Source organism: Lissotriton helveticus, chromosome 1_1 (assembly GCF_964261635.1).
Source record: "Lissotriton helveticus chromosome 1_1, aLisHel1.1, whole genome shotgun sequence".
Lineage (NCBI taxonomy): Eukaryota > Metazoa > Chordata > Amphibia > Caudata > Salamandridae > Lissotriton > Lissotriton helveticus.
This window is the reverse complement of record NC_136057.1, coordinates 680869676-680941764: the sequence shown is the minus strand read 5'-3', so window position 1 is coordinate 680941764 and position 72089 is coordinate 680869676.

Sequence of the window (72089 nt, the reverse complement as noted above, 5' to 3'; positions counted from 1 at the left end):
ATTGGTATAAGTGGTATTGATGGTGGTGGTATTGGTGGTGGTGGTATTGGTATTGGTGGTGGTATTGGTATTGGTGGTGGTGGTATTGGTGGTATTAGTGGAGGTGGTGGTATTGGTGGTGGTGGGATTGGTGGTGGTGGTGGTATTGGTATTGGTGGTGGTCGTGTTGGTGGTGGTATTAACGGTGGTGGTGGTATTGATGGTGGTGGTATTGGTGGTATTAGTGGTGGTGGTGGTATTGGTGGTGATGGTAATGGTGGTGGTATTGGGTTTGGTGGTGGTGGTATTGGTGGTGGTATTGGTGGTGGTATTGATGGTGGTGGTGGTATTGGTGGTGGTGATATTGGTGGTGGTGTTGGTGGTGGTGGTATTGTTAGTGCTGGTATTGGTGGTGGTGCCCGAAATGCAGCTTCACAAGCATCCACCCCACCATGCTGCCGACCAGGAAAGAACCCAACCACCTCAGATGCATCCTTCTCAACACCCGCTCCGCCCGAAAACATGCCGTTGAACTCTGGGACCTACTCGACTCACCCTCCCCAGACGTCGCCTTCCTAATGGAGAGCTGGCTGAACCCAGCCTCGGCACCCGACATAGCTATAGCCGTCCCGGAAGGCTACAAAATCACCCGCAAGGACCGCACCAACAGAGCGGGAGGAGGAATCGCCATCGTCCACAGGAACGCTCTCAGAGTCTTGACAACACCGACGACACCCTCAGCACCGCCGAACACCTGCACTTCCAGATCCACACCGACTCCAACACCACCCTCAGAGGAACCCTCATCTACAGACCGCCCGGACCCCGACCACAGTTCAGCGACTCCATCGCTGACTTCGTCAGCACACACGCCCTCGCCTCCATGGACTACATCCTCCTCGGGGACCTGAACTTCCACCTCGAGAACAATGACGACACCAACTCTACCACCCTGGTCGACAACCTAGCCAACCTCGGACTCAGACACCCACCCACTCCGCCGGTCACACGCTTGACCCCATCTTCTCCGCAAGCCCCCACATCTCCTTCAACCATACCACCGAACTCCACTGGACCGACCCACTGCTGCATCCACTTCACCTTCAAGAAACCCACCACGCACCACCGCACCCAACAGATGCTTCACCGCTGCTGGAGCAAAGTCACCGAAGACCAGCTAACCACCACCCTCGCCCAGATCCCACCCGCCGACCATACCGACCCCGACACCGCCGCCCGCAACCTCAGACATTGGATCAACGACTGCACCAACACCCTCGCCCCGATCAAGAAACCCTCCAACAATCATACCAACAAGAAAGCCAGCTGGTTCACTGAAGACCTCCGGGCCTCCAAGCAAACCTGCCGAAAGCTGGAGAAGATCTGGCTCCGTGAACGAACACCAGACAGCCATGCCGCCCACAAGAATGCCACCGGCAGACACCATCACCTCATCAGATCCGCCAAAACGGCCTCCTTGTGGAGAAGTGTGGCTCAATGGTTAGAGCGGCAGACCCTGATGCAGAGGTCTGGCCTGGGACCAGGGTTCGATTCCCGCCTCGGCGGGTCTTGGGCTCAATTTCCCCGGACCTGATAATTCTCGCCTCGGTGCCTAGTCTAATCATGGGTCACACTCTGTGACTCTGGGCAATAGCTTGCTTAATCTCCACAACGGCCCCAGCAGCGCTGTGGATGCCTGGCTTCACCTTGGGGGTGCCCAGGAGTGGACATTTCACAGGAAAGCCAGGATGGGTTCCGCAGCGGTATGAATACAGCGCTACGAGGCCTCCGGGTAGAAGTGCGCTATATAAAATACAAACATTTACATTTACATTTCAAAGACCGCCTAGACAACAACGCGCACAACAGCAAAGAGCTCTTCAACATCGTGAAGGAACTCTACAACCCCAGCTTGAACACCAACGACGTCCCACCCTCGCAAGACCAGTGCGACTCGCTGGCCACCTTCTTCCACCGCAAGATCACAGACATCCACAACAGTTTCAACGCCACAACCGCCCCGACAACCACTGAGACCTACGCCCCCACGACCACCATCCACACCACCCGCCTGCTCTACTGGACCAACATCAACGACAATGACACCATCAAGATAATGAACACCATCCACTCCGGATCTCCGTCAGATCCATGCCCTCACCACATCTTCAACAAAACCAGCACATCCATCGCACCCCATCTCCGGAAAGTCATCAACACCTCCTTCGAGACAGCAACCTTCGCTGAGAGCTGGAATCATGCTGAGATCAACGCCTTACTCAAGAAACCCAAGGCGGACCCCAAGGTCATCAAGAACTTCCGGCCCATCTCCCTGCTCCTGTTCCCGGCAAAGGTCATCGAGAAGACCGTCAACAAACAACTGACCCGCTACCTCGAGGAAAACAACATCCTGGACCCTTCCTAGTCCGGGTTCCGCAGCAACCACAGCACCTAGACTGCCCTCATCGCCGCCAACAATGTCATCAAGTCCCTGCTGGACAACGGTGAAATGGAGGCCCTCATCCTCCTGGACCTGACAGCCGCCTTCGACACGGTCTGTCACCACACACTATGAACATGCCTCCACAACGCTGGGATCCAAGAGAAGGCCCTGGACTGGACCACCTCCTTCCTCTCTGGCAGAACACAGAGCGTCCGCCTTCCCCCCTTCCGCTCCGAAGCCACCGAGATCATCTGCGCCGTACCCCAGGGCTCATCACTCAGCCTAACCCTGTTTAACATCTACATGGCACCGCTCGCCCACGTCGCCCGTCGGCACAACCTCAACATCCTCTCCTACGCCAATGACACCCAGCTGATACTCTCCCTCACCAAGGACCCCCACACCAACAAAACCAACCTTCACGAAGGAATGAAGGCCGTTGCTGAATGGATGAGGAACAATCGATTGAAGCTGAAATCGGAGAAGATGGAGGTTCTCATCCTCGGATCCAACCCTTCGGCCTGGGACGACTCCTGGTGGCCGACCGCACTGGGAACCGCTCCAACACCCACCGACCACACAAGCAACGTAGGGTTCATCCTCGACTCCACCCTCTCCATGACTAAACAGGTCAACGCCGTATCCTCCTCCTGTTTCAACACCCTCCGCATGCTCCATAGGATCTACAAGTGGATCCCCACTGAAACGAGAAGAACAGTCACCCAGGCCCTTGTCAGCAGCAGGTTGGACTATGGAAACGCCCTCTACGCAGGAGCCTCGGCCAAACTCCTGAGATGGCTCCAACGCATCCAGAACGCCTCTGCACGCCTGATCCTCCACATCCCTCGCCGCAGCCAAATCACACCCCACCTGAGAGACCTGCACTGGCTCCCGGTCAACAAGAGGATAACCTTCAAGCTCCTCACCCACGCACACAAGGCACTCCACAACACCGGACCAACGTACCTCAACAGACAACTCAGCTTCTACACCCCCACCCGCCAGCTCCGCTCCGCCGACCTCGCCCTCGCTACAGTCCCTCGCTTCCGAAGAGCGACCTAAGGCGGCAGATCGTTCTCCCACCTCGCCGCCAAGACCTGGAACACCCTCCCCATCCAACTACGGCAGACCCAAGACCTGCTGACCTTCAGAAAACTCCTCAAGACCTGGCTTTTCGAGCAGTCACAGCATTCCCCACCCCAACGCCTTGAGACCCTCACGGGTGAGTAGTGTGCTTTACAAATGAAATGAATGATTTATTGATTGATTGGTGGTGGTATTGGTGGTAGTTTTGGTGGTGGTATTGGTGGTGGTGGTATTAGTATTGGTGGTGATGGTATTGGTATTGGTGGTTTTGGTGGTGGTGGTATTGGTAGTGCTAGTATTGGTATTAGTGGTGATGGTATTGGTGGTGGTGTTGTTGGTTGTACTGGTGGTGGTATTGGTGGTGGTGGTATTGGTATTGGTGGTGGTGGTATTGGTATTGGTGGTTTTGGTGGTGGTATTGGTGGTGGTAGTATTGGTAGTACTAATATTGGTATTGGTGGTGGTATTGGTGATGGTGATATTGGTAGTGCTAGTACTGGTATTGGTGGGGATGGTATTGGTGGTGGTGTTGGTTGTGGTATTGGTGGTGGTAGTATTGGTGGTATTTGTTATGATATTGGTGGTGGTCGTATTAGTGGTGTGGCATTGGTGGTGGTGGTATTGATGGTGGTGGTGTTGGTGGTGGTGGTATTGTTGGTTGCGGTATTGGCTGTGGTGGTATTGGTGGTAGTGTTGGTGGTGGTGGTATTGGTGGTATTATTGGTGGCGGTATTGGTGGTGGTATTGGAGAGGACATTGGTGGTGGTATTGTTGGTGGTATTGTTGGTGGTGGTATTGGTGGTGGTAGTATTGGTGGTATTTGTGATATTGGTGATGGTAGTATTGGTGGTAATTGTGGTATTGGTGATGGTGGTATTGGTGGTGGTGGTGGTGGTATTGGTATTGGTGGTTTTGGAGGTGGTGATATTGGTAGTGCTAGTATTGGTGTTAGTGGTGATGGTATTGGTGGTGGTGTTGTTGGTTGTACTGGTGGTGGTATTGGTGGTGGTGGTATTGGTGGTGGTGGTATTGGTATTGGTGGTTTTGGTGGTGGTATTGGTGGTGGTGGTATTGGTAGTGGTACTAGTAGTGGTTGTATTGGTATTGGTGGAAGTGGTATTGGTGGTATTGGTATTGTGGGTGGTATTGGTGGTGGTATTGGTGGTGATGGTGGTATTGGCGGTGTAATTGGTATTGTTGGTGGTGGTATTGGTGGTAGTATTGGTGGTACTGGAATTGGTATTGGTGGTGATGGTATTGGTGGTGGTATTGGTGGTGGAGGTATTAGTGGTAGTGGTATTAGTGGTGCCTAAGGTATTGATGGTGGTGGTGGTGGTATTGGTTGTGGTAGTATTGGTGGAATTTGTGATGGTTTTGGTGGTGGTGGCATTGGTGGTGGTGGTGGTATTGGTGGTGGTATTGTTGGTGGTATTGGTGGTGGTGGTATTGGTTTTGGTGGTGGTAGTATTGGTATTGGTGGTGGTGTTATTGGTGGTGGTGGTTCAGCTTTCGCACGGGGGGTGTTGATTTGGGTTAGAGCCGGGGTCCCCTTTCGGATGACTGATCATTTGATAGATTCTGAGGGCCGCTATGTTGCTGTTAGGGGACACCTTCACGGGCGTGAGGTAACCCTCTGCAATGTTTATGCCCCCCTAATGTAGAGCAAGCACCCTTCTTTGCACACTTGTCTGACGCCCTGGCGGTTTATTTCACGAGCCCAGTACTGATAGGTGGGGATTTTTACTCCATCGCGGATGTGGTCATGGATAGATCCCACCCTCCGTTACCTACAGCCCCAATTCATAAGTTAGCAAAGATCAATGGCAGGATCACTGCGTTTTGTTGATGTTTGGCGAGTGCAACATCCGGTTGAAGAAGATTATTCTTATTTTTCGGCCTTACACGACTTACATGTGCGGCCCGACGTGGTTTTGTATAGCCCTGGTCTGGCCACTATGGTGGTGGGTAGCGAATAATTATCACGCACTATTTCGGACCATAATCCGCTGCTGGTGAGTTTCTGTTGGGCTGTGGAGCGCCCTACCATCCCGAATTGGAGGTTACACCCAGAGTTGCTGGAAGATCCGGCTTTTCGCGCCGAGCTGATAAGGGGAATCGAGCAATACTTTGTTGAGAACGAAAGCACGGCTACGACGACCGCCTTGGAATGGGACGCCTTTAAGGTGGTAATTCGTGGGTTTTGTATTGCTAAGTGGGTGGGAGTGCGGAAGCTGCTAGTGCAAGAAATCGAAGCTGCAGAGAAAGCCCTTAGGGAGGCCGAGTGAGCCCATTCCACTAACTCTGAGGCGCGGGACACGGTTTGGACCCTGAAGGAAGCGGTGGCAGCAGTTGTGGAGTGCTTGAGATGATTTGCCCACAGAGCTTATCTGGCCCGTGCGCATGCTGAAAGAGATATGGTGGGCACCTTGCTGGCATGGTTGGCCAACCCCCTCCCCAGATGCGTTCCCATTTTGGTGATAACCTCCTCCTCAGGGCGATTAGAACACACACAACATCAGATAAATGCCTGATTTCATTCCTTTTATGCTGACCTATATACTAGTTACCTGCAAGCCGGGGAAATGGATATACAGGCGTTCTTGGGGGATTTGTAGTTGCCTACAGTGGATGCGGACCAGGCAGATTCCCTCGGCCAGGATATCACGGTTGCGGAAATCCGATGCGCCATTAAACAGTTAGTGCACAACAAAACCCCGGGTATTGATGGGCTACCCATTGAATTTTACTCGGCTTATATTGATGTCCTGGCTCCTAAGCTACTGTCAGTGTACAGAGAGGCCATACGGTTGGGAGTACTGCCGACCTCAACTAGGGAGGTTATCATCATCCCCCTCCTTAAACCGGGGAAAACCCCTACGGACCCGTCTGCGTATCGGCCATTATCTATGCTCACCACTGACTAAAAGATTCTGAGTCGTGTGCTGGCTACTCGCCTCCTCCCCCTTATGATACGTTTGGTCCATCCTGATCTGGCTGGCTTTATCCCTACTCGTAACACTGCTCGTAGTATACGCAGGCTGATACGCATATCGGGTGGGGACCATGGCGAGGATAGTCAGGCGTTAGTCCTCTCGGTGGACATTGCAAAAGCATTTGATAGTTTGGAGTGGCCTTATTTGTTTTCAGTCATGAGAGCCTTCGGGCTTGGAGAAGGATATGTCCGCTGGACTGAAATTTTATACTCCTCAGCGAGTGCTAGAGTGAGGGTTGGTAAGGTCATCTCCTCCTCATACCCAGCGGGGCGTGGCACTAGGCAGGGCTTCCCGCTTTCCCCATTACTCTTTGCCCTAGCCATAGAGCCACTGGCAACACGGGCTACACTGGGGAGGGCGTTCCAAGGCGTGAGCCTCTCTGGCCGGACACATTACATCTCGCTGTATGCGGACGACCTCTTGCTGTTCTTGAAGGATGCTGGAGCGGCTTTGGAAGGGGCGCGGGCCCTGCTTCGCCGATTCGGGGATATCTCTGGTCTGCGAGTCAACTGGGCAAAGAGTTGCGTTTTCCCAGTGGCCCTGGCGCGCGACCCGCCTGCGCTTCTGCCTGATGTGGCGTGGGAGCCCAGGTGTCTCCCCTATTTAGGGACGCATGTTTATCATACCCAGGACAATTTGCTTGAAGGCAACATAGGCAGAGCGATAAGGGGACTTAAGGGCAGTATGCAGTTCTGGGGAACTTTGCCATTGTCGGTGGCGGGCCGAGTGGCATTGTTGAAGATGGTGGCGCTTCCTCGGCTGCTATATTTTTTCCGAACCTTGCCTACACGAATACCCCTCGCATTATTTCGACAGCTCCGCTCTGTGGTGGGTGGCTTTATCTAGGGAACGGGCAGGCGTCGAGTGGCATTGGATACTTTGATGCATCCAATAGCTGAGGGGCATCGCAGTCCCTGATTTCAAGTTATACTATTTGGCTGCGCAGTTCCAGGGCCTTACTCAGGCGGTGGCGCAGGAATTTAGAGGGCCGGAGCGAGATTTTGAACCAGATGTGCCGAGACATGTACTGTCATTCGTGGTTCTACAAAAAAAAACTACGGGCCGTTGAGCTATCGGTTGAAGAATGCACTCTGAGACATTGTTGGAAACTATACCACAATAGAATTGGGGTGCAGAGACCCTACGCCCTTGAGAAACCATTGGGCATGTGTACGGCCATACCGCATGGTGGAGATTGTTCTGCCCTTGCGTTGTGGGAGACATTGGGGTTGCAGATGGTAGGGGATTTGTTTGGAGATGGCGTACTATTGCCCTATAATGCACTGCATGAGAGTTTTGGGATCCCGCGGGGCCATTTCTTGTTGCACGCGGCTCTAGTTGCTGCCATCCAAAAACACTGGGGCACCGGCCTTTCGGAACCACCGGTGAGTGCGGCGTGTCAATACGTAGTGATGGCAGCGGATACTTATAAAGTGGTCACCTGCTTATATAAACGCATGCTTGGAGAGGGACTGGCACCACTGCAGAGGCTACGTGCTCAGTGGGCGGCGGTCGGCGGATATAGATAGAGAGATACCTGACTCGACCTGGTCGCATATACTTAAAAGGGCATGGAAGGGCATTAAAAACGCCAGATTCTAATTGGTCCAATTTTTTATCCTGCACAGGGCATATATTACACCGGCTAAAATCAACCAATATTTCCATGTAGATACAGCACAATGCCCCCGATGTAGGTTGGGAGACGCGGACCTAATGCACATGCTGTGGGATTGTCCACAACTGGGAACATACTGGGAGGATATCATTATTTTACTCTGTCGTATAACAGAGCGACAGCTTGTTCGGGATAAGGGGACCTGTTTGTTACATTGGTTCCCACATACCAGGAAAACGAAATTGACGAGTAAGTTCTTGGACTTAGGATTGGTGCTCGCCAAGAGAGAAATTACCTCCCATTGGAAAGCCACGGCGGGGCCTAGCTTCCTCAGATGGAAGGCTGCACTACTTATGTGGGCAGAAAGCGAGAGCACAGTTCGCCTACAGCAGGCCTGCAGATCCCACAATGATAAGGCGTTAGAGGCGGCGCGAGCATGGGCGGCCCTAGCAACAGAGCTGACGGCAGTGGACATAGATTCTGATTTGGAGATGAGTGTTTTAACTGGGGATGAGGACCTGTAGAATGATTGCCTGTACGACGATGAGGGACGCCGGGAGGGGTTTCCCCACTTCCGTAATGGTCATAACACTTGATACCATTGTAAATATGATAACATGTATGGACTCCAAAGATAAGACTTGCCATTCTGTTACACTTAACCTTATGGGGAGGGTGAGTTAGGGGTAGGAATGTACATGGATCTGATGCAGGAGGTTTTATGGCATAGATGTCCGATTTTACACAGTTATCCTATTCGCAGCAACTGGATCAGTTTGTCAGGTGATCTATCTTAACTGTAAAATCAAGTATCATATAATTTTCAACTATCTTGAAATGCCATCCTTTTTGTAGATATGATTGGTCATTCTTATGTCTGTTGTTTGGGCTTAAAACCAATAAAAAGATTAATTTTAAAAAAAGATGTTGGTGGTGGTAGGGGTGGTATTGGTGGTGGTGGTCTTGGCAGTGGCATTGGTATTGGTGGTGATGGTGGTGGTATTGGTGGTGGTAGTGATGGGGTGGTATTGGTGGTGGTGGAATTGGTGGTGGTATTGGTGGTGCTGGTGGTAGCGGTGGTGGTATTCATGGTAGAATTGGTGGTGGTATTGGTGGTGGTGACATTGGTAGTATTGGTGGTGGTAGTATTAGTGGTGACATTGGTGATGGTACTTGTGGTGGTGGTATTGGTGGTGATATTGATGGTATTGGTATTGGTGGTGGTATTGGTGAAGGTGGTATTGGCGGTGGCATTGGTATTGGTGGTGGTGGTATAAGAGGTAGTATTGGTGGTGCTGGCATTGGTATTGGTGGTGATGGTATTGGTAGTGGTATTGGTGGTGGTGGTATTGGTGGTAGTGGTATTGGTGGAGTTGGAGGTGTTGATGGTGGTCATATTGGTGGTGGTATTGGTGGTGGAGCTATTCGTTGTGGTAGAATTGGTGGCATTTGTGATGGTATTGGTGGTATTGGTGGTGGTGGTGGTATTGGTGGTATTGGTGGTGGTATTGGTATTGGTGGTGGGGGTAATGGTAGTGGTATTGGTGGTAGTGATATTGGTGGTGCTGTAGGTATTGGCAGTGGTCGTATTGGTGGTGGAGCTATTAGTTCTGGTAGAATTGGTGGTATATGTGATGATATTGCTGGGGGTGGTGTTGGTGGTGGTGGTATTGGTGGTATTGGTGGTGATATTGATGGTGGTAGTGTAGGTGGTATTGTTGGTGGTATTGTTGGTGGTGGTATTGGTTTTGGTGGTGGTAGTATTGTATTGGTGGTGGTGGTATTGGCTGTGGTATTAGTATTGATGGTGATATTGACGGTGGTATTGGCGGTGGTGGTGTTGGTGGTGGTGGTGGTGGTATTGGTGGTGGTACTGGTGGTGGTGGTACTGGTGGTATTGGTGATGGTGGTATTGGTGGTATTGGTATTGGTGGTGGTATTGGTGGTGATGGTGGTATTGGTGGTGGTATTGGTGGGGTGGTATTGGCGGTGGTGACAATATTGGTGGTGGTGTTATTGGCAGTGGTATTGGTATTGGCAATGGTGGTATTGGTGGTAGTGGTATTGGTGGTAGTTTTGGTGGTGGTGGTGGTGGTGTTGGCAGTGGTCTTGTTAATGGTGGTGGTGGTATTGGTGGTGATGGTATTGGTGGCCGTGACATTGGTATTGGCAGTGGTATTGGTATTAGCAGTGGTATTGGTGGTGGTATTGGAGGTGGTGGTAATGGTATTGGTGGTGGTGATGATATTGGTGGTAGTGGTATTGGTGGTGGTGGTATTGGTGGTGATGGTGGTATTGGTGGTGGTGGTGGTATTTGTGATGGTGGTATTGGTAGTGGTGGTATTGGTGGTAGGGTGGTATTGGTGATGGTGGTAGTATTGATGGTGGTGGTATTGCTATTGGTGGCAGTGGTATTGGTGGTGGTATGGGTGGTGGTGTTATTGGTGGTGATGGTATTGGTGGGGGTGACAATGGTGGTGGTATTGGTGATGGTGGTTATATTGGTGGTGGTGGTAGTGGTGGTGGTATTGGTGGTGGTGGTGGTGGTGGTGGTGTTAATAAAACATGCTTTTGAAAACATTTCTGTTGGTGTGAGGAATGAAGCAGTTCTGGGAAATCCATTGGTTTCGCTGATACCTCACAAGGAAAATGTGCTGCGTTTTGTTTATTTGCTCTACAAAGAATAAAAGTTGTGCGCTACTGTTATTGGATGAACATGTGTTAGAAATTAATAGCAGCTCAACCGCACCTGTAAACAAACAAACAACCACCGTCTGAAAGTTGTTTTATTAAAGTTTTATATAGACAACTAAAAGTTCAACACATGCAATAGTAATGTAAAGCTCCTAATGGACCTTAATCTGAGCGCATTTAAAACTGAAAAGGCTGGTACAACTGGGACTAAATCAGTTTATTATATCAAATAGTTAAGTGCATGTAAATTAGACAGCAAAAAAAACCTTTGAAAAAGCAAATAATATGGGGAGACAGTTCACAAGATGCAGAAACCACACGGGTGAAAGACAAATGCCCACAGGCGAGATAGCAAACTAGAGCGCTAGAGTTAGTTTACAACTAAGAAAACAAGAAGTGGCGACCTCGGAGTATTGTTGGTGTGGGCATGCACTGTTGTGGGAGGAGTGAGGTGGTGATGTGGGGAAAGGCACTGGGAGAATAATGGCGGCACAGCTGGTGCCAAAACATGAAGCAGACAGCTTTCAGTGTATAAGAGCATTGCCAACATTAAAGCAGCACACAGGGCAGATACTGACTGCTGGTATCAGCACAGACTGCTTCATGATAAACCGCTGCATTTCAGAAGTAAACCTGCAGCCTCACTGCACCTCCCCAAGGTCACTTGCCTTAGGTGTCTCCTGGGCTAGCCTAGATCTTCACAAATTCAATCCCCTTCTGCAAGAATTCAAAACTGAAACTCAGCACTGAAATTTAACAAGAGCTGTGGTGCTGAAGAAAAAAGCCCGGCCGGGTGGGAGGGGTGATGTGGTGTGGGGAATGAAGCGGGGAGATTAGAAGTGGCACAGAGAGCGCCAAAGCTAAAAAGCACCGCCATAAATCAGAAAAAGCTGTGGCCTCAGGGGAGGTGTGGGTGATCATGCACTGTTGTGAGAGGAGTGAGGTGGTGGGGGGAATGGCACAGGAAGATTAAAAGATTAAGCGAGGGGCTAACCTGATAAATGAAGTGGCCATGAAGGTTTCATTGCAGGAACATGAGCAGAGGCAGGGCATCCAAACAAGGAGTGCTCTTTGTTTGGGATATAACATGAAGCGTATAAGTACATGTAAGAGGGCCATGGGAGAATAAGAAGCCCAAAAGGAGGAACTAGTAAGCCTATCCACAAATCAAAAGCAGGCATTTGCTCCCGGAGGCAAGATGGTGGCCGCGGTGGACGCCTGAGCATACCTCTCTTGCTGGACCCTGGTATTCCGAGCCCTAGGACGGCTGCAAGCAGGAAGCGGGATACATTGTATTCACTATCGATAACTGTGGCGGCTTTGAAGCGTTTTTGGATTTCGGAGCGGAGTGAAGCTGCTTTTGTGTAGCGGACTTGTTGAACCATGCTCCGGTCATTGGAGGCAGCTGCCGTTGGACCCTCACGGCGCAATTTGAATTTGTTGATGGAAACTCTTGAAGCGAGGAGGAGCCCAGCGGCGTGTTGGCTATCAGGATGCTGCCGAAGGGCTCTCGGAGCAAGCTGCATGGACACGATGAAACTGCGGCTGAGGCCATTGAAAATGCTGGAGCAGCCGGCCAGGTGAGGGGGAAGGCGGCGCAAAGCACTGAGGCTAACGCGGCAGTAACAACATTTCAAAAACTGGCAGAGGTGGCACAAAATCAGGGGGTCAGCGGCCAGGAGAAGGGAAAAGCTACTGCTGCTGAAAGTGGAAAGAAAATACTTGCGCTTTTTGCGAGTACTGCAGAAAGGCAGAAAGAAAGGGAAAAAAGGAAAATTAAAGAAGGGGAGGTTGCACCAACGGACGAAGCAGTGGTTAACGTGGTGGGGGAACTTGGCGAACCTGGTGCTGCTATGGATTCTGGTAGAGACTCTTGTTTGCAAAAGGGGTCAGCTACTGTATCAGAGTGCACCACGGATGTGCCTCCTCCTAATATAACGACTATTGCTGCTTCAGGTAGTGGTTTGATTATGGAGGAAACTGGGCATGGCGCAGTAAATTTGGAAGTGGATTCTGGAGATTTCTACTCTCTTTCTGAGCACTCTGGGTCTTCATGTGAGGACCTGGCTATACAGTATTCAGCCCAGCTTTCTATGATGGATGGCAGTGACTACGGCAGCTCAGTATTGGAGGAACTCGAAGAGTCGGAGGAAGGCCAGCTCAAGACGGTTAGGAAGCTGGATTTGTGTGCAAAAAAAGATATTATTGTGAAACCTCCGAGCCAGGAGGCTCAAGTGGGTTTGGATGGGATTGAAGGGGAAGAGGTTTCCTTAGCATTAATCTATCGTTCATTATGCAACATAGAGATGAAACAAGGGAAGAGAGTCAAAGGGTCCAGAATTCATGTCGGAAGCTGCAGAACTCTGTTAGACGCTTGGTCAAATCGCGTGGAGACTTTGTATCCCGATTTAATGAAGTAGAGGCAAGGGTTTGGAAGACGAATTTGCACAACAGAAAGCAACTGCGGAAAGGAGTTTGGCTACGAAAGAGGACATGATTTGGAAACTAGCTGACATTGAGAATCGCGCACGGCGGAATAATTTGAGGATTCTTCAGGTCCCTGAAGGGAAAGAGGGGCAAGATCCAAGGGGGTTTGTTGTGGGTTTGTTTAAAAAAGCTTTTCCTGGTTTAAACCAATGGGACTGGGATCGTGAAATCGAACGCGCACACAGATTTTCTTTTAAGATTCGGCTGAGGCCAGGTCAGGAAACTAAACCTAGGGCATTGCTAGTATCATTTAACAGTTTCCTGGCACGGGAGGAGGTATTTAAGCTTGCTAGGCCTGATAAGAAGGGGAAGGCTGGGGATGTGGAATTTTTTGTACGTCCAGATTTGCGTCAACAGTCAGTAGAGCTACGTTGGCAATTTTGCCAATTAATCCCGGAGTTACAATCCAAGGGGGCCTATCAGCTAGATCCATCAAGCCGAAAACGGCTCGCAAAGGGCCAGATTCTGAGAATCTGGCCCTTTGCGAGTGCAATTTTTGCATTTGGGATTCATCATCCCAAATGCAAAAATCGCTAATTGCGAAATCGCATATTTGCGAGGAATTGCATTTAAGGAATCTCTATTTGAGATTCCTTAAATGCAATTCATCAACCATTTTCAATTTGCGAATTCGCAATTTCTGGCCGCTATTTACCACGAAGTCAGACTTCGTGGTAAATAGCGAAAACTCAGAAAAATGCACTTGAGTGCATTTTTCTTATTGGTATGTTACACACACACATGTCCTTTGGACATGTGTGCGCGCAACATCTGGCTACATTTGCTTTTCAGGGGTGCTACAGGGTGTCCTTTGGACACCCCTGGCACCCTTGAAATCGCATCCTTATTTGAATGTGGAGGTATTCCTTATTTGCGATTAGCAATTTGCTAATCGCAAATAAGAAAGATGTAGGAATCGCAATATTTTTTGCAATTCCTACATGAATCCCGTTTTTCAAGTCCTTAATAGCAATTCCTTATGAATCACTATTAAGGACTCGCAAAACTGGATAATGATGAATCTAGCTGTTAGTCTTCTTAATGTTTCCAGCTAAATTGAAGATAGTCTTTAAGGACCAAACCAGCATTGCCTCAGCGACAGAATTTGTACGGAATATGGTGAATTAGGGTATATGTCTGCTTAAGTTTATAAACTTTAATGATAAGGCTAGGTATTTTGCTTTTTGGTACAAATTTAGTCTACTGCTCCTAATTACTACTTTTTTTCTCTTAACTCAATTTTTGTGAGTTTGTTAGTTAAGGACTCGGCAGGGGAACGCAAGGGATTGCGGTAAAACTCGCATCTACAGGACTATTAGTCCTAAAGCCTCGTTAATGGGGGGGAGGGGGTCTGAGGGGGTTAAAGGTGGATGGATGGTGGGCTCGAGGGGAGGAAGGGCTAGGGAGTTAGGGGGGTGGGTAGCACTAAGGGGGAGTAAAAAAGGAAAAAATTTCACAGCGACAAGTATAAGGTTTAGTTCTAGGATACAAGGGAAAGATAGCTTTCTTAGTGTTAATTGGCAGCTTAGATCTTGGTTTGGAAGGTTTTATTGGGTTAAATATCTAAATAAATTGGAATGTTAAACAATCAAATTAAAATCTGCTCACTGAATGTGTCTGGTCTTAATAATGTGTTAAAACGACAAAAGGTGGCTGCAGAACTACGACACATTCTGCCAGACTTAGTATGTATACAGGAAACCCATATTCCATAGGGTAAAAGGGGTATTCTGAGTGAATTGGGATTTTCTTTAATTTCCACATCTGGCCAAACTAGCATGATTCGAGGTGTAGCTATTCTTGTTAGACGAAATTTTGTAACTGCTCATCGCAAATTAACGGATAAAAATGGGCGGTGGGTTATAGTAGAGTGTGGCTTTGAAGGTCACAAGATTACGCTCTGTACCATCTATGGATCTAATGTTGATGATGCAGGGGTCTTAGTTGAATTAAATGCTGAATTAGCTACATGGCCGCAAACAGTGCTTGTCTGTGGTGATATAAATATACATTTGACTAATCAAGCCTTACAGGATGGCCCTGATAAATACACTGGACGAAAGCCCAAAGTTTTTAAAGCACTTCATAATTTAGTTAGTGATCAAGGATTGATGGATGTGTGGGGCAATATGAGGGAACATGATAGCGGCTTTACGTTTTATTTGCACCCACACAAGAAATTGGTAAGATTAGACTACTTTCTTGCATCGGCCTCTCTATTGGTGGGTATGTCAATTCATGTATATCCAAGGATCTCCTTGGATCATGCGCCAATTGTTCTTGAATTGGCCTTATCCAGGAGGAGACCTAAACCCAACAACTTTACATTTGATTGGAAACTTGTGTCCCTGACAAAGACCAATAGATCATCTGCATATAGGGACACTTGATGTATACCATCCCCTAATTGGATTCCGTCAGCCAGCAGTTGCCTCATGGCTGCCGCCAGAGGTTCAATGGCAGTTTATTCATATGTGAAAATGACGAATAAACTGGATCAAGGGCTTTTTTGGAAATAATAATGGGACAGCACCTGTTAGTACAGTTTGGGATACATTTAAGGCTTGTTTTCGGGGGGAATGTCTTACTTTTAGTTTATGGCAGCAAAAGAAACTCAAAGTGGAGTTGGCAAGGCATTATGCGGCACTGACAGAGGCAGAAGGCTCTCCTAGAGAATAGGGTTGCTAAGGATCGAGCTAATGTCCTTGGGTTTTGGAGCGCTGAGAATGCCAGAAAATATCTGATCTTTAAGCGGAAAAATCATGAAGTTGGGGAAACTATTGGAAAACGGCTGGCTGTACGACTGCGAATGAAGGAATCGCCTCGAAATATTCAGGCATTGAGGGACTTGAATGGGGTGTGGCACTCTGATCCTCATCAGATTCTTTCAATTTTTCAACAGTTTTACTTTGATTTGTATACTCAGCAGGGGAGATCGAAGGGGGATCAGAGACTGATCTTTGAAGAGGGCTTGAAACAACTAGATTCCAGTCTTGTGGAGCAATTGGATGCCCCGATCTCTATGATCGAATTAGAAACCGCAGTTAAAAGCTTGGCGCTAGGGAAAGCGGCAAGGCCAGACAGGATTCCGGTGGAAGTTCATAGGGTGTTTTTTAATATAGTTAAAGATGAAATGTTGAAAGCATTACAGTTGGCACAGCTAGGATACCCTCCTAAATCTTGGTCCGACGCTACGATCACAGTATTTTGTTAGAAGGGTAAATCTCCAGATTTAGTAGGATCATATCGCCCAATTTCTTTATTGAATAGCGATAATAAACTTTACTCTAAAATCTTGGCCAATCGATTGGCTAAAGTCATTACACCTCTGGTCTCACAAAATCAACATGGTTTTATTCTGGAACTGGGTACGGTGGACCATGTGAATAAAGTAATAACACTGTTTGATATTGCAGGGACAGGAAAAAGGGATCTAGCGCTGATCTTACTGGACGCATAGAAAGCGTTCAGCATGTTTAAAAGTAAGTGGAATAGAAGAGAGTAGCATCGAGTGTCATAGAGTGGAATGGCACCGAGTGTAGTAGAGTGTAGTAGAGTGTCTCAGAGTGGAGTAGAGTGTCATAAAGTGGAGTGGCATAGAGTGTCATGAAGTGGTGTAGAGTGGAGGGTTGTGGGGTGGCATAGAGTGGGGAAGAGTGTTGCGGAGTGTCGTAGAGTGGAGTGTTGTGGACTAGATTGGCGTGGAGTAGAGTGGCGTAAAGTTGGGTGGCATAGAATGAAGTACATTAGCGTAGAGTGGAGCAGAGGGGAGTAGAGTGGCATAGAATGGTATAGAGTAGCATAGAGTAGACAGGTGTAGAGTAGAGAGGTGCAGAGTTGAGCACAGTGGAGTAGAGTAGCATACAGTGGTGTTGAGTGGACTTGCATAGAGTAAAGTGAAGTGCAGATCATGAAGTAAAGTGTCATAGAGTGAAGGGTTGTCGAGTGAAGCAAGGTGCTGTAAGATTGATTAAAGTGTTGTAGAGTTAAGTAGAGCAGTGTTGAGTGGAGTGGCATAGAGAGGACTGGCATAGAGAGGACTGGCATAGAGTAGAGTGTTGTAGAGTGGTGCAGCATTTAGAGGCATAGATTGGAAAGGCATAGAGTGGAGGGGTGTAGAGTGGAGGGGTATAGAGTGAAGTAAAGTGTCACAGAGTAGAGTGGAGTAAAATAGCATAGAGTGGTGTAAGGTGTGGTAGTATACAGTGGAGTGGTATTGAGTGGAGACAGTGGCACAGAGTGACTTAGAGTGGAGTTTTATGGATAGGAGTGTCATAGAGAGGAGTGTCGTAGAGTGGTGTGTCAGAGTGGCGTGTCAGAGTGAAGTGGAGTAGAGTGGCCTAAAGTTAAGGGGCATGGAGGGGTGTAAAGTGGTGTCGAGTGTCATAGAGTGGTGAGGATTAGAGTGTCATAGAGTCGAGTAAATTGTCAGAATGGAGTGACATAGAGTGGATTGATGTAGAGGGGAGCAGCGTAGTATGAAGTAAAGTGTCAGACTGGACTAGCACAATGTGAAGTGTTGAGGAGTGGAGTAAAGTGGAGTGGAGTAGAATGGAGTGACAGAGAGTGAAGTGTTGTATAGTGGCATAGAGCGAAGTGTTGTAGAGTGGCATAGATTGTCTCAGAGTGGCATAGAGCATCGTAGAGTGAAGGGTCACAGTGTCATACTGTGGAGTGTCGTACAGTGGCTCACAATGAAGTTGAGTGAAGTGATTCCATACATTATTCCACTAGATCAATCAATCAATCAAGGGTTTATGGCGTGCAACCTACTCAGACAGAACGGGTCTCAAGGTGCTGGGGGGAAGGGCAGAAGGGGCAGAGGGGGGTTCCGCAGATCCTGGAGGTTCACTGAGTTCCATCAAAGAGCCAGGTCTTGAGGTCCTCTAGGAACTTAGGGAGCGAAGCAGTCTGACAGAGGTGGAGAGGGAGGGAGTTCCATGCTTTGGCCACGAGGTGGGAGCAGGAGCGCCCTCCTGTCCTGCTTTTCTTGTTCCGAGGTACCGCTGCGAGGGAGAGTTGGGGCGAGTGGAGGGTGCGCTGGGGAGCATGGAACGCGAGGCAGTTGTTCAGGTTGGCAGGCCCTGTGTTGTGGAGGGCCTTGTGTGCGTGGGTGAAGAGCTTGAAGAGCTTGAAGGTGATCCTCTTCTCAACTGGGAGCCAGTGTAGGGTTCGTAGGTGCAGGCTGATGTGGCTGTGGTGCAGTACTTTGAGGGCTAGTCTGGCAGCTGCGTTCTGGATGTTCTGGAGTTTGCGTGTGAGGTTCTTGTTGATCCTGGTGTAGAGTGCATTGCCGTAGTCCAGTCTGCTACAGATGAGGGCTCGTGTGGCCATTTTCCTGTGTTCGAGGGGGATCCACTTGAAGGTCTTGCAGAGGAGGCGGAGGGTGTGGAACCAGGAGGAGGTGATGGCGTTCATCTGGGAGTCTATTTTGAGTTCGGTGTCTAGGATGATTCCGAGGTTGCGTGCGTGGTCCGTGGGAGCGGGGGGTGTCCAAGAGCAGGGGGCCACCAGGTGTCGATCCAGGCATCTGGTGACGGCTACCATTCCAACTTGAAAATTGCGTTTGGTGATGTTGGGTTCGTTGGATAGGGAGAGGATGAGTTGGGTGTCATCAGCGTATGATGTGATGTTGAGTCTGTGTTCTCTGACGATGGATGCAAGCGGGCCATGTAGATGCTGAACAGGGTCGGGCTCATGGAGGATCATTGTGAAACTCTACAGGTTCTTGGAGATTGGTTTCTGAGAGGAATGGAGGGAGTCTGACTCATTGCGTTCTGCCGGTGAGGAAGGCTAGGATCCAGTTGAGTACTTTGTTCCAGATTTGTGCGTCGCGGAGAATGCATGCTAGGGTGTGGTGAGAGACATTGTCATATGCCACAGAGAGGTCTAGGAGAATGAGGGCCACAATCTCACCTCTGTCGAGGAGGATTCAGATGTTGTCTGTTGCTGCGAAAAGTGTGGTTTCGGTGCTGTGAAGCCTGATTGGGGGAGTCGAGAATGTTGTTTTCCTCAATGAAGGTGGCGAGCTGGCTGTGGACGGATTTTCCCATGACTTTAGCCAGATACAGGAGTAGGGAGACCGGTCTGAAAGTATTGAGGGCGGTGGGGTCCACTGAGGGGTTTTTCAGGAGAGGGTTGATCTCGGTGTGTTTCCAGTCTTCGGGGAAGGATGCAGTCTCGAAGGAGCAGTTGATGATACGTTGGAGCTTGGGGGCAATGATGTCAGCGTCTTTGCAGTACATGTGGTGGGGCAGGGGTACGTGTGGGCTCAGGGGTGGGTGGTCTTCATTGTCCTAAGAGTGTCTTTGATGCTGAAGGCTGTCCAGTGTCCGCTGAGTGCTGCTGGGGGTGGTGGGAAGGGGTTCCTCGTGAGGGTTGTTGTCGTCTAAGTTGTCATAGATGGTCATGATTTTGTGATGGAAAAAAGTGCTGAGTCTGTCGCAGAGGTCCTGTGAGGGAGTGATGTCTGTGGACTGGCTGTTGAGTTGGGCAAACTCTTTGATGATGCTGTTGTGTGCAATTGTGGAGATTATTTTCTGAAATGTTTTCTTCCTGGAGAGTCTGACACATTTGTGGTGGGCAGCGGTAGCTGTTTTGAAGTTGTTGAGGTCTGTCGGAGTTTGGGAGTTCCTCCACAGTTTTTCAAGTCATCTGCAGGTGCGCCTGGAGACTAAGAGTTCGGTGGAGAAACAGCTGGCTTTCTTGGTGTGGTGCTTGGCGGCTTTCTTGAAACGGGCGCTGGTGATGGCGCAGTCGGTGATCCAGTTGTGTAAAATGCAGTCAGTGGAGGTGGGGTCATTGTCTGTGGTGGTGGGATTAGTGCTGCAGAGGGTGGCGGTGAGCTGGTCTTCGGAGATCTTGTTCCAACTCCTGCCCTGGAGATGATGCGGGCGTCTGTGGGATATGTTGGACTTGAAGGTGAAGTGGACACAGCGATGGTCCAACCATGGGATTTCGGTGGTGTGGCTGAAGGTGATGGAGTTCCCTGCTGTGAAGACGGGATCGAGGATGTGCCCAGCTGAGTGTGTTGGTTTGGGTATGATCTGCTTGAGCCCTATGGTGGGGAGGTTGTCCAGGAGGGAGGCGGCGTTGGGGTCCTGGTGGTTGTCGAGGTGGAAGTTGAGGTCTTCTAGCAGCGTGAAATCGGTGGAGGTGACGGCATGCAGCGCAATTATGTTGGTGATGGAGTTCAAGAAAGGAGCGCAGGGTCCAGGTGGTCTGTAGATAAGGGCACCTCAGATGGTGGAGGACGGGTTTGTCTGTATCTTAAAATGGAGGTGTTACATCAGGTCTGTGGTCCCGTCGGAACAGGTGCTCAGCCGTAGATTGGCCTTGTGGCGATGACAATGCCTCCTCCGGGCGGTTGGGGCAGTCCTTCCTGGTGACCTTGCAATCCTCGGGGATGGCAATCGCGATGTCCGGATCGGAGACAGTGTTCGTCCAGGTGTCGGTGAGTAAGGCAATGTCCGTGGCTGTTCTGTCGGGGAGATCCCAGATTTCCGTGACGTGTCTGAAGCGGGAGCAGAAGTTAAGAATGATGCTTTTCAGGATTTGGGGTGGGAAGAAGTTTTTGCTGGATGGCGGTGGGGGTCCTGGGTCTCGGCGAAGGTGAAGGAGTGGCGGCAGTGATGGCAGGTGAAGGAACCGTGAGTGTCGAGAGGTGAGCAGAGGTTGCAGTAGTGGTTCTTGCTGGCGTTGAGTCCGTGGAGAGCCGTGGTCGGAGGACCAGGGGTCTTGGCCCTGGTTGAGGTCGGGTCACAGACAGGCAAAGACGGGCTTGCCTTTGGTGCGCCTTCGGTGTGCCAGTGGCGTGCCCGCTGCGCGTGTCCGCTGCACGGCCACGCCGCGGCCTCCATTAATTAGAGGTCAGGGGTGGGACAGCTGGGCGGTGGGAGCGGGAAAAAGCGCGGTGGAGCCGCGGTGGCAGCAGCGGCAGGGAGAAGGATAAGGGGATGAGAGGAAGGAACAGGGACCCGAATAAAGAAAAAAAAGAGATTAAAAACGACCAAACTACAAAGAAAACGGGCAAGAAATATAGAGGTTGCTAGACTTTAGCACACAATTTTCCCGCAGATGGAACGCCTCTTGCCTGTATTAAACACGTCAGTTATGATGTGTTGGTTCTTCACATTGCTGCCTATCAGATGTTCATTTATATCTCTATTCTGAAGCACACGTGATCAGCACTGCCAGCTGCTGATGTGGTACTTAAGTATCAATTTATGCGCTGCCCAAGTCGTTTGGGCTTTTATCACATTCCCCAAACGCGTGCCTTATGTTTTGCTTCAATTATTCATCAGCATCGCGATCCAAAAGCACCCAGAGCTTTTACTGCATTTTTTATCCTCTTATCCCAAGCGGGACGCGTTGTCTAGACCCGGCCCTGACTCGGGTAGCATGTGCGCTCTCAGCGGCCCGGCAGATGTTAGATGATGGGGCAGTGCGCGCGCTGTGTATTCACTTACAGCCCGGGCTGCCTGCGAGCAGGGCTCGTCTGCACCGCGACGCTCCTCGAATGGAAGCACAACATTAGGACTTTTGAACACAACAGTTATGTTTTTTACCAGTATTTATAAGGCTCGCAGTCTCCAAAAAGCGCCCTATTGCTGAAATACTGTTTATACTTGTTTTATCTCGCGCTCTAAGGGAAGCCTGAAGAACCATGTCGTGAGTTTCTTCCAAAATTAAAACTAGTTTCGAAGTCGCGTTCAGCTCCAAAGGGAGCAAGGAGTTCCTCACAGTCGCCATCTGAAGGGCAGGGGCCCAACCACTCACCTCAAACAGAAAAATGTTCTCTTGGGTGACGCAGATGATATGGTGAGATATTTATGATAGCACAACTATTTCTCAGATTGCACAAGTGATACAGGCATGAATCCTCAAAAACAGAACATTTTATGTGTGCTGCTCAGACAACGGAATTATTCCCTGGCTTTTGTCCCTCAGGTTATTTAAACAAAATACAGAAGACGTTTGAGAGATCTTACAGGTATGAACTTTAGAGAGCAAAGACACATCTTAGACTACGGGGATTTTACAGACTAGCGGCCACATGTAGCAAACAATTTTGCATTCGCAAACAGTGCAAATTGGTAATTTCGGCCGCGAATTCAAAATAGCCTTTCAAGATGTATGAAAGGCTTTGCACTCGCAAATTAAGATAATCACAATTTTTTGTGATTACTTAAAATTGCGAACATGCATAGGAATTCCCTTAACACATGTGCCAAGCATTTTCTAAATGCGAACTGTACTTTTAGAAAAATGCTATTACCATCAACTCCAAATCGATGTTAACCATGTGGAAATTTTGTAAATGCGAAAAATGCATTTTTTAAAGAGCTGTGTAGCGCACACATGCCCTTAGGGCTTGTGTGCACTTTACGTGTGCACATTTTATATTCTGGGGTGCTTCAGGAGGGTCTTAGGCCCCCGGGCACCCTTGGCTTTACATGACCTAACTTGCAATTACCAATTAGGTAATCACAAATTAGCTAATGCAAACCCATTCACACCTATGGGCCTTATGGACCTTTAGGCCCATACGAACAAATGGAATAGTATTACCTAAAGCGATTACCTATTCACCGACTCTCTATTTGATAATATCAAGGGATTGCTAAATCTATGGCGATTCCTTAATGCATAGCACTTTGCGATTTCCAAATAGCGATTCATTAAAAGTCGCTATTTGGTAATTGCAAAATGCTTTTTTGATGCACATGACCCATGGGGCCATATTACGTGAAGTTCCCCAGTGGCACAACCGTGTTGGCCCGCTTTCCGCACACTGGGAGTACTTTGGTTTTAGATAAGGGGCAGCAGAAGCTTGTGCAACCCCTTTTGTAATATAGAGCATGTGTAGCGCTACCCCAGTTCTAAAGGATCATTCTCTCATTTTCATGGGAACATGGCCCAATGCAAATGAGAGAAACACGTTGCCTCTGCATCTGCACTGTACCATGGATTCAGGTGCAGAGGCAACAAATCTATCTGGAAGCGCACTGACTATGCCACAAAGAGGTGACACACAGTTAGTGTACCCTAACCTCCCAAGGGTGGCCCTATTATGGGGGGAAATGGGGTCCCATGATCCTCCCAGATACCCTCCTGCACTCACTTGCAGGGGAATATTGGTCTGCTTCAATCAACCAGTCCATCTTCACTAATGCACTGACCCCCCACCCGCAGGGCAGTGTGACTTTGCAGCACCCATAGGGGTAGTGCATTATCAGCAATAGGGCGCACTGTCCCTGTATGAGCCTGGCATTACAGGTGAAAGATTCAGCATGGCACAGACAGGGACAGAGCACCCTTACTGTGATAATGCCCATGGACCTCAGACACTAGAGCTATCCATTGGGATACACAGATATTACAGACACATATGTGTGGCACAGAACTATATGTTACAGAAATGTTATTGTCAAGGACCTCAGGTTGCATGTTTTCAATCATCTTACAGAGATTTCATAGGTTGTCCACCTCTGACCTCAAAATTGTCCCTGAGGTTATTCAAACAAAATATAGAAAACTTTGAAATATGAAAACATTAAAAGTCATACCGCAACATTGTTGATGAAAACATGAACCATAACTGCATATTCATGAAAAATTCTTCAGTTTACATTTACTTTTATGGGAGAGGTACCATGAATCCACCAATCCTTCCCCCTCTCCTACCCTGCCCTTGCTTTCTATCCTGCTTTCAAAGCCATTCAAGCACCTCTGATCCTCTTTGCCGTGGTCATTGCCACTTTCGTTCGGTTTCTCGCGCTAAGTTTCCAGTTCCTGCTCTTAACTGCACACTGCAACTCTTCTTTCAATTTCGATTCATTGGAATAATAAGGCCGCATGCATTGGATATCCCTGCTCAATATGGTCAAATGCCTGTACTGGCATTTAATTAAATTTTAATTTTAACAGAGTGTAATGCAAAATAATAACATACCAACCTCACCCCTTGGCAGGATGTGATGAGAGCCCCCAATATTTCCATATCTCACAGATATCCGTCGGGTTTAGGATGAATGCCCCCTCACACTGCGCTGTAGGGGCTGTGTTACATCCCTACCATCTCATACATTCTTGGTAGACCTCAAATTACACAGATGATGCAGTACTGTCCTTCTGTAAGTATAGCTATCCTATGGGTAGCACAGATATTATATGCCAAGACACCAAAGAGCAGAGCATAAAATAGTGCTATCTATCAGATTACAGAGATCTCACGTATGGGTAAGTTAACCGCCAGAAATAAAGACTAAAGTCTTAGAGGCCACACAGCTCTCTGGGTAGACATATGTTACAGATGTATGAAGCACAGTCATCCCTCATGTTACTCTGAGGATAAAGCTGTGATAGTGAGAGAGACAGCAGTGCTATCACTGTGATGTAATGAGGATACATCTGCATCTCAGGCATCTGAGATGCCTCCATCCAGGAGTGCAAAAAAACGATGGATTTAGACCCAGATCTCTGTACTGGGGTGAATGTATGACATTGTTCTACCTTCTGTCCATCAACTGTTGGTTTTGCATTTGTCACCCGAGTGGGATGGGTATGCTCAGACGTGAGTCCCATGCTCTCCACACCACTGGAGTCAAGCTATCCTAGCTGAAGACGGCTAATAGCCAGAAACCGGTCCTAGGATGCTTGATTCCGGTCCAGGAAAGACATGGCTTGGCAGTTCGGGCTGGACTGTTCCCATGAGGCACAGGGTCAAGGCTGATTTGCATATGGCCATGTCTGAACAGGGGTGGTGTGGAGTGCAAAAAAACAATGGATTTAGGCCCAGATCTCTGTACTGGGGTGAATGTATGACATTGTTTTGCATTCTGTCCATCAACTGTTGGTTTTGCATCCATCCAGGTAGAGCAGAGCTCTCCATGCAGTTGTACAAAATACCCAGCAATACACCCCATAGATCACACACGGACACTCAGGGTTTACAGATTATACAATGTGGCGTTAAGGATCACTCCTGACTCAGCAGGCATTTGTGACAGAGACTGAATTCTAAGTATGCTCACGTGGCACAGGTGGATGCTTCAAGTGACTGGCAAGGGGCTGCAAACTGCTGTTCTATTTACTGTATGGGTGTCAGTTCGTAACTCATACTTTGTGTCTGAACAAAATTCACAATAGAAGGGTCAAGATTTGGGGAACTGATAAGCAATAACCCAACACAACTGCATCACCTCCAGTGCCCTGGTTTTGGATCCCATTTGATTTTGTTTCAGGGAAATTTGATCAACATAACCGTTTCCTCTAATAAACAATATGAAACTCACATAAGGATAAGTTACCCACTGCTTGATTAAGACACATGTCTCACCCATAAACTTCTTCATGCAAGACTTTCTTAAACGTAGTTCATGTGATTGTATGGGGCTAGACTCTGTGAAAGTTAGGTTGTTGAAGGCTCTTTTGAGAAATCCCTTGCTGGACCGTTATATTTTTCATGGCTAACCAAACATTTGGAAGCTTTATGGTCACTCAATTACAAAAACATTTAAAACATCATGCCAACCTACAACTTAGGTCCCAGCATGGGACTCCGACTATTCCACATGGAACAATATCCTGACCAGTCAAGAATAAAGTGATATTGCCATGTTGATCCTACTGTACCTTCAAGATTCCCCCCCCCCCCCGGATTTTTTGGGGGATCCCTGCGAAGCCTATACAATAAACGCATCAGAGGCTCGAAGGCCACCTTTTTCAGATCCCAACTAGACCAAGCAAAAAAACGTCCAAAAAAACTGTTAGAACTCTTCAAGTTCCAAGCTAACAGCCATCCTATTCTCTCGTCACCGGGTCAAGTGTCTCTGCCGAACTGTTCACGGATAAGACTATCAAGATTGAGACTGAATTACGCTCTGCCCTTGATCACCTTTCGATCAGTCCTCTGATCACCCTCTATTCCCCAGGCCTGGATTTCACTGACCCTGAGCAGCCCTACCTACCCAATAATATTGCATCCTGGAGCTTGTTCTATACCCTGTATGAGGGCACTATTCGCAAAATGCCGGGGATGTTGAAACCTTCCAATCACTACAATGACCCTTTGCCAGCTAACCTTTTCCCGGAGGTTAGAGCCTCCTTACTAACGCTCTTGACTATGATCGTCAATGCTTCACTTCAGCAAGGTGCAATTCCTAATTGCCTTAAACCGGGTCAAGTGACCCCAATTTTAAAGAAACCATCCGCGGATCCCACTGGCCTTCATCACTTTCGCTCAATTTCTAACATCCCCCATCCTAGCAAGGCTCCTGGATAAATGTGTGCTCGCCCAACTCTGTTCCCATATTGAACATTTTCAACTCCTAGACTAATATCAATCCGTTTTCTGCCCGATTCATAGTACAGAGTCCACAATAACGCACATTGTTGATGATGCACTAAGAATATTGGACCATAATGAGTCGTGCCTACTGATCCTTCTTGACCCTTCATCAGCATTCCATACTGTCAGACACAATAACCGAATTGACCTCCTGAAATACAGGATGTGGCTATCTGAGCCTGTACTTAACTGGTTCTCTTTGTTCCTTCAGAATAGATCCCAAAGCTTCAAGGTGACCCAATCACTTTCTTATCCTGCATCAGTCACACTGGGGTCCCCCAAGGTTCAGCACTGTCTCCCACGCTCTCCAACCTGTCTATGGAGCCTCTGACAGAAATTCTGAAATCATCCAGCATTCACTATCACATGTACGCGGATGGTACCCAACTACACCTGAAGATTGCCTCCCCTGAAGACATCCCATCCCTCAATTCAATCCTGCTGGAAACACAAAGCTGGCTGACACGTAATCCCCGGAAGTTAAATGCTTTAAAAACTGGATTCTTCCTAATTTTACCCCACATGCATTCCCTGGTCTTGGAACAATGGTTGAATCAACTTACGGCTCTAAACTGCAGACCTCTCCTCGTTGATTCGGCATCTTCTCTGGGTATCATTCTAGACAAAAGCCTGAACATGTAGAAGCACATCAGCTCCCTTACCAAAGGAGCTAAGTACCTACTCAGTATCTTGAGGAAACTCAAATCCTATCAACTGGCTCAGTACCTAAAGGTGACTGTGCAAGCACTAGTGATCTCCAAGTTGGACTATGGTAGCGCAACGCTTTGCGGATTGCACAGAGCAAAGACAGCTCCTCTTAGGGTTGCCCTCAACTCCGCTGCTAGGCACACAATGGGCACTGACAGATTCAACCATATTTCTCCGGACTTGCTGGCCCTGCACTGGCTTCCCTATGAAGCGCTGATACAGTTAAAAATTGTATGCATGGCACACAAAGCCATACACTTCAAGACCCCACTGTACCTCACTCAGAAATTGGAGCTCTCATGTGGTTCAAGAGCCTCCAGAAGCGCCAGCACCCTTTTACTCATACCACAAAAAGTTAAGAAAAAGAAGACATACAATCGAGCCTTCTGAGGAATGGCAACGAGGATCTGGAACTCCCTTCCTCCCAAAGTCAGGATGAATTCCTCCACGGTCCTCTTCAGAAAAGAGGTCAAAGGGCTCCTGATGAAGAGATGAAGAAATGTTTGCCTCTGTCAGGCCTCCCCATCTGATTCGGGGCCAGACACGTAGATTTGTGTCCCAGCTGCTGGGCTCACAAGAATGTTCGGCCAATTTTTAGACTGTTAATCTGTTGTTTTTTGTTGATGTTGTTGATTGCTTGTATTGTGCCTGATGTATAAACTGAAAAGTGCTATGTTATCCTCGGTGGTCATGTTCGGCTATATAATACTTTCAAAACAAAATAAATAAATAAAATAAAAATGGATTGATGTACTTTATGATTAAACCCACAATTCAACCTACAGATTGTTTGGCGTCATCACTACAAATCTGGCGACGGTCTGGGACTTGGAATTTGCCCAAAACCATCCTTGCGCTGCCTTATCACTTGAAGAAGAAGGGGCCAGGGAGCAATCCATTGTGTACTTCGATGATTGTTTCAAAACGTATTCACTCGCAAGTGTGTACTGAAGGTGAGATTTTTTTTTGTTTCCATTCCCCGCGCGTCAAAAAAAAAAAAAGGAGAAAAAAGAAATGAAGTTTCTCTTCACATTTATCAGGGAGGCTGGGCATTGTGTTGTTGCCTAGCACCCCCTGTTTTATGGTTTAAAGTATTTTATTCAGCACCACACACAAAGACCGAGTAGCAGCAACAGGAGACATTCAATTCAGGCGGGGAGAACCCCAATTCCAGCTGTAACAGTGAAATGCAATGTATGGTATCAGTCCCTTTCGGCTATCCCTGGAGTGCCACGGCTCAGTGTGAGACAACATATCCATCCCAAACTCCCCCCCTGAACCCCAACAGCCCAACTCCCGGATCCCAACCCACATCCCTCCCTCCTCCCCACGTCCAGTGCACCGCCATCATTCAAGGCCAACATCAGGACCACCGCCTGCGGGGAGAGTGAGTCCCCCATCAATTCACGGGGCTTGTGCTGCGGGGCTCGTAAGCCGCAGTAGGCGTAGGTACTTAGGACAAGTAATTTCTTTAAATTCCATTGACAACAAGGAGTGAAATGGCTGCCAGAGTTCCGAAAATTGTGATATATCTCCAGCCACCATCAGCGACAGCTTCTCCATGCCCAACACGTGCCACAGTCTATGGAGCCAGCCCGTAACAGAGGGTATCGTGGCAGTGCGCCAATGTATCAAGATGTTTTGAACCGCTGATCCCAGCGCGATGGTGATCTGCCTACCCCTACGAGATCTGAGGGGGTACATTAGACCATTCGGGAGCCCTAGCAAGGTGTAGGCGGGGAAGCGCGGCAGTTCAATGCCAAAATGCGTATCAATGTCGTCTAACACTGCCTTCCAGTATGTGTCCAGGAGGGGGCAATCCCATAAAATGTGTGTAAGAGTACCTCGGTGCCCACACCCCCTCCAACATGTGTCCCCCTTGCTGCGATCAAATTCGTGCACCCGTTCCGGCGTGTAGTACCAATAAGTGGAAACTTTAGTTAGTGTGTCAGTAAGGCCCAGATGGTACGCTGAATGCCTTGCTCTATAAGATATGTTCTCCCAGTCCTTGGGGCTCAGTGTCCTCCCGAGTTCCCTTTCCCACCTATCTCTCCCCGGGTTGTAGAAGTGTGTGGATGGAGATTGCAGTAATTTATAAAGATCCGTAATCAGTTTTGAGTCCAAAGTACGTGTTAGCAGCCATTGTTCATAAGGCAAGAAGCGCCTATCCGCAGTATCCCTCACCTGTGGCTGGAGAGCCCAATGGCGGGCCTGCATATAGCGGTGCCTTTCGGTCTCGGGAAGTGAAAATTCCTGGCGAAACTGTACAAAGGGGATCACTCCCTCCTGGCCATACAAATGGCACAGGGCTCTACACCCCGCACGTCTCCAATGTGCGAAGGCCCCCTGTTCCATACCTGGGGTGAAATCTGGGTTATCTACCAGCGGCGTGAGCGGCGACGGGAAAGAGGTGAGGCCACACGTGGTGGCCGTTGCATCCCAAACCCGCAGCGGCACATGCGTAACAAAAGAGGCGTACAAATTCTTGGGTCGATGAGTTCGACGCAAAAACGGGACTTCCTGCAGGGGCCGCCCTGCCACCGCCTGGTCCTGGAAGAGCCAGTGTTTATCGGACTCCCATCTGCTCCACACCACCAGGTAACGCAACTGCGTCGCTCGGAAATACCTATGAAAGTCAGGTATCCCCAATCCTCCGGCTTCAGGGGCCAGTAATGAGAGCGCTCTACGCATTCTGGGTTTCTTCCCCTGCCAAATGAAATGCGAGACGTCCGCTTGTAGCTGCGGGATCCACCCTACCGGTGGCTGGAGCGGCAAGGCCCGGAATAAATATAGCACCTGCGGGAGAATTGTCATTTTAACCGCAGCTATCCTGCCCAACCAGGAAAGGGTGCCGCGGTTCCAACGGCCCAGCTCCTCCCAGATGTTAACACATAACGCCGTGTAGTTGGCCGACACCATGGCGGTAAGGTGGGTGCTATCTGGATCCCCAGATAGGGTATCGCTTCTGACGACCACACCATGGGGAAGCGGCTCTGCAATTCCGTCCTAGTGGAGGGAGCAAGGGAGACATCCAAAGCCACCGACTTCCCCATATTCAGTTTAAACCCCGCCACCGCGCCAAAGGAGGCCAGCTCCTCGACGCAGGCCGGTAAGGCTGTCCGGGGTTCGTCAAGTGATAAGATGACATCATCAGCATAGAGGCTGATAGCGTGTGTAAAGCCTCCCATCCACACACCGGCCACCGCCGGGTTGTTCCGTATCCGTTGGGCGAATGGTTCCATATAAAGAGCAAAGAGCAGGGGGGAGAGTGGACACCCCTGCCTGGTGCCCCTTTCAATGTTAAAATCCCGAGAGGCATACCCGTTCACCCGAACTACTGCTGTCGGTCGCCTGTAGCAGTTGAAAACCATCGAGCGGAACTTGTCCCCTATGCCCACCTTCACCAGTACTTGTTCCAGGTAGGGCCAGTGCACTCGGTCGAACGCCTTTTCAGCGTCCACCGCCAACATCATATGTTCCCCCGGGATCCGGGAGGCCTTCTCGAGTAGGTGGACGATCCGTTTCGTATTGTCAACCGTCTGCCTCCCCGGCACGAAACCAGCCTGGTCAGGGTCTATAAGACCAGATAAGTGCGGGGCCAAGCGAGCGGCTAGGATCCCCGTATACAATTTTAGATCGACATTCAGCAAAGATATCGGCCTGTACGATCCACAGAGCGTCGGGTCTTTCCCGGATTTGGGTATCACCGTGATGGAAGCTCGCAGAAGATCAGGTGGAATAGCCCCTGACGCGGCAAATGAGTTGAAAAGACGGGTAAGGATAGGGGCCAGCGACGCACAAAACGTTTTGTAAAAAAGGGCGGTATACCCATCCGGGCCCGGTGCTTTGCCATGCTTAAGCCAGGCGATGGCAGAGATCACCTCCTCTATCCTAATATCCCTGTCCAGGTGTTCCGCCTGCAGGGGGTCCAGGGAGGGCAAGGTGACAGAGTCCAAGTATGCGGCCACGGCCAGCTCATCCGGCGGCTCCCCAGTGTAAAGGTCCTCATAAAACCCACGGAAAACGGCCGCGATGTGGGCGTCCTCCGTCTCCGTGGTCCCCATAGGGCTAGAGATAGCCTTCACTAGTTGACTCTGGCATGCCACTCGGAGTCTGTTGGCTGGCAACTTGCCACAGCGGTCACCCCCTGTGTAGAAGGTGTGGCGCAGCCGAAGTGCAGCATACTCCGCTCGGTCCAGGTCCAGAGCCGCTAGGGCCTTCCTTGCTCCCTTAAGCTGTCGCCAAATTCTAGGGGCCCCCGTTCTGCGATGGATCTGTTCAAGCTCGCGGACCATATCGGTGAGCTCCTCCCTCTTCGCCTGTCTCTCTTTATTTTCAGCCGAGGAGATCGCTAAGAATTCCCCCCTGAGGATCGCTTTCAGAGCCGCCCACTGTGTAGCCCGGGTGGTGTCTGAGTTGTCATTGTGCGTCAGGAATTCCCGGATAGCGTCCTCAATACGATCCACTACCACCTTCCTGTGCATCAGGGTGTCTCGCAGGCGCCACGTCCGAGGGGGGAGAACCACTGGGGGCAAACTCAACGTGGCATCTACCGGGGCGTGATCCGAAAGGGACAGCACTCCTATGTCGGGCAATCTGCCTCAGCCCCGATTAGCTCCGCACCGGTCCCCCAGGGCCCTCGCCCCTACACGCCTCTCGGCGCGTCTCGATCTCCGGTCCACGCCTCTGCTCAGGCCAGGGGCGCCATTGCCCAGATACTCGGATCTCCGCACTCGGTGAATTAGCTCACAGCGGGGCCCGGTCACGGACCGTCAGCAACTCGGCAACTCCCTCCGCTCTTCCCGCTCCACCAAGCGATTCCGGGGGGAGAATTAGCTCAGATAAGGGCTTGGGGCCTGGATGGGCACGGGAGCTCGGGAGAACACGTCCTCCTACTCCGCCATCTTGGCCACGCCCCTCGCACCCCCTGTTTTAAAGCTTGGCATGCACTCAAGAAGATTTACAGAGGGTCTCGCTCGAGCAAATTTCTTTGTTTTCTGGGCTTCTCAACGCACATCTCCTGCGCCAGCTCAGTGCTATTTGACTCACGTGGTCAAGGAATTGTGACCATTTGGGATGATAGCGATACTTGGAAGCACATCCTTGTACTCGTGTGCACAGCACGCGATCAAGCTCGTGCGGTCTTCTTGTGGCTGTGCGCACGCAACCTCTCTCAGCAGTTTCTGAAGCTCACATCGACGTAAACACGCTGCAGTATGTGCGGCTGCCATCTTTAAATAGTTTTGTGTTACTGTGACAAGCACACCTTAAATATTGCCTGTCTTGCGCATCAGTTGTTTCTGCAGCACACCTTTAATTAAATATTGTCTGTTTTGCACAACCATAGATGAGTTGTCTTTAGAGGGTGATATTTTAGTACGTGAAAACAAACTTGTTGCTCCTTCCTGTTTTCGCAAGCGTTTAATTGAATTAGCAACAGTGGTCATTTAGGTTCCACTTTGACAAAGAGAAAGATTAGGGAAAGGTTCTGGTGGCCTCGCATGGACATTGAAGTCGAGGAATTTGTATCTAATTGTTCCAAATGCAAACTCAGTGACAAGGTATTAATTACGGAACCTCAAGTAGAGTCAGTCAGTTTTTGTCCTGAGAGAGCTTGGCAGCGAATTGGTGTAAACTTTTTGGGTCCTTATCAAATTTTATCAAACTGCATGAGATATTTTATAGTCATGGTTGATCATCTTTCTAGGTGGGTTAAAGTTGCACCAGTTTCTGAACCCACCACCCAAAAAGTAATTGAATGTTTCCAGTGAGTATTTTCAATAGAAGGTCTCCCTGGTGAGATTCTCATGGATAATGGGGTTCAGCTTATTTCAACTGAAATGTCTTAATTCTTGGGAAATTGTGCCATAAAACATTTGAGGACACCTCTTTACCATCCTCAAAGTAACGGGAAAGTTGAACCTTTTAACAAAGTACTAGTAAAATGCATTCAGTCGTCTATCAAAAGTAATGTATATGTTGCCAAGTCTATTCAAGTTTTAGTTGGTCTCATCGCACCACACCCCATTCAGCAACTGGGAAGTCCCCTTTTGAGTTGATGAGTGGTAGAGAACCTGCCACAGAATATTTGTCCTTTTTGGACTAACAACATTTCACCAAAGGTTGGGAGTGTCAATGATTGGTGGAAAACAGCTGAAATTAATTCAAACCTTGTTAATTTAATGAGAACTGTTAAAGCAAATCCAGGTTTATGGAAAGAGTGTAGACTAAAAGTTGGTGACTGGGTACGTGTGAGAAATCCTGTTCTTGTTGGTAAAGGTTTATCCAAATTCAGAGACCCCTTTCAGGTTTGTGAACGGGGTAAGAATTCTGTGAAACTCTCTGATGGCGATTGGTGGAGCATTTCTCATGTAGCTTTACTCTCTTATAATTTTTCCATGTCTGGTGACACCAAGAAATGTTTTCCTCAGTGCTTTTCTTTGCCCAACAAGACTAAGAAATGTTCAAAGAGTAATATGTTGACACAAAGTATAAGAAGTGTTTGCACACCCATGCGACCAAAGAAGTGGAATGACTTTGTTTTAAGTTAATTATCTAGATGCCTCTTCTCCTATTTCTCTTTTTTGGGGAGAGATATGGGTACAGTGCGTTATGAATGTTGTAGTTGTTTCAAAAAGATTTTGCTCTATGTCATTTTCACAGCTGTTATTTACTTTGCATTATTCTCTGTTTTATAAAAAGGGAGATGTGTGATATTGCGCAAGCCTGTGGCTTGGAATGTCATGAGTTTGGAATGCCACAAAGTCATTGGAGCTTTGCATTCTGGTTATTGTCAGTTGCTCCAGTGCCCCTTCATGGATGGATGTACTTTATGTTTAAACCCACAATTCAACCTACAGACTATTTGGCGTCATCACTACACTTGCTTGGGCACAATATCTGTCTCTGACCTTTGGCAATTCTAATGCAGTTGATTTGTCTGCTGCTTTCTTCCTATCCATCTTCTACCAACTACAGTGGCTACAACAAAACTTTACTGTAATGTTCTCCACTTGCTTTGTCCCAGTTGCCTGGTGACCTCATAATCTACTCATAATTTGTTTCGGTTAAAAAATATATTCTCACACCCCACCACTTTCTGTATCCTTCTAGGTCTAGGTCACACCAACAAGCACAGGAGCATAGGAAAGCCTATTGCAAGGGTTCGAATTCGATTTCATACCACTTTCCAACGTATGCCACTGCTACATTCCCTATACTCATCAAATCATTTTACAGTGTGGTCTAAAGATAAAATGGAAAGGGAATGGAGAGCAAATGAAACCTGTTTAGTGAGTTAAAAGTAAGAACAGAAGAAATTAATGTCTTAATGATAATAATGAATATTCTTATAGGGCCACAAGTTTGAAATAGCGAGGTCCTAGTTGCGGTTTACTGTGAATCATAATTAGGAAATCACTATTTCAAATGTATGAAACTCTTTTGAGTTTCATTTGCAATTCCCAGTGGGTCGCAAATAGACCTACCTCATGAATATAGGTATTCTCGGTTTGCGACCCATTGGGAATCGCTAAAACCACTGGGATTGTGGCCACCATATCTGTGATTGCTTTTAAATAAAGCAATCCTTTTTTTTTAAAAACGCAACCTGTTTCCTTAAAGGCAAGTGGGATGCATTTAAAAAACAAAAATGTTAAGTTTACTTTAAATTTTTTTTTTTTTTAGAGTAGGCAGTGGTTCGTGGAACCACTACCTGCTCTTAAAATGGTTTTACAAACATTCACAAAGGGGAAAGAGTCCCTTGGTGAAAACTTCCCATTGCCAAATGGGTAAACACCAAATTACATTTTGTGATAACATTTGAATGTTTTGCGACCACATTTTGGTTGCAAAACATTCATACATTCCTTTCCGATTTGGTATTAGGAATGGACGCCATCAACACGCTCCTTCTGAACACTGACTCGCAAACCCAGTTTGCAATTTGGTAACAGGTTAACAAATCGCTATTTGGGTTAGTTACATGTCAAATGCCTTTTTGCATTTGCAAACAGGCCGATTCTGTGAATATGGAAATTAAGCATTAGATTGATAAACGTTTCTTTCTATGGATATAGTGGTGTTGGGGGCAACAAATCTACATTTGAAGAAGACTATCACTGATAATGCAAATACAAATCCCATAAGTCTTAAAACAATCCACTCCTAAGAAACTGCAAGTATTAGTGTAATATTCTTCTCCCCGTTAACATTTATATTGCCAATGTCAGATTATAGTTAAAGAGTAATACCCATGGGCGATCAGATTTGATCCACCACAATGAGCTCGCCAGTTCCGGTTACATTTATTTTCATAGGTAACATAAAAATAAAATACTTGGCATTGTTCATTGATTTTCATAAGTGTATGACAAGATGCCATGTAGAGCTGAAACAGTCCTTGATTAAGTATAGATCGCTCTGTTGACCTTCAGACGGCGCTGGACTCGAGGAGAGAATAGATCATTGAACGCACACTAGTCTCTGTTCTCTCAGTCAGAGGTAATGGTACAGCTTCCTTGAGCGAAAGGATACAAACGTAGGAAAGTAACAAATGTATTCAAATGAATCTAGGATTGGACTGTTATATTTACTAGCACGTTTAAAAACATCAGAGCTCGCTACTATGAAAGCCAATAGATATTCCGTTTAATACCCAGTAGTAGCTAACATCCCACTTTGCAGGAAGTTAGTCCCAGTGCCTTCATTCTACATGCCAAATAAAGAATGTTCCTCAATCTTGACTTCACTTCCGCTGTGGTGCTCCTCTGCTTCCCCCTCATAGCAGCTTGAATCGAAGCAGTGCATCTTCTATTACCATACCAGACATAATCCCAGGAGAGTCTCCCCTCTGATGGACAAGCACACAGCACCATGTGCATTCCAGCCAGGTCTGGGCCTGTCGGGCCGTGGAGCTTGGAGGGGAACGCTTTGAGTGTGGGTCACAACATTTCACCGGATGACCCCAACTCCAAAAGTATAGTCATGGGAGTATGGCTGGCCACTTTTCACTTTTTTTTTTTTTTACACAATGTGTTTTTAAATATAATATTCAGTTTTCATTAGTATTTTTGTTAAAATGATTGAAATTAGGACGGAGCTTAAGCTCAGAATAATTAATGCAACTTCTTGGAAGAGTCCTGGGTCTTTGCTGTCTTTTCATAGTGTAAAAAAGAGGTATATTCACACTTAGTTGATTTTCAGTAGATCTAGGAATATGTGAGAAATCTGATGCACCCTCGAGTTATCAACACTGTCCTGAGCTTTAAAATGTCTATGTATTATATATGCTAAACCCAGACCAAAATCATAAATGTACAGATTTTTATATTTTAAGTGAGCTAATTAAAACTACTGTAATAACATTTTTACCTGCATAACTTTTGTAGTCAAAACTGTCTCTTTGCTTGGTACCAAGATCCTCGTATATCTTGTATAATGAGCATGTGAAGGAGAGGACTGGACTACACTCAATTTGGTGTGTTATCTCTCTTTCCCTCATCTGACATACAAGGTTGAGGCGTGCCCAGATTGCGCTTCCGTCAGTGTGAAGCACAATGACAGATCTTTTTGGGGGACTGTAGCTCGCTGCAAATCGGCAGGCGCAGTCAAGGGCTGCAAGAAAACAGGGAGAGTTTAGTCAAAAAAATTACATCTCACTTTTGGGAGGCGGGGTTAAACCTTATGTTAATGCACTTCTGCACTGTGTGTGTGAGTATATCTAAGCTCCAGGGCACCCTGCTATGAAAATGCGCAAGTGATTCACTCTTCAGGTGCATCAACGAACAAGTTACCTTTGGTAATATTATATCTGTAAGTGACATATATTAGTTATAGATTCCTTACCTTAGAATTACCCCCATGCGTCAGACTGGATCCGGAGAAATTTTCCTCAGCAGTACCCCTGGGCGTCAGTAGATGGTGTCGGTCGACTTCGTGTTCGTCGTTGGCGTCGTGAGCGCCGGAATGACGTCATAGTATCTACTTAGACGCCGCCCTTGTGCACTGACGTCAGTTCTTTTTACACAACATTCCACCCCAGAAGTGCAGAGCTATGCAAGACACTGACCACTGGTGCACACAACTAGAGCCCTGAAAGGGAATCCTTTACTCTAGAAGTCGGTTCGCACAACAGGGAGGATGAGTGGGAAGGTAAGGAATCTATAACTAATATATGTCTCTTACAGATATATCGTCACCAAAGGTAAGTGACTTGTTCATCCAAAAGAGACTATTAGTAATAGATTCCTTACCTTAGAATAGATACCCCAGCAATACCAACCACGGAGGTGGGTCTGCAAACCAAGTCCACACCAGACAGTCCTGGAGAACTAAACAGCCAAAGAAGCCGTCTCTTCGGACTTGGCTATCCAGACAGTAATGTTTTGTGAACGTGTGCAGTGGCTGCCTGGCACATGTCACTGAGGGGGACTCCATGTCCCAAAGCAGTAGTGGCTGCCGTCTTCTTGGTGGAATGGCTCCTTTATCGCCACGAAATAGCAAATTTCAATGCAAAGGCAGACTCATCGAGAGATGGTACGCCTTTGCACAGCCCGACCTTTCTTGGTGCCCACATAGACAACAAAGAGTTGATCATCCACCCGGAATTGTTTTTTGCAAGCCAGATAAAATGATAGCGCACGTTTTGGATCCAGATGGTGGAGCCTCTCCTCCTCTTTAGAAGGATGCTGGGCGGAAAGAAGGTTGGCAAAGTGATGGTCTGTCCAATGTGGAAAGAGGTAACCACTTTGGGAAGAAAAGAAGGTCAATTTTGAAGGACAACGTTGTCCGGATGAACAGCTAGGAAAGGAGGTTTAGAAGAAAGAGCCTCTAGCTTACTCACCCTGCGAGCAGAGGAGATGGCAACCAGTAAAGCAGTATTCAAGGTCAATAGTCTGAGAGGACAATTATGTAGTGGCTCGAAAGGAGCACACATGAGGTAGGTTAAGACCAGATTCAAGTCCCACTGGGTCATTATGAAATTATTAGGAGAAAGAGGTGAGTAATGCCCTGAAGAAATCTATTTACATAGGGGACTTGAAAAGAGAAGGCTGATCAGGAAGGTGAAGAAAGGCCGAAATGGCCGAAAGATAGCTTTAAGGGTGCCCAAAGCAGAGCCCTACTGGGCCAAAGAAAGAAGGAAGAGGAGAACCTCTAAAGAAGGAAGGGGATCCACAGCCTTTGCTGTGCACCATGCCACAAATGTGTTCCATCTACAGGCGTATACCGTTTTAGTGGAGGGACGCCTGGCTGCCAAGATGACATTACAGACTTTAAGGAGGAAGGTCCAAAGCTATCAACTGTCGCCACTCAATCGCCAGGCAAGGAGTTGGAGGCTGGACAGGTACGGGTGGAGGACCGTCCCCTAATTCTGCAACAGAAGATCCTCCTGAAGAAGTAGTCTGATCTGAGGATCGATGGCCATGTTCAAGAGCTCGGGATACGAGACTCTTCGTGTCCAATCCTGAGCCACAAGAATCACTTGGGCCCGGTCACGCTTGATCTTCCTCAGCACTCTTGGTAGAAGTGGTATGGGCGGAAAGGCATATAGAAGACCTCAATTCCACTTGCGACAAAAAGCATCTCCGAGCGACTGCCGCCTTGGAAATTCCAATCACAGAACTGTCGACATTGCGCATTCCCTTCGGTGGTGAACAGATCTAACCAAGGCTCTCCCCACTGCTAAACAAGACCATGCACCACCTCGAGTGAAGACGCCATTCGTGATCCATCATGCATCGGCAGCTAAGTTGGTCCTCCCTGGCGTTCAGGGAACCTGCCAGGTGTTGAACCACCAGGGACATGCCCTGATGTTCCAGCCATGTTCAGAGGCGGAGAGCCTCTTGACATAGGGTCCATGACCCCACCACCCTCTTTGTTGCAGCACCACATGGCAGTGGTGTTGTCCGTGAACACCTGCACTACTCTCCCTTTGACAGAAGGAAGGAATGCTTTCAGTGCATGACGGATAGCCCGGAGCTCCAGCAGGTTTATGTGGAGCCCGGACTTCACTAGAGACCAAAGGCCTCTGCTCTCTGCCTCTCCCATGTGGCCGCCCCATCCCAGAAGTGACTCATCTGTCACCCCTGAGAAGTCTGGTTGGGGAAGGGGGAGAGATCTCCTATCAATCCAATCCTGGTTCGGTAGCCACCACGGCAATTGGTGTGTAGTGCCTTCTGAGATCTGGACGACATCGGAAAGATTCCCCTGATGCTATGCCCACTGGAACTTCACGTCCCACTGCAGAGTCCGCATATGTCACCTGGCATAGTCCATCAGCAGGATGCAGGAGGCCATGAGGCCCAGCAGCCTCAGGGTCATCCTCATCGAAACCCAGGATAGAGGCTGACTAAAACATCGGTATCATAGCCCCACTATACTAGACACGCTGCTCGGGAGGATAGGCCCAAAACTGCGCTGTAGCCAGAACTGCTTGAATGAAAAGGAGTTTCTGAGAGGGAATCAGGTGTGACTTCGGCAAGTTGATAGTGAACCCTACCAAGTGCAGGAGGTCCGCCGTAGTCTGGAAGTGGGAAACAACAGCTTGGGGTGAACTCGCCTTCAACAGCCACTCATTAAGATTGGGGAAGACTGGAAACCCTGAGCTGCACAGAAGAGTTGCGACCACTGCCAGCACTTACGTGAACACCCCCAAGGGGCGCAGGTGAGGCCAAAAGGGAGCACAGTAAATTGAAAATGCTTGTGGCCTACTGTGAACCGTAGGTAACGCTTGTGGGCCGGCAGGACGGGGTTGTGAAAATAATCGTTCTGCCAGTCCAATGCTACCATGCAGTCTCCAGGGTTAGGGGCAGACAAGACCTGAGACAATGTCAACATTTTGAACTTCCCCTTCCGGAGGATAGGACGCGGGCTTTGTCCTTCTTGGGTACCAGAAAGTAGTGGGAGTAGCAACCACAACCTACTTCTGGGACAGGGACGCGCTCAAGAGCACCCTTGGCAGGAGAGCTGTAACTTTCTGACAAAGAAGGCCCAAGTGATCCTCTGACATGCAATGGAATGTAGGTGGCATAGATGGAGGGGTAGACTCGAAGGTAGGGGGAATAGCCCCTTCAGACTATCTGCAAAACCAACTGTCTGATGTGATGTTGTGCCGGTGGGAGAGGTGCAGGGCCGAACTGGGAACCAAAACCGGCCCTGGCACAGTGCTCGGCCGGCCCCCCCCTCCCCATTCGGGGGTATGGAGGTGCCGTCGAGCTCTATGGTTTTCGGCCGATTTTGTTGCAGGGTCGATTTTGCAGCTATGCTGCAAAAACGGCCCTGTAACAAAATCGGCCCCCAGGGGCTCAAAACCGGCCCCCACCCTTGCGGCGCACTGGGGGATTGCCCGGTGCCCGCTATGGCCAGTCCGGGCCTGGAGAGGTGATGGTGGACCCTGCCGCCCACTGGCAACTGGTGGCCCTGAAAGGTCAGATTAGGAAGGTTTGGAGGCTGCTGCAGAGGGGGCACTGGTGGACTGGCCTGCCTGCTGGACCCCAGACCCATGGCACTGGGTCCCACGTCCCCAGCCGCGCAGAGGCTGAGAAGTTTGATCCGGCCTGTGGGCGTGATGGGGCAACCCTTCCATAGCCATGAAAGGGGAAAAAGGCAGACTGCACAGGGCATGAGGCCCAAGGATCTGGCCGTAGCCCTAGAGTTCTTGAAGCGCTCAAGCGCATTTTCTGCCTTGTCGCCAAACAGGCGACGGCCATCAAAGGGCATGTCCAAAAGGGCTGATTGGACATCCCCGGAGAAGCCAGTGGACCCCAGCCAGGCTACCGAGGTAGAAATTGTCCTACCCAGTGAGTCAGTAGAGTCCAGGTGAAGTTTTCTGAACCTCTACCCTCAACAAGAGCACAGGAGAGTACAGTCTGGGCCTCCACCATGCACTGTGGCAGCACTTGTGCGACCGTGTCCCACACGGAGTGGGAATAACTGCCCAAGAGACATGCAGTGTTCTCTGACCACAGTCCTAAGCTGGCATATGAAAACATCTTCTTCCCAAGATAGTCCAGCTTCTTGGATTTCCTATCTGGGGAGCAGTAGGGAACATGCCTTTTGAGGTAAAGGCTCGGACCACCAAGCTCTCAGGGGTAGGGTATTGGGAGAGGAAAAGTGGGTCACCCAGAACCAGGCAGTGGCGTTGGGCAATCATCCTGCCCACAGGAGCCCCTGTGCTGGGCTTGGACCAAGTGCCCAGTAGGATGTCCGTAAGGGCTTCATTGAAAGGCAGCAGTGGCTCTGAAGAGACTGCTGCCGGCTGAAGCACCTCAGTCAGGAGGTTAGTCCTGACTACCACCCAAGGCCTCAGCCACCCTACTCAACACCACAGTGTAGAAATCTCCCTCCTCCGTGGCCACGATAGGGGGAGAAAGTATACCAGGGTTAGGGGATGTATCAAGACCACTGGCTTCACCCAACTCCCCTCTCCAGTCCGGCTCCTTTAGCTGGTCTGCCAAAGGGTCAATACACCCTTCCCAGACCTCCTCATCCTCTCCTGGCTGCCACTCAGGGCAAAAAGGAACAACAGGGATGAACAACAATAGAAAAGTACCTACAGACGCCTGTACCTGTGCTGGTCGATGCCGGTCCTGTCCGTGTCCATGTCGAGGGGGAGGCCGGAGCCGGCGTGGGCCGGGACACAACCAGCTTCGGAAGCGGCAGAGGTTTCATCAAAGAAATCGGCACCAGGGGAGGTGTTGTAAGGTCGCCAATACGGATCCAGGCCTGTATCCCTGGGGGCCCTGTGGGGCAAAGGCTGGAGCAGCTGGCATCGAAGGCCTGGAGCCCCCAGCCGAGTCTGAGGGGCCCGAAAGCACGCTGGTGGATTCGGGCTGCCCAAAGATGAAGTGGCGAGCTTCGTAAAAAGCACGAAGCTGGGCAGGGGACACTCCAGCTCCCAGGAAGGGAGGGAAGCTCGAAGCCGTCCCAGATGGCTCCGCAGGTCGCTGACGGACGGGGAGGAGGCGAAGAGCGACTGTGCTTCTTCATCTTCTTTTTGTGCTTTGACTTACCTGAAGACGAAGACTTTAATGATGAATGGTGGTGGTGACTCCACGACCGGTCCAGCGACCTCCCTCTTGACGGGGACCTCGAGCGGCACAGAGCCGGCTGCCAGGACTCCAGAAGCTTTCAGGACCGCGCCTGCAAAGACTTCGGGTCCTGGTCGATCTCAAGACACCAGAGGCACACGAGATGTGGGTCTGTGACCGAAATCAATTTGTGACAGGAGTCACAAGGCTTGAAGCTGGTACGTTGATGGGACATCCCTGTGTGCACCAGTAGACGAACGACTCATAAAAAGATGTTGACAAAAGTCAAAAAGGGTTAGTCAAAAAGTGACTAAGGGTACCGCTCTCTCCGGATCTGTGTTGGCTGGGCGGAAAAAGAAAGAACTGATGTCAGCGCGCAGGAGCGGCATCTAAGTAGATACTGCAACATCATTCCGGTGATCACGATGCCAACGGCCAATGCAGAGTCGATAAACGCCACCTACTGACATGCAGGGGTACTGCTGAAGAAAGATTCTCCGGATCCAGTCTGACGCCTGGGGGTAATTCTAAGGTAAGGAATCTATAACTAATAGTCTCTTTCAGATATGCTTATCAGACTGAAGGTGTGCCTAGCAATATTTTAATGTGATGTGCAATTGTATGTTGTTAACTGTACTCTTGTAGACTCAACAAGACTGGGTTCAGTGATGGTGTCTGGTTAAAGGATGCAAGGTAGCCTCATCACATATAAAACTGTAGTTAGTGCTGCAACATGTCTCACTTGTGGGCCAGCATGTTTGGTATTAATCAATCTCTGGCAAGACGTGCACACTCCTTATGATGAATACATGGTATCACTGGTGTTTCCCGAGTCATATTTACCAATGCTTCACTGGACCACCTTAGCACATCAAGCAAGCATTTGCCTGCCTGCAGGCTAATGGACATCGCCCAGGAAAAACAAAGATTACCTGCCCTCGAGCACCAGTGCCTGCCTTCTTGCAAAGACCAGTGTGCCCTGGGAGGGGGGAGAGGAGAGACTTGGTGGAAGAGAGGTCCAGTGGGGAGTCCTACTAAGAGGTCTCCCTGAGTGAAGTGTGAAGAAAACAGCTGCAAAACGATCAGGACTTTGCCTATGTGCAGGAACAATACGCGACCCCAAGAGGGGGCCACTGTGATCTAAACTGTGTGAAGAGCACCATGTGGAAAGCACCAGGCCTGCACAGCTGCACTATGGTGACCACATATGTCAGGGCTACCTTTAAACTTATTTGGGCCAGGGGCGAGAGCCTTTTCTCCCTGAGATCGGCAAGCCTGTATGCCAAGAGAGGCCGCTATGGTGATCAAACCGGAAGAGTCTGTAGCCTGATTATGAGTAACACATCATCATCGTATGCCAAAAGGGGCTTCGGTACCACTCTGGCAAACTGTTTGGATCGTGGCCCGGACGAGAGGATTACTATCATGACCAAAGGGTCATGCCCACAAATTGCACCTGACTGATTTATCGGAGATCACAAGAACGCCACTGAACATGTCACAATCTCTCTGGAGCTGGAAAATATTGCCACTCCCATAAGGGGAACAGTGATTTACCTCGTGTTTGTCGAGCAGAAGCAGCTCTAATCGCTGGACGAACCAGCAGCGCTGCTCGGAGATTGCCTGATTCTGCTAGGTGCTGCTGCGGGAACTGTGCATGGCCTGTCTTCGCTGAATAGGATGTGGACTCACAAGCTCTCATAGAGAGGGCACTCGCTGCACACTTCCATACTGCTGGAGCGGGTGAGAGTAGAACTGGACCTGTGGGGACGCAGCACCATGGACACTTTTGACTAATAACTAAGGAGTCAAAGGGGAACTCTTGAGTATGGCCCACTAATATGCCTTCCCTGATTATGACCATCAGTGAATGGGGAATAACCCCAAACATATTGCAAGGAAGAGGTTGGGACAGGGATTTTCCAAACAACTACTAGAACCTGGACCTCAAGAGGAGTGTGTTATTGCATATGAATATATTTGTTCCTTTGCATGTGTCGAATTAGAAATAAAATACTTTTTTTCTTATAAAAGTAAGTATTGGACTAGACATTGAGTTATTGTCCGTACTGTGTGAGTTATGAGTCTTGTTCACTTGCCTGTATCTACACTACCCACACTCTGAGGGAGATTTTAACTGCTCTTCCACAGTTAGCACCGAGAGTCAAGTGCATAAGGGGTTCTTGGCCCAGTTGCACAGATTCATAATAGGTTGGTTCCTGTGAAATCAGGAGTGAAGGGCTTCAGCCACCAGGGTTGGACGAATTACCTCCTGCATACCCTGTGGCCCTCTGAAATGGTTCTGATATTTTGGTCTGGGGGGTAGATTTGTTATTCCCACTCCAAATGTAACTACATTGAGGAAAGTATTGGGCTTTGTGGGGTTCAGATTTACAATTCCCACTCCAAACTAAGCATATTGGGGAAAGTTTGGACTTTAGAGGGGGAACAATTTACAGTTCCCATGTCAAACTTAACCACACTGAGGAAAGTATTGGACTTTCAGGGTTGCAAAGTTACTATTCTGAATTCAAACGTAACCACATTGGAGCAAGGGTTGGAATTTGGGCGTTCACATTTACAATTAAAACTCCAAAAGTAACCACAATGGAGAAACCATTGGCCTTTACAGGGTCAATTTGATCATGTCCACTCCAAACCTATCCACATTGAGGAAAGTGTTGGGCTCAGAGAGGTTCAGATATACACTTCCCACTTCAAATTTAGTGACATTAGAGAAAGTGTAAGACTTTCGTGATGGGGTCAAATTTACTATTCCTCTAAACTGACCACCAGTGGGGAAAGTGTTAGTCTTTAGGGAACAGGAGAGGGTTCAGAGTTGTTATTCCCACTCCAAACATAACAACATTAGGGAACGTGTTGGTCTTTGTGGGGGTCATATTTACAATTTCCACTCCAAACTTAAGCACATTGGTGAAAGTGTTTGACTTTTAGAGGGGGGAGTGGTGGTGGGTGGCAATTTCCTATTCCCATGCCAGCCTAAACCACATTGGGAAAAGTGAGGAACTTTGGAGGATTTAATTTACAATTTCCATTCCAAACTTAAAGAAATTAAAGATAATGTTGTACTCTTACATTTAACAACTAACTAATACCAAACATTTAAAATATATATTACACTAAACAAAATAGATTACAGAAATACTTTTCAGCAATCAGTGCTTTATTCTGTTCAGTGCATTACCATAAAAGTCAGTAAAAACAAATACAATTAAAACTAAATACAATTGTGAAGTAAATGCAGTACAATTTATAGGATAACATCATACAGGATAAAAATGCCATGCCACAAGTATCTTTAATATGAGCTAACCACAGAATATCACCAGTTGCATCCAAACTTAAGCAATGCTTGCATATGTCTCTATTAAGGCCTGCAGCTGGTTCAGTCCATACAAAGTATAATAATAGAGAGGTTAAATGATCTTCTAGAAAATGCACACCTAACTCCAGGTTACAAATAGCAGAGCAGCTAGGAGACTTTTGAGACATTGATTCTTGACCATCTGTAAGACACTTATGATTACATGCCCCCATGATGCCCACCCCGTAGTCAACACATTTTGCTGAATGAATATCCAGCATCTCTTTAACAGGTTAATGCCCCGACTTTGCAGCAAAAACCTTCATGGCACCAATCGATTTCTTGAAATATGACCCCTAATATTATTTAAATGAGACTAGCTATTCCAGCAGGCGAAAAGCAGGCCCAGATTGGAAAAGGTGTCGGTTGTTACTATCTTACACCCTTTTAAACAAGCATTTACAGTGCATTGGTCTCGCCTTTGGGACCTTATATGTATTTAGCCTATGCAGCACATTAGCCTGGGTGCTGAAACATCTAATGTTCTTTAACACGGAGGGAAAGTAAGCACCAAACTGCGTGACACACCAGGTATGGGAACACATGGAGAGAAATATTGCCTTTCAGCGGGAAATGGTATAGTCCAAAGCTCTGTTTTTAAACAGATAAAATCATGGCCTTCGGTGGTCATATCACTGAAAATACAAGATTTGAAAAAAATATTATTGCCTATGAGTGCTCATGAAAGACAATTTCTATGGACTGGAATCTAGAGAATGATACAGTGATTCCGGTATTTTACTGACCTCTGATGGTTGTTTTCTATTAAGAAAGTTAAATAGAGGAAGTTGCCAGAATTTTTTTTTAAATGTAAGTCCCTCAGCAGAAAGCAATTCTAGTATTTTACTGACCCCTGCTGGTCGTTTTCTATCGAGACAGTTAAATAGTGGCAGTTGAACAGAAAAAAAGTCCTCAAGTGGAAGCAGGCAAGTCCTAGGGCTGATCTCCAGAGCCCACAATGTACATACACATATAAGTATATAATAAGTATATACTAAAGTATATACAGGAGGTCTCAAATGCTCAACCTAAAAATGAGAATTAGCTGAACCTAAATTCGTAGTATAAGTTTTACTGCAGTCAACATTTAAATCTAAGGTTTCCATAAAAGTCATAAAATGATCCGGGAGGTGTGGTAGACCATTTCCTGTTTGCGCCATCAGAATTGCGTCATCAGCAAAGAGCAAAATGTGCGGGGGACTAGGACCAACCTATACATAATCTCCCATGTTTGAGACAAGTAGTTTCTCTATATTATTGATGTATCTTCAAGTACACTCCCCATTTTTCCCATACTATACTCTTGCCTTTGTGTTTGCATACAGATGTCTTAAAAATACGAGCCGCAACTCCTGCACCCCCATTTCCTTCATTATTGTCCACAACTTGGCATGGCTGACTCGATCGAACGTGCATGTAAAGTCCATGAAAGCTAAATAGATGGAACCTTTTTGGACCAATAATTATTTGTTAATCAGAAGGGACACATTTAAGCATTGTTCTGAAGTACCAATCCCTTTGCAGAAACCATATTGCACATCACAAATGATATTATGCTCATCTTCCCAATCTTCTAAGCAGGACAATAATATTCTCCCCATGATCTTTAAAGTTGAATCTAGTAGAGAAATGGATCTGTAGCAATTAGGTTCTATTCTTTCCCCTTTTTAAAAATCAGGACTATAATTGATGGACTCCAGGTGAGCAAACAGTGTAGCCACAGCATTCAGAACGTTAGTTAATAGGAGTGCCTATAAATCATTCTCGCCAAGAAACTTATCCAAGGGTATATCATCTGGGCCTAGAGCTTTCCCGTTACTACTGCTAGACATAGCGTTACCAACTTTCTCGAGGGAGAAGTCAATGGTACCAGATTCCATTTTCTTGCCCCACTCATCTGACGGTTGGTTAATGCAGTCCTCAGAAGAAACAGCAAAGTAAATTGAGGAAACATGATTGGCCCATTTGGCAAGCGAAACCAGAGTCTCAATAGTGGGGATTCAGGATCCCTGAAAAAATGGGTATTAATTACCCTCCAAGAAGCTGTGCTATCCCTCAGCTTGCTCGCTTGCAGTAGTGAGTCACAAGCCTCATATTTGATGTTTGTTTCCTGCTAAGTAACGACATCTTTATAAAAAACAGAAATTCATGAAATTACCGAAAAAACACAAAATAGAAAGATAAACTAATAAATATTTACTATAAATATCAGGTAAAAAACTATTTACTATAAACATCAGATAACTAGAAAAAAAATATGAAAAACATAAACTATATAATAAAATATACAATTAAATAGATATATTTATTAAAATTATTTACGTTTAAATATTTCAATGAATTTAAAAATATTGCTTTAAATGATCAAGGAACCAAAAACTTTTAATCGAATTCAGAAGCAAAACACACATTTTTAGAACTGGTAAAAATATAACAATCTCAAAATAACATTTTCAGTTTTCTTTAAATGTTAAATACAATTTTACATTATAAATTAGAATTTCAATTAACCAAAAAAATTACAAAAATTAATATTATGCTTACATAAAAAATTGTCTTGTAAAAATATTTAAATGCTAAAAAGAAATATGAACTCAGCAACAATATTAATCATAAAATGTATACATTAAACATTTTAAATTATTGCCCACCCTAGTCCTATGTAACACAAACATCCCACCGCTAAAATCCAAATACTAAATAAATATAAAGAATAAAAAATATATACCATATATTAAAACATTATAACAAAAAAAGCACAAAATACACATTAAACAATGATTCCTTTAACAATAATTTTAGAACTATATAAACAAAATAATCTGACCTGCCATATCCTGAGCCACTATATATTTGACATCACGATATTAACGACACAATGTTTGTGTCTCCCAATATTTTTTGAAGGCATTTTCCAGAACAACCTCAAGCTGCCTACACAAAATAATTGATGAGCAATAACGAAAGAACTCACTTTTATCATCAACTTCTGTCACAAGGTCAAGGGCAATGTCCTCCCTGCCTCTATGTGATCAGTGTTTGTCATGTAGATATTTGTGAAATGGGTTTAGTTTGAGTGTGATTCACAGCTAGGTTTTAAGGAAGAGGAAATCTTCTTTCGTCTTAAGCTGGCAATGTGAAATATTTAAAAATATTGCACGGTTCAAGGTCATATGCATTGACAGACGCAATAAATGTTTTTTCCCTCCTAGTTTAGGAGGAGGAGTCCCACATTACTATTATCATGCCATCTTCTATGCTCTAGGAAATGATTGTCTCAATGTAACTATGGGAAAGCCTTCAGTCATGCAGTAGCCACAGGGATGGTTGATCCTGTTACAACTTTGTTGCCTACAACGACTTTGACAATTGTTTGGATATGTTGAAACCCGCATTCCTCTCATTGATTCTATTGTACTCATTGACGGTGGTTAGGCATCATCTCCTTTTTTCTTCTTGCCCATGGAATTACAATGACAGGGGGATCTGGTATGTTATGTTATGTTATGTTATGTTATTTTTTATTTTGTATAGCGCAACGGCTACTCAAAAAGAGTGTCCCGGCGCTTTAGGTAAGGAGAACTACATCACCATAACATAACACAGTGAAATGAAGAAACAAGAAAAACACAGTTGAAAACAGGGAAACTGAGAGGCCTACTGGGTGAACAACCAGGTTTTAAGACCTCTCCTAAAAGCAAGAAGACTAGTGGCTCCCCGGAGGTGAGCAGCCAACAGGTATACCAGTGCTTAATTTGAGCCAGTGGTTTCTGGTGCTCAGCACCAGTACTTATTTGACAACACCAGCGCTGGTGCAGTCTGCCACAAGGTGTCACTGTCTGATTAATTTAGAAATGGCCACAACAACAATGAATTATTAATTCAATATACATTAAAAATGACTATTAGTTGCAGCCCAAGCCATGCCTATTACATTTGATAGCCTGAAATAGTTCAAATTGTCACACTTCTAGGAGTGTGATGGTCAGTAGTTGTGTTGTTACTATCATTGGCAGCATGGCAGCGGCATCGTGTGATGCAAACGGCAGTGGCCTCCTAAGAGAACCCTGGCATTTTCATTTTTACATATTAAGCACTGGGGATACGTTGTTGGAGAATAACATGCAGGAATTAGTGTTACTACGCCGATTCTCGCATGTTTACCCCTGATTTCTCAAACAGAGATTTTGGCTGCCTCCAGCAGCCTCTATCTCTGTGTGGAGCACCACAATTCATAATTCTTATGGGCCCAGTAACTACTAGTATAGAACACACTTTTAAGGTTGAGTTTGGCCTCCCTCCCAGCATCAGCATTAAGGGGCTCATTACGATGGCAGAACGATCACCACCGCCGCGCCGGCGGTGGCGATCGTTCCGCCATCACAATGAGATTTACCCACCCCCATATTAGGATGCTGGTGAGTATTGTGGCGGATGCAAAGTCCATCTGCCAGTTTTCCGCCGGTGGCAATCGTAACGATTGCCTGGCGGGCGGAGCAGGACCACTAATATGGTGGTGGTGCCTAGCAGGCACCCTCCGCCATATTAGGATGTGGGTATTGAATAGTCCTTTCCATGGCGGCGATGCCGCCATGGAAAGGCTGTTGAGGATTGGGTTTGTGCCCCCTTGTTTGGGGGGTGGGGTCGCTGCACTGGGGGGTACCCATGGTACCCCCCTGTATTTCAATGCACCACGTGATGCCTGCCACATGGTGCAGGAAAATGGGGTGCAAGCACTTTCCACATTGCGGACGGCGCTGCAGCCAGCAGCCCCGCCAGCAATGTTGAAAGCCCAGGATGCGCCCACCAGTATGGCGGGCGCATCGTAATTGCAATAGTGGGACCACCGCATGTCTGGCGGGCAGTCCCAATCACCGATACGGTGGCGGGCGGACCAAGTCCGCCCCCCATCGTAACCAATCTCTTAGTTTGGACACTGGCCTTACCTCAATGAATCTTCTTGCTGTTCAGGGCCCTGTCTGCACCTTCAAAGAAATCAGCACTTCTCTGTCCATCAAATTGCTAAATATATTTTGCGGATGCGTTTTTTAAAGATTATTTTCTTGCAGCCAATTACCAAGCCTTTGGCGACTGGATGCAACATTGCAGCCACAGTGACATTTTGTAGCTTTTGAAGTTAACTTAGGGCCATGTTAAGTAACAGGAGTGTGGCTTTTGATTGAGAGGTGTTACTTTAGTACCAAGCCTTTGAGGTCTCTGTTCACTAGAATTAAAAACCCATTCCAGAGGGGCGTGGCTTGGACGCCGAGGCAAAATGGCGGATCCAGCGTGAGCTCTGCTCTTCGGCGGGACTCGTAATTGTCTTGGAGCTGCTTCTATGCCACTTTTTTAACCGGAGTGCTGGGCATTGCTTTCCGATTATGCGGTGAGTCTCTGGACTGCATTTGGACCGCATTTATGCCTTTGGTCCACCGCTACGGACTACGGAGATCTTTTCCTCTGCTGAGACGCGGGTGGCCGCCATTTTAGGTGGCCGCGCCCGCGTCTCCTCATCAGCCCGGTAATGTTATTTAATACTGCCTTCTAAGGAATTTTTCTATCTGCATCCTGTTTATGGAGTTCTAATGGCAGAATGCTCTTGGGTGGCAATAGTTTTTGGACTTATTTATGATTCCAGCGTGGGAAAGGCTTATTTCAATACATGGAGTTCTACATTCAACTTGCTGGTCTTGTACAACGATTTGGGTATGCACTGATTCTAATTTCACTTCTCCTAGCCTATCCCAGTTTTATGGCAATACTTCCCATATTGGAGATGTGGGTGGCCGCCATTTTTGGTCGCTGAGCTCATGTTTCCTTATTCTTTTTTTTTTTTAATATGCCATTGCTATTATACCATTGCTGCAATACTTATATTTACAATGCATATTTCGTGCTGCTCTTTCTGAATTAGATAAGGATTTAGCCTTGTGTTTCCAGTACCAATGACATCCTCTCAAATGCCAATCAGATACACTTGTGCTTGATTTTTTCTTACGCTACGGTCAACTGAAGAAACCTTTATCATCAGTGTCTTCTTTGAGGAGCTGTACTTGTGCCTTTCGAGCTTCCCTCTACTCGTGTACTCACTTCCAGTTCCACTCCCATTGGACTATTTATTGAGTTTCCTACACAGTTTTCTTTTTTGGTGTCTCCTTTTTGCTACGTTACAATGGCCAACGACACACACTCTGCCAGGTCCTCTGTAACGGGCACGAAACCAAAAAGACATAAAAATGACCCACCGTCTCCTATTCATTCCTCTCAGAACCCAGTTCTGGAATCTAGCTTAGATGAAGTTTGTGGTCTTAAACCATTTATATCTGCAACAAATGAAAAACTAAATCAAATTGAGGAGAGATGGATAGTCATGGATTGCGAAGTATTAGAACTGGAACAATGTGTTAGCGACATACAGGATATATCTACAAAGATTCCATTACTAGAGCAGAAAATTCATAAACTGAAAATCCACACAGAGGACCTTGAAAATCGAAATCGTGGAAACAACTTACGCCTATATGGCCTTCCGGAAAGTGTTGAAGGTTCTAATATGGTACTGTTTCTTCAGAAATTCTTTCCCGAGCTTCTAGGTCTTCCGTCTTCAAATACTTTCCTCAATATACAAAGAGCTCATCGTTTGGGACGCCTTACCACTAATCCTACGAAACCACGTGGCATCATCATGCTCTTTCTGGAGTTTACTGAACTAATGACTATCTTGAAGGCTGCTAAACTTAAACGCCGTCTTATTTGGTCTGGTCAGAATATCTTCATCTCGCAGGAAATCTCCAATGCAACTAACGCACGTCGTAAGGAATTTCTTGCCCTGCGTCCTCAGATGAGACATCTTAATAGTCAATATGGAATACTCCATCCATGTCTTTGCAAAGTTACCCATGATGGGCGTTCACGCTCCTTCGATGATCCGGAAAAACTCAAACTTTTTCTTCGCAACTTCTCTTCCAATGGAATGGATACTAACATCTGATTTTTCTCTAAATCTTCAGGATTGCCTCTTTAAGCTCATTTGTTTTGTTTCACTCCTCTCTGACATAAATTGCTTTTTTCTCTTTTTGTTTCTCCTCAGTTTGAGGTTCTCTTTTTACTATCTCTTTTATTCTTATTGCTGAGATCCGCTTTGCCTTGCGTCACTATGTTCCCTCTTCATTGTTTTCTTTCCTTCTTACAGATCTGGTTGTTTTGCCTTGATCTATTTGTTTGCTTCCTTCTTTTATTTCCTCTCCATTTTCAATTCTGTTTCTCATTTCTTTTCTTTCCCTTTCTCCTTCTTTCTATCTCCTTTTCTTTTCCTATCTTCTTGTTAATTTATCTTGAGTTGTTCATTCTATTCAACTTGATATTTGTGTATATTGGCACTGTGTGTTTTTCTGCAATGTTTTCATTGTATGAATCTCATGTGTGGAGTTTTTTTTTCTTTAGCTGTACTCCTGATGTTTATCAACTTCACCTGTGTCTTACCCTCCTAACCCTTCATTATGTGTAAGTTTGTCATGTGGAACGGTCGTGGTCTTAGAAACCCCGTCAAAAGACAAAAGGTACTATCTCATTTATCTAAGCTTGATTCTCAGGTGTCTTTACTTCAAGAAACTCATTGTACTGATGCAGAATCACTTAAGTTGAAAAGGCATTGGGTGGGACAAGTTGTTTATTCTCCTTCGTCTAGTAAAAAAAGGGGTGTTGCCATCTTATTTCATAAGTCATTATCTGTACAAAATGTGTCTACACAGAATGATGATGATGGACGATGGGTAATGGCAAAGGTTGTTATACACAACAAGACTCTAGTCTTGCTGAATATCTATGGCCCTGTTAAACCAGATCCTAAGTTTTGGAACGATATTAAAATGTTAATCTCTTCCATAGATTGTCCTAATATTGATGTTGCAGATGATTTTAACCAATGGATAGACCCTTTCTCTGATAGATTATCTAAATGCAAGTTTAATCCTGATAAATCTCACAAAGCATTTCAATCAGCCATTGCCTCTCTCCACTTTATGATGTTTGGAAGCCTTTTAACACTGACTTGCTTGAATATACTTTTTTTCCAATGTGCATCACACTCGTTCTAGGATTGACTATGTTTTGGATAGTAAACCCCTGCTCCCTTCTATTCAATCTTCAGAAATTGGTTCCATTTTTATCTCTGACCATGCTCCCAACCATGCTGTACTTGACCTCTCACGTACCTCCCTTCACTTTAGTCACTGGAAACCTAATGTCTTTTTATTATCTGACACTGGTTACATTAAAGAAGCCACCACTTTTATTAATACATTTTTTTATTTTAACAATCCACTGGACACCTCTGTTTCTAATATTTGGGATGCCTTCAAAGCCTCTTTTCGTGCCTTCACTATTTCATATGTCGCGAATAAAAAGAAGGCCACGCGGAAAAAATATGCTGACCAATTACGCCATCTTAAATTACTAGAACATACTTATTTTTCTTCCAAATCACCTTCCACCCTCCATGAATTAATTAAGGCCAAGTCTGAATTCAACAAATTAGCAATGATTGAAGCCTGTATTAATCTTCTCAAAATTAAATCTAAATACCATGGTGGTCAAAATAAAGCTGGTAAAATGCTAGCCAATTATTTGAAAATAAATCTGAGCGTAAAAATATTGGTCGCATCTTTAATGAGTCTACAAAAACAATGGTGTCTTCAGATGAAGCTATCGCTAAGGTTTTTCATAAGTATTACAGCTCTCTTTATTCTGATGACACATTTCCCTCTAATCAAAATTTAGATACCTTTTTCTCGGGCCTCCCTTCCCCCCTTCTCTTCCTGATGAATTTAATGCATTGGAAAGAGAGGTCACTTCTCAGGAGATAATTAATGCTATTAAGTCTTTAAAAAAATCCAAAGCCCCTGGCCCGATGGTTTATCTGTTGAATGCTATGCTACCTTTACATCCATTTTTGTTCCTCACCTTTTAGTCCTTTTTAATTCCTTTATTGCGGATGGCAAAGCCTCTGGCTCTTTTATGGTGCCTTAATTATTATCATCCCCAAACCAGATAAAGAACATTCTCAGTGTAAAAAATGTCGTCTTATATCTTCAATAAATTATGATTGTAAAATATTTGCCAAGATGCTGGCATCAAGACTTGAAACAACAATTCCTTTATTGGTTAAAACCGACCAAGTCGGATTTGTGAAGGGTAGACTGGTTTTAGATAACGCACTAATTTTCACAAAAATTATTTCATATGCTAAACAATACAAATCTCCCCTTGCAGCATTGTCATTGGATGCCGAAAAGGCATTTGATTGCATTAATTGGCAATTTATGTTTAAAACTCTTCAATGGTTCAGTTTTGGCCATACTTTTATTTCTTATATTAAATTATTATATTCATGTCCTCGAACTAGTATTTTTGTTAATAATCATTTTTCAAAAAAAAATTCTTTATCCAGAGGTACAAGACAGGGTTGCCCGCTTTCACCTTTACTATTTGTACTATGCCTTGAACCTTTCCTGGGGCATATCCCTATTAACTCACATATTTCTGGCTTTATTCATAACTCAATTGAAACCAAAATATCTGCCTATGCAGATGATATCTTACTTTACATGTCAAACCCTACTGACTCCCTCCCGCCTTTTCTGGAAGAGGTCCAGTTATACTCCAGCATTTCCGGTTATAAATTAAACCTCTCAAAGACAGATGTTTTACCTTTAAATTCCATATGTTACCAGTTTATGTTTAATGTCTCTCAAAAAATTAAATCTTATCTTCTTTGGCTTCCCTTTTCATCTTATCTCTCTACTCATACTCCTGTACACTAACTCTTTCTTTTCTCTCTTTTTTCTTTTATATTATTTGTCTACAAATTATTGGACCTTTCATACCCTTCTGTTTCTTCTTCTTTCTCTTCTATCTTCCCCTCTCTCTCTCTTTCTTCTTCTTTTCTTTCTCTTATTTCCCTAATGTTATGCTTATATCAAACCATTATAATATTTATTTACTTATGTTTTATGATATGCTGTTTATATTATGACTTTTTCATTTTATTGCCCCATTTTCTTTTGTATTTCTTGTCTCTGAAAATCCAATAAAAATTTCTTAAACAAAAAAAACCCATTCCAAAGGCCAATGATCCAAGTAAGGTTCACCTAGCTGCCTCAAAGGATCTACAACCTGGAAAGGTTTAAGATGACAAAGTGTACACTTTTTTGTTTCGGTAAGGTTGGAAGAATTAAGAATACTGAACAGTTTTTTGATTCTTTTGTTTAACCGCTGCAATGGTGGCTGAGAGCTATAATGTAAGAAAGCGGTGCTAACAAAAGATCGGGGGTGTCTGCTTTGTCTTAAAGAAGTTAAGGTTAATGCAGCTCTTACAATCGGTTTGAGGCACATTATTCTCACATGCTCTGTATCCAGGTATATAGCGCTTTCTGAATTTTCTAATAAAAAATGAGTCTGTTATAGGTCTCAGAATTGAAGTGAGGAGCCTTTACACTAGTTTACAACACATGCATTTACAATGCAGGCATTTACCTTGCAGGAGAAAGTAAGCATTTAGTTATAAGGTCAGTTCTATTTTTAGGATTTTAGGATAGGTGTGGGTCAAGGTAAAATGAGTTATTTCGGGTTCAGAAAAGGATAGAGGTAAAGGGAGGTATGACTTTAAGGGTTTTGGGTGGTGGAGGTAAAGGAAGGAATGGGTTTTTTAGGGTTCATGGGTGATAGTGGTAAAGGGAGACAAGTTTTTTTTAGGGTTCATGGGTGGTGGATTTAAAGGGAGATAAGGTTTTTTATAGGTTCGTGGGTGGGGTTGTTAAGGGTTCATGTTGTGTAAGGGTAAAAGAAGTGAATGTTTTTTGGAGTTCAGGGGTGAGTAAAGGGAGGGAAGGGGATTTTTGGGGTTCAGAGGTGTGTAGCGGTAAAGATAGCTAAGATATTTTTTAGGGTTTAGGGGTGGATAGGGCGAAGAAGGTATGGGATTTTAGGGGACAGAGGTGGGTACAGGTAAAGGGAGTTATGGTTTCTTTAATGTAAAGGGATGGGAAGAAGTAAGGGGTTTTTAGGGTTAATGGGGTGAGCAGAGTTCCAAAGTAAAAAGAAATCCATATATATATACTTATTATAGACATACACATATATATATATATATATATATATATCTATATATCTATTCACTGAAAAAACCATAGGTTTCACACCAGTTATAGTTAGCTGGAAGGTTTACTCGCATAAAACCATTGAAATTCCCACGTTATAGTTAGTTGGACTCACTATAACTTGTGCGTGCAATGCACTGCTGATGACGTCACATATTACATCACTCATGACATGGTCAGTGACATCACTCATGACATCACTCATGACACCATCCAGTGAATGTGTATCTTTTAAAAAAATAAATATGTGTTATATATGTATTTGTAAAAGTTGATGGAAGAATAAATGTTTAAATAAGTGTTTACATGGATGTTTTTTTTAAATTGATTGGTTAACTGGCTTATTAAGTGTATCTTAGTGAATACATATATTAGTGAGTATGTTTAAATGTTTAAATATATGTATTAGTGTTTCACTTTGTGTATAAGTGGCTGCATGGGTTGGTGAGTAGCTACATGTGTATGTATATGGGTTATTAGATGTTTTTCTTAGTATCCGTATGAGTGTTTATATGGTTTGGTGGGGGTATTACTTAGCACATAGAGCATTGAATGACTGACTCTCTCTTTGTATGTGTTTTGAAGACAGCATATGTGCAGGACTGTATGGGTGGATGAGTGTGTATATGTGTGTGTTAGTGAGTGAATGACTGTCTCACTAGTGTCTTTATCAGTAACTACATATGTTTTAATGTAGTATATGTGAATATTGATGTATATAAGTGAGTATATGTGAGAGTGAGGGATTGTAAGAGTTCCTGTTTAAATAAGTATGTGTTTCTATAAGTGATTGTTTAAGAGAGTAAGTATGTGTAAGTTTCCTTAGAAGTAAGGTGGTAGTGTGTGTATAGCTGTATATGCAAAAAATGGATGTTCAATAGTTTATTTGCATGTGTGAGTATGTGTGAGAGTATCTTTTGGATGACTGTCGGTGTGTAACAGGATGTATAGGTGTATCACTACATATGATGAGTGAGTATATGTATGAGTGACTATATAGAACTGTTGGTGAATGAGTGGATGTGTATATAGATGGTGGAATTATTGAATTGGTTGTTGTAACTGGTATGGGTATCTCCATTTTTTTGAAAAAATTGTGTTTCTATTATTGAATATGTGTTTCAAGGGTTACATTACAGTGAAAGGAGGTATGTCACAAGGATGGTGTCATCAGTGATGTCATGAGTGATGTCACTGACCATGTCATGAGTGATGTAATATGTGACATCATCAGCAGTGCATTGCACGCGCAAGTTATAGTGAGTCCAACTAACTATAACGTTGGAATTTCAATGGTTTTATGCGAGTAAAACTTCCAGCTAACTATAACTGGTGTGTAACCTATGGTTTTTTCAGTGAATTTAATAGGTTTTTTAAATGCTAATTCCTAACTATAACTGGTGTGGAACCTATGGTTTTTTCAGTGAAGTTCATAGTTTTTTACATGCTAATTCCTAACTATAACTGGTGTGAAACCTATGGTTTTTTCAGTGAATTTCATAGGTTTTGTAAATGCTAATTCCTAACTATATATAGGGCCTCAAACCTATGTTTTTTTCAGTGAATTTCATAGGTTTTTTTAATAGCTAATTTCTATAGCTATTAAATATAATATTTTTTATAATAAATCCTATATTGTATATTTATGTAATACTATTTTTTTTATGTATATTTTTCTCTTTTTTAATTTTTTTTTGCCTTGGTGCGCTCCCGGTGCGCGTACCGGTGAACGCACCGTTAAGCGCAGTGTTATGGCGCGCCCCGGTGCGCGTACCGGTGAGCGTCCCGTTAGCGCCATTGCCGCGAACAAAAACATCATCGTGACGTATCGCATAGTCGCGTGATGCATCTTATGACGCACGGCGTAAGCGCACCCGGAAGCGCCAGAGCGCATACGATCGCGCAACGTAAGCGTCACCGGGAGCGCCCCTGGGCACGTAGCGTAAGCGCGTCGGGTCATGTGTCCTGAAAATAACTCTTTTCATTGGTTGCTAAAAATTTTTTTAAGAAGGAATGAAATCCCCACCCATTTCCTTCACTTCTTCTTTCACTTTTGTGACTGCAAGACCTTTCTTTTTGCTGCCAGCTCTTTGCTGAATTAATATCTTGCATTACCATGGCTGCCAGAGCATCCAGCAGTGAAGATGAGTCAGACGGATTTCTGGATGAAGAGGTTCCTCAGCCGAAAATAAAAGAACACTTCATATGGAAGTTTTTTTCCATTCCACCTGATCAGAAAAAAGTAAATGCTCCAAAGGTGGAGTGCAGGATTTGTAAAACTGTCCTGTCACGGGGTGATCCCAGAAAGAAGTATTCATTTGGAAACTCGACGATGATTCGACATGTCGAGAGGAGGCAAAACCAGAACTTTGCCCGGGAGAGTGTCAGGGCTCTGGCACGAGAGGCTCTACTTCAACCGGAGGACAAACTGCATCAGGGAGGGAGCAATCACAAGAACAGATTCCCAACATCCAGCCTGCTTTTAATAAAGGCGTTATTAAATGCAGATATTGCGATAAGTTACTTTGCTATGGGGAACAAAGTGTTCTGCTCATGGTTCGAGCATTGGATAACCATCGCTGCCGTTCCCAGCCCTAATTTTGTTTTTTGCTCCTGTTGAGCAGTTTCCCATTCACTGTTTTTGTTTTAAAAAAAGAAAAAAAGAAGAAAAAAAAAAGTTCTTTTCAGAACTACCTCCAATTCTCATCAAAGAGCTGTGTTCTTAAAAAAATGAAAAAGAGTAAGTGAAGTGGAGTGCATTGATAAACGAGAAGAAAATGAGTGAGAAAGCACAGAAAGGGACGAGAGGAGAAGGGAAGTGTACTAGGGGGACTGAAAGAAGGTGAGTGTGGGGAAGGAGAGTGAGGAGAAGGAGAGTGAACATGGGGAATGTGGATATGCGAAGAAAATGTAGTAAAGGAAATGGGGGTGTGGAAGGGTAAGAAAAGAGCAGTGGCTTAAATTATTATTTTACTGTTTCACTGGGTTTTCCCCATGGTACGCTCCCCGGTACGCTCCCCGGTACGCTCCCCGGTGCACGTACCGGGCGCTTCCCCCGCGAAAATCGAATTTTGTTTTATTTTTTTGCCCCGTGAAGCCCTTTTATGGCCCCCACATCAAACCTAGGGGGTCAGGGGGGGTCTACCCTGCCCCCTTATGGTCATTTCCCCTTTTGTTTTTGCCACCTCTTGTGTCTCGATCCTACCGAGACACAAGATGGCGGCCGCTCCGGACTGTTTGGAATGTTAACAGACACCCGAGAGCCAATCAGCGTTCCGCTCGCGAACTCGCGTTACGCTCCGGGTGCACATCGGGCTACCAGTCCCTACAATTTTGCCAAGTTTGGTGGGAATCCATTCACCCGTTCGGGCTAAAAGTGAGTCCAACCGCCCTATGGAAATTAACATGGGGAAAACACGTTTTATCTCGGCCCCTGCTTGACGAATCCCCCCCAAACTTTCAGGGAAGGAGCGGAGCGGAGCGGGCCATCTAATTTTGAAAATTCGCAAAAATTTGTCCACCGGCGCCAACGTTATTCCCAATAGAATGTTGCGGATTTCCTATGGAAACTAGGTCCTAACTATAACTACCTACTGGCGACCGCCAGTAGGATATATATATATATATATATATTACCAAGCAAATGTCCCAAGTGGGGGGAGCTCTTAAAGCCGGTGCTGGCGGCGAGAGTTAGGACACACTCGCAAAATTTGCAGGAAACAAAATTTCTTATGTAAGAAATACGCCGCACACCACTCTTTGGATTACGCTGTTTATTTCATGTAGGTCTCCCACCTACGCGTTTCGGACTGCAAGAGTCCCTGTTCACGGTATCAAACATAGTCCTTTGTTTATTTTGCACTTAAATACTGTTTGAGCCATGTGGCACATTATGATGCATTATGGACACAGTAGGCAAAACTGCGTTTTTCTCTTTTTGCTAACATTTTTTAGCATCATTCACTTTTGTTGGGTTACTGATGCATCTCACTGTGCACAATATTTAGGATTTGGAGCTTAGTGCTCTTAATGTTTACACAAATATCAACGTCGGATCTGTTGATATTACATAGTTCGCTTTGTATTGTGAACTATGAATTTGTGTATCGACCTCTCAAAAATTTATTTCCAAGAGTTTCAAAATTTATGTGTATTTATGTAAATTCAGTTTCATGGCTGAGTGCCTTCTATTGTGCTCGTGTGATGCTAATCAGTTTGCCCAACAATGTGACAAATTTAAAACCAAATTCATATTTCTCAATGTATCATTTGTGCGTTATTAATTCAATTTACAAAATGCTTCAACAAACAGTTTCTATTCTCATATGTATGGTCAATTCAGTTCTTTTGGCAATGTCATATTTTGATGCTTAAGAGACTTGAGGAATGTTTATGATGTTGTTCTTTATAAGTGGACATGCATTTCCTCATCCCCATTAAGACCCATCGGGGTCTTGGTCTTGAATCGGATAATCAATTTTTATTCCAGCCGTCTGAGCATGGTCAGTTTATCACCGCCTCTTTCATTTTCTTTTATCATTGCGATGCCTGAGTATCTGATGTCCATCCATGTTTTTCCGGGATGTGTCTTGAGATGTTTAGCAATTGCATAGCTGTAATCACAGTTGGGGATGGACCTGATGTGTTCCAAGATTCTTTTCTTGAGAGGGCAAGATGTCGAGCCAATGTATTTCTTTCCACAGAAACATTGAAGTTGATAGACAACAAATTGTGATTATATATATATAACAGCTCCAAATCCTCACAATCCCCAGCCGGGTAAAGGAAAACAGCACTCGCGGGCACAGCAGTATCTCAGCAAGGGGTTTATTTAGAACAAACGCGTTTCAGGAGATTAACTCCCTTCGTCAGTATTCACATCAGAGAGCCAGGGGCGGCACCATTATCTATGTTTGTAAAAATAATCAAGACAAACAAAGGACTAAGCCCCAGGCACAATATTGCGCGCCATCTTGAAGTGTGCAATATTAACACAAGCCCAAAGAAATTGCTAACTGGTCAGTTAAACCCAAATGGCTGCCGTGTATCGGCATGATTGCATTCTCAAAAATCAGCCACCTATAATATACAATCGGAAACATTATAAATCCGAACCTCGTGGCCTCGAGAAAGAAACGCTGTAAACACAACGTTGTCACCCGACGATAATCACATATTCACTGTGTATAGAACGGGTAGATCTTGCCGTGGATCGGCTATTGCAGCCCCGTAAGACTGCTCAACAAAGGGTGTGAACTAAAACAGAAGCAATTTATAGTGGCAAGTGTGAAACAGTTCAGTATGAGCTTCTTCAAACAAAAACCCGTCTTTCTTTCAGTCATAGTATATACATCAAAACATCATATACAGTTTAATACTCATAACACTCATAACACTGATATCCATATTTTAACCCAAGTGTGAGGCCAGTTCTTCTCCCATGTTCAGACCTCTGGGCGCCTTGGTCTCGAGATCAATAATATAACGAGACTCTAATCTCCTAAGTGCCAACAATCGATTTCCTCCTCTTGGATTCTCCTCAACATAATCCAAACAAAAATATCTCAGGAGGCTCCTGTCACTGTTATGTTTAATGGCAAAATGCCGGGCCACTGGGTATGTAAAATCTTTATTCGCGATGGCCCGCATATGCTCAAGTATCCTTAACTTAACAGGATTAATAGTACTTCCAATGTACCTTAACATGCAGGGACACACTAGACAGTAGACCGCATGGTCAGTGTGGCATGACATAAATCTGTTGATTTTCTTGCCACTTTTGCAGCCTGTCACCTCATATGTTAATGTTCTTTTGCTTGCTGCGCAGGCTTTGCATTTTCCACAAGGGAAAAAGCCTTTAGCGTCCTTCAAAGTGCCTAGTTGTTTAGCCAGTGGTGGTAAATAGCTGTGGACTATTTGGTCACGTAAGGATCTCGTCTTCCTGAACGTTATTAATGGTACATTGGGAATGTCGGGCCCTACAATTTGATCAGATTTTAAAATGTGCCAGTGCTTAGACATGATGGATCTAAGTTTGAAAGAGTCCGCAGAGTAGGACGTGATCATGCGAAATCTTCCCTCTGTCACCGGGCCTGACTTCTTGACAAAAAGGCTTTTGCGGTGTAACTTCCTGACTTTATTTAAAGTGTCTTGGAGGAGGTTAGAGTTGTATCCTCTCATCAAGAATCTCTCTACGCTTTCCTTTGCCGCTTTTTTGAAATCCCCAGTTTGACTGCAGTTACGCTTAAGTCGCAAAAGTTCCCCGTAAGGGATGTTGTTAATAAGTTTACGGGGATGACTGCTCGAAGCGTGTAATACGCTATTACCAGCAGTTGGTTTGCGGTAGAGTTGTGTACAGATATGTCCATCTCTGACACTCACTTGGAGGTCCAAATAATTGACCATTTCACTGTTTACTTCCCCAGTGAATCTCAAGTGATACTCGTTGTCATTAAGGATTTGTATGTACTGGTTAGCTTCATCAATGGATCCGTTCCACACTAGGAACAGGTCGTCGATGTACCTACTCCATGCCACCACTTTGTTGTTCCATGTGGCATGTCTGGGTGCCCAGGCTACCTGCTCCTCCCACCAGCCTACGAATAAATTCGCATAGCTGGGGGCGAAGCAGGAGCCCATGGCAGTACCAGAGAGCTGACGATAGATGGTGTCCTGAAAGAGAAAAATATTATTATGCAAGCAAAATGCAATTAATTCCAATAACATCTTATTATGCATTGCAAATTTAAGTTCTCTTTTGTTTAGGAAATATTCCACTGCCTGAAGACCTTGTTCATGGTCTATGCAAGTGTACAAACTTGTGATATCCATTGTAATCAGTACGTATGATGGTTGCCAAGTCAGAAGTTCCACCTTCTCAATAAAGTCCGAAGTGTCTCTGATATATGACCTCAAAGACAATACAAAACTAAACAAGTGGTGGTCTAAAAACTTCGAGAGATTCTCGGTCAATCCTCCCATGGAGGAGAAGATGATGGGTCTCCCTGGGGGATCATCCATGTCCTTATGAACCTTGGGTAGGTGGTAGAAACAAGGCAAAATCGGGTTATTAGTCTTAAGAAAAAGATATTCATCCGGATCTAACATGGACTTGTCATGCCATTTTTTGAGCAAGGCGTGTAGACTATTAATGCTTGCTAGATAATCTTGCTTCTTGATAGGAGCGTAGCAAGATGTGTCCTGTAATTGACACATGGCTTCTGCAACATATTTAGGCCTGGACATAATAACTATGTTCCCTCCCTTATCGGATGGTTTGCATACGATCGTTTTATCCTCCATGATGTTTTCAATGGCCAATTGCTGTTCCCTGGTGGTATTGAATTGTTTCTTTTGATGACTTTGTGTTGTTCTCAAGGCCATCAGATCCCTGGTGACCGCATCAGAGAAAATATCGATTGAATCCACAGGGATTTGAGGGACGAATTTGGAAGCCAATTTAAAGTCACTTTTAGGGGCTTCTTGATCGATGTTGATGTTGGTCAGTCTTTGTGTGAGAGTGTTATCCACTGGATTGGTTTCCATATCTCCTTCTTGCCTCAAATTGTTCAGAACTTCACATGCTGTCAGATCGTTTACGGTTAAAAGATCCGTATCTTTTTTATTTTTTCTGAGTTGTTTAACTTCTTTTGCAGTTGGTTTGGTTTTATGAAACTTATGCAATTTGACCTTCCGAATAAATTTATATAAATCAATCCGAGTCTGGGTATACTCCATATTCCTATTAGGACAGAATGTAAGTCCTATATTTAGAACGGACTCTTCCACTGATGTTAATTTTCTTTGGGATAAATTCACAATGGTTAGTTGGTCAGAAGCCCTCACCATCTGCCTCTCCTCTGGCTCCTGGTGATCCTCGTGGTTGCCCTGGTTTGACCACTGCCTCTGCCTCTTCCCCTTCCAGCCACCGCGTCTGGTTTGTCTCCCTCTTCTGGGGGTTTGTTCTTCCCATCTCTTAGCCAACTTTGTTGGATGACCTTGAACTCCTGTTGAAAAGGAGTTTTGTTAGTTGGCAATGCGGGTGTAGTTGTTATCCCTGTTGTTTCATCTCCAGACAGTTCACTGGTAGTGAGGTCGGAATCCGACGTTTCCACTACTGTTTCTCCTCAACATAATCCAAACAAAAATAGGATTAATAGTACTTCCAATGTACCTTAACATGCAGGGACACACTAGGCAGTAGACCGCATGGTCAGTGTGGCATGACATAAATCTGTTGATTTTCTTGCCACTTTTGCAGCCTGTCACCTCATATGTTAATGTTAATAGTCCACAGCTATTTACCATCGCCATCGCGAATAAAGATTTTACATACCCAGTGGCCCGGCATTTTGCCATTAAACATAACAGTGACAGGAGCCTCCTGAGATATTTTTGTTTGGATTATGTTGAGGAGAATCCAAGAGGAGGAAATAGATTGTTGGCACTTAGGAGATTAGAGTCTCGTTATATTATTGATCTCGAGACCAAGGCGCCCAGAGGTCTGAACATGGGAGAAGAACTGGTCTCACACTTGGGTTAAAATATGGATATCAGTGTTATGAGTGTTATGAGTGTTAAACTGTATAATATGATGTTTTGATGTATATACTATGACTGAAAGAAAGACGGGTTTTTGTTTGAAGAAGCTCATACTGAACTGTTTCACACTTGCCACTATAAATTGCTTCTGTTTTGGTTCACACCCTTTGTTGAGCAGTCTTACGGGGCTGCAATAGCCGATCCACGGCAAGATCTACCCGTTCTATACACAGTGAATATGTGATTATCGTCGGGTGACAACGTTGTGTTTACAGCGTTTCTTTCTCGAGGCCACGAGGTTCGGATTCATAATGTTTCCGATTGTATATTATAGGTGGCTGATTTTTGAGAATGCAATCATGCCGATACACGGCAGCCATTTGGGTTTAACTGACCAGTTAGCAATTTCTTTGGGCTTGTGTTAATATTGCACACTTCAAGATGGCGCGCAATATTGTGCCTGGGGCTTAGTCCTTTATTTGTCTTGATTATTTTTACAAACATAGATAATGGTTCCGCCCCTGGCTCTCTGATGTGAATACTGACGAAGGGAGTTTATCTCCTGAAACGCGTTTGTTCTAAATAAACCCCTTGCTGAGATACTGCTGTGCCCGCGAGTGCTGTTTTCCTTTACCCGGCTGGGGATTGTGAGGATTTGGAGCTGTTATGTTTAACGCGGACACCATCGCGGCAAAGCACCCGCTTTAAAGAGTGACTCGTGTTTCTTTGGTGTAAACTTGGAGCTGATATATATATTATATATACATATCTATATATATATATATATATATATATATATATATATATATATATATATATATATATATATATATAAAAGTAAGTCGTCACCAGGAAGAAAGGCTCCTGCCTTTAGAAATGACGAAAAGCAGACCCAGGAATCGGTGCTTAATTAAAGTGCTTTATTTCCAGCCAGCCAGCCACCATAACGCGTTTCGCTTCCACTGAAGCTTGATCACATGGCATCTATATATATATATATCTATATATGAACAGAAACTCTCCCTTCAGAGAAAGAAGCAGAAGCCCTGAGGGGAACTGAGTGAAAAAGCTTTATTTCATCCTGACAGGTCTGATGGCGGCGAATGCATTTCGGCGTGGCCTTCTTCAGCGCCCAACACCAGAGAAATGAGTCACGGTAAGTTGTTGCCTTTAAACCAAGGGAAGTGGGTCCGCTCCTCCCCCAAGCAATCACGCTCACCTGTTGCAGAGCGTTTCCATCCTCCGGACTGCAACTCCCAGGATGCCCAATGTCAGAGGCAGCTTGGGTTGGCAAAATGGGGGTAGTGAAGAAATATAAAACACAACTGCGGGTGAATCAGCAAGTTGTAGTGGCACACACAACGATAGTCCCGAATCCACAGAGCCTCTCCTTGGGTCCCCTCGTACTGCCACAGCCCCTTGCGCAGACAGAACAGATAAGCAGGGGCTGGATGCACAAAGCAAATTGCTCACACAGAGGTAAAATACCTCAACCACTCAAGTCACCCTGTTCAAGAGGCGGGTTGCGGATGTCTTCCATCCCTGGAAAATTGAATATGCCCAGAAGCGTGCCAGTAAAGTCCGCACCCAATGGCGTGGCAGGGGCTTCTGAACTGCGCGACTGGCAAGCGCAGAAAAGGTCAACAGAAACTCTCCCTTCAAAGAAAGAAGCAGAAGCCCTGAGGGGAACTGAGTGAAAAGGCTTTATTTCATCCTGACAGGTCTGATGGCGGCGAATGCATTTCGGCGTGGCCTTCTTCAGTGCCCAACACCAGAGAAATGAGTCACGGTAAGTTGTTGCCTTTAAACCAATGGAAGTGTGTCCGCTCCTCCCCCAAGCAATCACGCTCACCTGTTGCAGAGCGTTTCCATTCTCCAGACTGCAACTCCCAGGATGCCCAATGTCAGATGCAGCTTGGGTTGGCGAAAATGGGGGGAGTGAAGAAATATAAAACACAACTGCGGGTGAATCAGCAAATTGTAGTGGCACACACAACGATAGTCCTGAATCCACAGAGCTTCTCCTTGGGTCCCCTCGTACTGCCACAGCCCCTTGCGCAGACAGAACAAATAAGCAGGGGCTGGATGCACGAAGCAAATTGCCCAAACAGAGGTAAAATACCTCAACCACTCAAGTCACCCTGTTCAAGAGGCGGGTTGCGGACGTCTTCCATCCCTGGAAAATTGAATATGCCCTGAAGCGTGCCAGTAAAGTGCGCACCCAATGGCGTGGCAGGGGCTTCTGAACTGCGCGACTGGCAAGCGCAGAAAATGTCAACATAAACTCTCCCTTCAAAGAAAGAAGCAGAAGCCCTGAGGAGAACTGAGTGAAAAGGCTTTATTTCATCCTGACAGGTCTGATGGCGGCGAATGCATTTCGGCGTGGCCTTCTTCAGCGCCCAACACCAAAGAAATGAGTCACGGTAAGTTGTTGCCTTTAAACCAATGGAAGTGTGTCCGCTCCTCCCCCAAGCAATCACGCTCACCTGTTGCAGAGCGTTTCCATCCTCCGGACTGCAACTCCCAGGATGCCCAATGTCAGATGCAGCTTGGGTTGGCGAAAATGGGGGGAGTGAAGAAATATAAAACACAACTGCGGGTGAATCAGCAAATTGTAGTGGCACACACAACGATAGTCCTGAATCCACAGAGCTTCTCCTTGGGTCCCCTCGTACTGCCACAGCCCCTTGCGCAGACAGAACAAATAAGCAGGGGCTGGATGCACGAAGCAAATTGCCCAAACAGAGGTAAAATACCTCAACCACTCAAGTCACCCTGTTCAAGAGGCGGGTTGCGGACGTCTTCCATCCCTGGAAAATTGAATATGCCCTGAAGCGTGCCAGTAAAGTGCGCACCCAATGGTGTGGCAGGGGATTCTGAACTGCGCGACTGGCAAGCGCAGAAAATGTCAACAGAAACTCTCCCTTCAAAAAAGAAGCAGAAGCCCTGAGGGGAACTGAGTGAAAAGGCTTTATTTCATCCTGACAGGTCTGATGGCGGCGAATGCATTTCGGCGTGGCCTTCTTCAGCGCCCAACACCAAAGAAATGAGTCACGGTAAGTTGTTGCCTTTAAACCAATGGAAGTGTGTCCGCTCCTCCCCCAAGCAATCACGCTCACCTGTTGCAGAGCGTTTCCATCCTCCGGACTGCAACTCCCAGGATGCCCAATGTCAGAGGCAGCTTGGGTTGGCGAAAATGGGGGGAGTGAAGAAATATAAAACACAACTGCGGGTGAATCAGCAAATTGTAGTGGCACACACAACGATAGTCCTGAATCCACAGAGCCTCTCCTTGGGTCCCCTCGTACTGCCACAGCCCCTTGCGCAGACAGAACAAATAAGCAGGGGCTGGATGCACAAAGCAAATTGCCCAAACAGAGGTAAAATACCTCAACCACTCAAGTCACCCTGCTCAAGAGGCGGGTTGCGGACGTCTTCCAGCCCTGGAAAATTGAATATGCCCTGAAGCGTTCCAGTAAAGTCCGCACCCAATGGCGTGGCAGGGGATTCTGAACTGCGCGACTGGCAAGCGCAGAAAATGTCAACAGAAACTCTCCCTTCAAAGAAAGAAGCAGAAGCCCTGAGGGGAACTGAGTGAAAAGGCATTATTTCATCCTGACAGGTCTGATGGCGGCGAATGCATTTCGGCGTGGCCTTCTTCAGCGCCCAACACCAAAGAAATGAGTCACGGTAAGTTGTTGCCTTTAAACCAATGGAAGTGTGTCCGCTCCTCCCCCAAGCAATCACGCTCACCTGTTGCAGAGCGTTTCCATCCTCCGGACTGCAACTCCCAGGATGCCCAATGTCAGAGGCAGCTTGGGTTGGTGAAAATGGGGGGAGTGAAGAAATATAAATCACAACTGCGGGTGAATCAGCAAGTTGTAGTGGCACACACAACGATAGTCCTGAATCCACAGAGCCTCTCCTTGGGTCCCCTCGTACTGCCACAGCCCCTTGCGCAGACAGAACAGATAAGCAGGAGCTGGATGCACGAAGCAAATTGCCCAAACAGAGGTAAAATACCTCAACCACTCAAGTCACCCTGTTCAAGAGGCGGGTTGCGGACGTCTTCCATCCCTGGAAAATTGAATATGCCCTGAAGCGTGCCAGTAAAGTCCGCACCCGATGGAGTGGCAGGGGCTTCTGAACTGCGCGACTGGCAAGCGCAGAAATTGCCAACAGAAACTCTCCCTTCAAAGAAAGAAGCAGAAGCCCTGAGGGGAACTGAGTGAAAATGCTTTATTTCATCCTGACAGGTCTGATGGCGGCGAATGCATTTCGGCGTGGCCTTCTTCAGCGCCCAACACCAGAGAAATGAGTCACGGTAAGTTGTTGCCTTTAAACCAATGGAAGTGTGTCCGCTCCTCCCCCAAGCAATCACGTTCACCTGTTGCAGAGCGTTTCCATCCTCTGGACTGCAACTCCCAGGATGCCCAATGTCAGAGGCAGCTTGGGTTGGCGAAAATGGGGGGAGTGAAGAAATATAAAACACAACTGCGGGTGAATCAGCAAATTGTAGTGGCACACACAACGATAGTCCTGAATCCACAGAGCTTCTCCTTGGGTCCCCTCGTACTGCCACAGCCCCTTGCGCAGACAGAACAAATAAGCAGGGGCTGGATGCACGAAGCAAATTGCCCAAACAGAGGTAAAATACCTCAACCACTCAAGTCACCCTGTTCAAGAGGCGGGTTGCGGACGTCTTCCATCCCTGGAAAATTGAATATGCCCTGAAGCGTGCCAGTAAAGTGCGCACCCAATGGTGTGGCAGGGGATTCTGAACTGCGCGACTGGCAAGCGCAGAAAATGTCAACAGAAACTCTCCCTTCAAAAAAGAAGCAGAAGCCCTGAGGGGAACTGAGTGAAAAGGCTTTATTTCATCCTGACAGGTCTGATGGCGGCGAATGCATTTCGGCGTGGCCTTCTTCAGCGCCCAACACCAAAGAAATGAGTCACGGTAAGTTGTTGCCTTTAAACCAATGGAAGTGTGTCCGCTCCTCCCCCAAGCAATCACGCTCACCTGTTGCAGAGCGTTTCCATCCTCCGGACTGCAACTCCCAGGATGCCCAATGTCAGAGGCAGCTTGGGTTGGCGAAAATGGGGGGAGTGAAGAAATATAAAACACAACTGCGGGTGAATCAGCAAATTGTAGTGGCACACACAACGATAGTCCTGAATCCACAGAGCCTCTCCTTGGGTCCCCTCGTACTGCCACAGCCCCTTGCGCAGACAGAACAAATAAGCAGGGGCTGGATGCACAAAGCAAATTGCCCAAACAGAGGTAAAATACCTCAACCACTCAAGTCACCCTGCTCAAGAGGCGGGTTGCGGATGTCTTCCAGCCCTGGAAAATTGAATATGCCCTGAAGCGTTCCAGTAAAGTCCGCACCCAATGGCGTGGCAGGGGATTCTGAACTGCGCGACTGGCAAGCGCAGAAAATGTCAACAGAAACTCTCCCTTCAAAGAAAGAAGCAGAAGCCCTGAGGGGAACTGAGTGAAAAGGCATTATTTCATCCTGACAGGTCTGATGGCGGCGAATGCATTTCGGCGTGGCCTTCTTCAGCGCCCAACACCAAAGAAATGAGTCACGGTAAGTTGTTGCCTTTAAACCAATGGAAGTGTGTCCGCTCCTCCCCCAAGCAATCACGCTCACCTGTTGCAGAGCGTTTCCATCCTCCGGACTGCAACTCCCAGGATGCCCAATGTCAGAGGCAGCTTGGGTTGGTGAAAATGGGGGGAGTGAAGAAATATAAATCACAACTGCGGGTGAATCAGCAAGTTGTAGTGGCACACACAACGATAGTCCTGAATCCACAGAGCCTCTCCTTGGGTCCCCTCGTACTGCCACAGCCCCTTGCGCAGACAGAACAGATAAGCAGGAGCTGGATGCACGAAGCAAATTGCCCAAACAGAGGTAAAATACCTCAACCACTCAAGTCACCCTGTTCAAGAGGCGGGTTGCGGACGTCTTCCATCCCTGGAAAATTGAATATGCCCTGAAGCGTGCCAGTAAAGTCCGCACCCGATGGAGTGGCAGGGGCTTCTGAACTGCGCGACTGGCAAGCGCAGAAATTGCCAACAGAAACTCTCCCTTCAAAGAAAGAAGCAGAAGCCCTGAGGGGAACTGAGTGAAAATGCTTTATTTCATCCTGACAGGTCTGATGGCGGCGAATGCATTTCGGCGTGGCCTTCTTCAGCGCCCAACACCAGAGAAATGAGTCACGGTAAGTTGTTGCCTTTAAACCAATGGAAGTGTGTCCGCTCCTCCCCCAAGCAATCACGTTCACCTGTTGCAGAGCGTTTCCATCCTCTGGACTGCAACTCCCAGGATGCCCAATGTCAGAGGCAGCTTGGGTTGGCGAAAATGGGGGGAGTGAAGAAATATATATATTTAGATGTATATAAAATCTACTGGCTGTCTCCGGTAGATAGTTATAGTTAGGACCTAGTTTCCAGTTGACGAATCTTCGCGGAATTTTCAAAACTTATGGCCCGCTTCGGTCAGCTCCGTTATTATTTAGCCCCTGGGTGGGCCAAGTCCCGGGGGCATTAAAAAATGTAATTGTGGGGGCCCAGGGAGGCCCCCACAGCCTCCGGGGACCGCCACCCCGGGACTTT